The sequence below is a fragment of the Hyla sarda genome, chromosome 12 (assembly GCF_029499605.1).
Source record: "Hyla sarda isolate aHylSar1 chromosome 12, aHylSar1.hap1, whole genome shotgun sequence".
In the NCBI taxonomy this organism is placed as follows: domain Eukaryota; kingdom Metazoa; phylum Chordata; class Amphibia; order Anura; family Hylidae; genus Hyla; species Hyla sarda.
Window position 1 is genome coordinate 80560476 of NC_079200.1, and position 72089 is coordinate 80632564.

At 44.4% G+C, this 72089-nt stretch overlaps 1 protein-coding gene across 1 annotated transcript; it reads left to right on the forward strand.

Moving 5' to 3' along the window:
* The first annotated feature begins 8780 nt into the window (after positions 1 to 8780).
* Positions 8781 to 53479, forward strand: DPM1 (dolichyl-phosphate mannosyltransferase subunit 1, catalytic). The gene is made up of 9 exons (XM_056548300.1): positions 8781 to 8978; positions 11062 to 11161; positions 18899 to 18932; positions 43097 to 43173; positions 43363 to 43388; positions 46737 to 46832; positions 46917 to 46985; positions 51234 to 51348; positions 52675 to 53479. The coding sequence occupies exons 1-9, from the start codon at positions 8839 to 8841 to the stop codon at positions 52777 to 52779; spliced, it is 762 nt and encodes a 253-aa protein (XP_056404275.1). The 5' UTR covers positions 8781 to 8838; the 3' UTR covers positions 52780 to 53479.
* The last annotated feature ends 18610 nt before the right edge of the window (positions 53480 to 72089 follow it).

A 72089-nucleotide genomic window follows, 5' to 3' on the forward strand; every position in this document is an offset into this window, starting at 1 on the left:
CATGCTGGGAGTTGTAGTTATGCAACATCTGGAGGGCTACAGGTTAGAGACCACTGTATAATGGTCTCAGACTGTAGCCCTCCAGATGTTGCTAAGCAACTTACCGGCTTCCGTAAGATTCAGGGAGCCGCCCTCTTTTTCCGCACGACATCGACGCCCGCCGATCACCTTCGCCCGCAGCCTCCGGAGGGGTAAGTCGACCTTCGGCGCCTGGTCCCCTTCGGTTCCCCGTTCTGCCCCGCCTATTGTGGGTGGGCAGGAGGGGGGGAAACGAAAGTTAACCCCCCGGCCCCTGATCTGCTATTGGTGGTCGCATCTAGACCGCCAATAGCAGGGATAGGAGGGGTGGCACCTCTGCCACCTCACTCCTATCCCTTCAAGGGGATCGTAGGTGTCATGGACAACCACGATATCCCTTATATTCCGGGTCACCATAGACACCATATCTTTCCCCAATGCAGCACTTCTATTTGAAAACCCCACCGGGAGCCCTGAATGGCTTCTCAGTACCGGCCATTCAGGTAATTTAAAAATGAAAGTAACATACACTGTACATCGCAAGGGAGTGGAGCATGCCGCTCACTCCCCTGTTTAACTCCTTAAGGACCCAGGACATCCGGCGACGTCCTGGCACCCTGGGCTTTAACACCTTAAGGACGCAGGACGTAAATGTACGTCCTGGTGAGGTGGTACTTAACGCACCAGGACGTACATTTACGTCCTGTGCATAACCGCAGGCATCGGAGCGATGCCCGTGTCATGCGCGGCTGATCCCGGCTGCTGATCGCAGCCAGGAACCCGCCGGCAATGGCCGATCTCGCGGGCGTCCGCCATTAACCCCTCAGGTGCCGGGATCAATACAGATCCCGGCATCTATGGCAGTGCGCATTGAATGATCCGGGGGGATCCGATCATTCATAACGCCGCACGGAGGTCCCCTCTCCTTCCTCCGTCCGGCTTCCGGCGTCTCCTGCTCTGGTCTTTGATCGAGCAGACCAGAGCAGAAGATCACCGAAAACACTGATCTGTTCTATGTCCTATACATAGAACAGATCAGTATTAGCAATCATGGTATTGCTATGAATAGTCCCCTACGGGGACTATTCAATTGTAAAAAAAAAAATTAAAAAATTTAAAAGTAAAAAAAAAGTGAAAAATCCCCTCCCCCAATAAAAAACTAAAACGTCATTTTTTTCCTATTTTACCCCCAAAAAGCGTAAAATTTTTTTTTATAGACATATTTGGTATCGCCGCGTGCGTAAATGTCCGAACTATTAAAATAAAATGTTAATGATGCCGTACGGTGAACGGCGTGAACGAAAAAAAAAAGTCCAAAATTCCTACTTTTTTAATACATTTTATTAAAAAAAAAATTATAAAAAATGTATTAAAAGTTTTTTATATGCAAATGTGGTATAAAAAAAAAAAAAGTACAGATCATGGCGCAAAAAATGAGCCCCCATACCGCTGCTTATACGGAAAAATAAAAAAGTTAGAGGTCATCAAAATAAAGGGATTATAAACGTACTAATTTGGTTAAAAAGTTTGTGATTTTTTTTAAGCGCAACAATAATATAAAAGTATGTAATAATGGGTATCATTTTAATCGTATTGACCCTCAGAATAAAGAACACACGTCATTTTTATCATAAATTGTACGGCGTGAAAACGAAACCTTCCAGAATTAGCAAAATTGCGTTTTTCGTTTTAATTTCCCCACAAAAATAGTGTTTTTTGGTTGCGCCATACATTTTATGATATAATGAGTTATGTCATTACAAAGGACAACTGGTCGCGCAAAAAACAAGCCCTCATACTAGTCTGCGGATGAAAATATAAAAGGAGTTATGATTTTTAGAAGGATAGGAGGAAAAAATGAAAAACGTAAAAATTAAATTGTCTGAGTCCTTAAGGCCAAAATGTCCTTAAGGGGTTAATGACACAGATCGTCCCCGGACGTCCTGGCGTTTTCCGGTCCCTGCCGCGCGCCGGGCAGAGATCGGAAGCGGATGCCTGCTGAAATGCTTCAGCAGGGATCCAGGGCAAACGCCGAGGGAGGCCATGTTGGCCCCCCATGTCTGCGATCGTCGCAAATTGCGAGGGAAATCGCCCCTGCGATCTGCGGCGTTACCAGGCTGATCGGGTCTCTGGGACCCGACCACCCGGTAATTTTACATGATCCCGGTAGTCACAGACAGCCAGGACCATGCTGAAGTATAGGAGCGAGGTGGCAAGCCTGCCACCTCCTCCTATCCCCTGCGATTCCTCGGTTAGAACTAACCACCAATCGCAGGGGGGGGGGGGGGGGGGCGCGGTTACTTCCTCCCGCCCTGCCCGGCCCCTGGAAGTCCAGAGAGAACTGGAGGAAGACCGGAGGACGCGGCGGGGAAGTGCTGGGGCCCGGCCCCGGTACTTACCTCGTCCCTGAAGACCCGGATCCCAGCGGCGGAGACGGCGGCGGTGGCAACAGGTGAGTGGATCTTCGGCGGCGTTGCGGGACCTTTGCAGCAGTCCAGACTGCCGTAAAGCGATCTGGACTGCTCCATCTGGTCCCCTTACACTGCAACTCCCAGCATGCCCAGACAGCCCTTGATGTCTGGGCATGCTGGGAGTTGCAGTTTTGCAACATCTGGAGGTCCACAGTTTGGAGACCACTGTGCCCTTCCAGATGTCGCAAAACTACACATCCTCAGCATGCCCTTACTGTCCAGGCATGCTGGGAGTTGTAGTTCGGTAACATCTGGCCCTTCAGATGTTGCAGAACTACAACTCCCAGCATGCCTGGACAGTTTTGGCATACTGGGAGTTGTAGTTTTGCAACATCTGGAAGGGCACAGATTGGGAACCACTGTATTAGTGGTCTGCAAACTGTAGTCCTCTAGATGTAGCAAAACTACAACTCCAAGTATGCTGGGAGTTGTAGTTCGGCAACATCTGGCTCTAAAGATGTTGCCGAACTTTTACTTCCAGCATGCCTGAGAATGTTTGGGGGTTGTGGTTTTGCAACAACTGGAGACACACTGGTTGGGAAACATTGTCTGTTTCCTAACTCAGTGTTTCCCAACCCATGTGCCTCCAGCTGTTGCAAAACTATAACTACCAGCATGCACTGATAGACCGTGCATGCTGGGAGTTGTAGTTTTGCAACAGCTGGAGGACCCCCCCCGGGAATGTACAGGGTACATTCACATGGGCAGGGGGCTTACAGTGAGTATCAGGCTGCAAGTTTGCGACGCAGCTAATTTTGCACGGCAGCTCAAACTCGCAGCGGGAAACTCGCTGTAATCCCCCGCCGGTGTGACTGTACCCTAAAAACACTACACTACCACAAAATAAAAAGTTAAAAACACTAATATACACATAGCCCTACAGCCCCCCTCCCCAATAAAAATGAAAAATGTCTGGTACGCCACTGTTTCCAAAATGGAGTCTCCAGCTGTTGCAAAACAACTCCCAGTATTGCCGGACAGCCGTTGACTGTCCATACTGGGGGTTTTGCAACAGCCGGAGGCACCCTGTTTGGGAATCACTGGCGTAGAATACCCCTATGTCCACCCCTATGCAAATCCCTAACTCAGGCCTCAAATGCGCATGGCGCTCTGTCACTTTGGAGCCCTGTCGTATTTCAAGGCAACAGTTTAGGGCCACATATGGGTTATCGCCGTACTCGGGAGAAATTGCCTAACAAATTTTGTGGGGCTTTTTCTCTTTTCTTCCATTATGAAAAGGTGAAGTTGGGGTCTACACCAGCATGTTCGTGTAAAAAAATGAATTTTTTACACTAACATGCTGGTGTTGCCCTATACTTTTCATTTTGATAAGAGGTAAAAGGGAAAAAAGCCCCCCAAAATTTGTAATGCAATTTCTCCCGACTACGGAGATATGTGGGCGCAAAGTGCTCTGGGGGCGCACAACAAGGCCCAGAAGGGAGAGTGCACCATGTACATTTGAGGTGATTTGCACAGGGGTGGCTGATTGTTACAGCGGTTTTGACAAACGCAAAAAAAAATAAAAAATTATAATACACATGTGACCCCATTTCGGAAACTACACCCCTCACAGAATGTAATGAGAGGTGCAGTGAGAATTTACACCCCACTGGTGTCTGACAGATCTTTGGAACAGTGGGCTGTGCAAATTAAAAATTTTGTACAGCCCACTGTCCCAAAGATCTGACAGACACCAGTGGGGGGGTAAATGCTCACTTTATTCCTTGTTACGTTCCTCAAGGGGTCTAGTTTCCAAAATGGTATGGCCTGTGTTTTTTTTTTTTGCTGTCCTGGCACCAGAGGGGCTTCCTAAATGCGACATGCCCCCGAGCAAAATTTGCTCTCAAAAAGCCAAATATGACTCCTTCTCTTCTGAGCATTGTAGTTCGCCCGTAGTGCACTTCAGGTCAACTTATGGGGTACCTCCATACTCAGAAGAGATGGGGGTTACAAATTTTGGGGGATATTTTCTGCTATTAACCCTTGCAAAAATGTGAAATTTGGGGGAAACACATTTTTGTTATTTTTTTTTTATTTTTTACATATGCAAGAGTCGTGAAACACATGTGGGGTATTAAGGCTCACTTAATTCCTTGTTACGTTCCCCGAGGGGTCTAGTTTCCAAAATGGTATGGCCTGTGTTTTTTTTTTTTTTGCTGTTCTGGCACCATAGGGGCTTCCTAAATGCAACATGCCCCCAAAAACCATTTCAGAAAAACGTACTCTCCAAAATCCCCTTGTCGCTCCTTCGCTTCTGAGCCCTCTACAGCGCCAGCCGAACAATTTTCATAGACATATGAGGTATGTGCTTAGTCGAGAGAAATTGGGCTACAAATATAAGTATACATTTTCTCCTTTTACCCCTTGTAAAAATTCAAAAATTGGGTCTACAAGAACATGCGAGTGTAAAAAATGAAGATTGTGAATTTTCTCCTTCACTTTGCTGCTATTCCTGTGAAACACCTAAAAGGTTAAAGGACATCTGCAGCATGATTAACACTTATCCCCTATCCACAGGATAGGGGATAAGTGTTTGATCGCGGAGGGTCCAACAGCTGGGACCCCCTGTGATCTCCTGTACGGGGCCGCGGCTGTCGCATGCAGGGAGCGTGCCAGCCGCAGCATGACGTTGCAGCCGGAATGCCTCCTCCATACATCTCTATGGGAGAGGCGGGGAGGCAGCGTTCGTGCCTCCCCAAATAGAACTGTATTGGGACGGGGGAGGAGATGGGGTGTCACCGTCGACCTCTAGGTAGACGCTACGCGCCTTAGCGCTCACTATGAGCGCTAATGGCGGTTCCCCGTTAGGGAGATCGCGGGGGGGGTCCCAGCGGTCGGACCCCCTGCGATCAAACACTTATCCCCTATCTTGTAGATATGGGATAAGTGTATACTGTGCTGCAGTTGTCCTTTAAAACTGTGAAAATGTCATTTTGAATACTTTGGGGGGTGCAGTTTTTTTTATAATGGGGTCATTTGGGGTATTTCTAAGATGAAGACCATTCAAACCTGAACTGGTCCCTGAAAAATAGTGAGTTTGAAAATTTTGTGAAAAATTGGAAAATTGATGCTGAACTTTGAAGCCCTCTGGTGTCTTCCAAAAGTAAAAACACGTCAATTTTATGATGCAAACATAAAGTAGACATATTGTATATGTGAATAAAAAAATATATTTTGAATATCCATTTTCCTTACAAGCAGAGAGCTTCAAAGTTAGAAAAATGCTAAATTTTCAAATTTTTCATCAAATTTTGGGATTTTTCACCAAGAAAGGATGCAAGTTACCACAAAATTTTACCACTATGTTAAAGTAGAATATGTCAAGAAAAAAAATCTCGGAATCAGATTGATAAGTAAAAGCATTCCAGAGTTATTAACGTTTAAAGTGACAGTGGTCAGATGTGCACAAAATGGCCGGGTCCTAAGGTGTAAAATGGCCTGGTCCTTAAGGGGTTAATAACTTCTAATCGCATCGGGTCTCAGAAGTGAGACCAGGTGCGATCAATCCCTCAGCCTCTATACTACAACCCCCATCATGAAACAGAGTCTGTTCCATGATGGGAGTAGTAGTACAAACACTAATGTAGCCTCCCCAGCCACTGTCAGCCTCCTGCATCAGAGGAACTACTACTCCCATAATGAAAACAAGTCTGTTCCATGATGGGAGTAGTAGTAGTCCCGGTTGTGGGAATCTGTAGGCAGAGGTGTTAAAACAGCCGTACATGAGGGATGTTATAACGGGTTTTAACTGATGAATATGCCCGTTATGTTGACAGACGTTATTCAGCCATTATTATCCGTTATTTCAGCCGTTATTATACATCCCTTTTTACACAGAAAACGGATGTTTAATAACGGATGAATACTCAGTGTGAAAGGAGCCTTATAAAAAAATTAGGTGTTCTAGATAGTAGTTCATGAGTACGGAACAATGGCCAACAATTCCTTTATATGTTGTATTCAGGACCTTCTGGACATAAAACAAATAGAAAGCAAAGCATTCCGTGCGGAGTCCGCAGAAAGAACAGACTTGTTCATTTTTTCTGCCGACACGAAAATTGGAGTTTCCACGCCAGAAACATTTGGTGCCAAAATTCCGCTGTTTGCACAGAATCCCATTGAATAAAATTGCACTCTACTGCTGTGGAATCTCCATGTGGACTTTCAATGAGGCAGAATTCCGCACGGAAATTCTGTCATGTGAACATAGCATTAGAGTATGCTCACACAATGGAATTTCCGTACAGAATTCCACAGCAGCAGAGTCCCATTGATATCAATGGAATTCTGAGCGTTGTGCACACTGCGGATGTTTCTGCTGTGAAAATCCTGATTCTGGAGTCTGTCTACAAGACGGAGCATTTCCAATCGGTCCTAGGACTGGCATGTTCTCCCGGCAGGGGAACATTCTCCACTCTGAACATAGCCTTAGGAAATGCGCTCTTATAGAAAGCAATGCATTTCTGTGCAGACTTTGCAGAAAGAACAGACATGTCTATTCTTTCTGCAGACTCCAGAATCAGGATTTCCGCCATGTGCACATCAAAGCAGAATCCTAGGACGTTTGTTAGGTTGCAGTCACACCACGTTTTTGCAATACAGTTCCCGCATATGTTTTCAATGTGAAAAATGTACGAATCTGTATTGAAAACCGTATGCCAAAAGATGCATCAGGTTGTGTCCGTTTTGCATCCTGTACGGTTTTGTCAGTTTTTTTTTCCCCGTACCCAAAACTGTAGTCTACCACGTTTTTTGGTCCAGGTGAAAAACTGTATTAAACCATTTATGTTTTTTTTAAACATGGGAGTCAATGGGAACCGTACAGAACTGTATGTGCCTACGGTTCCATCTGGTTTTCACCATCCGGTTTTTGACTTTGCACATTTTTTTTTTTCTTGGAATTTCAATCAAACAAGTGAAACTTTATTCAAAATGGAGTGAAAAGTTAAAAACGTATACGTTTTTTTTCTTACAAAATGGATGCAACCGGACATCATTTTGCAAACCGTACAGTTTTTAACTCTATACGGGTTGAAATTTGTACACACGTTTTGATACAGTTTAGTCAGGTTTTGAGGAATCCATTTTGATCAAAAACCTGATACGGAAACTGTATTGCAAAAAAAAAAATAGTGTGAATGCACCCTTAGGCTGGGTTCACACCACGTTTTTCAAATATGGTAACCGTATACGGTTTTCCGCAAAAAAACGTATACGACCGTATCCGAAACCGTATGCATAGAGAATGCATTGTAAACCGTATTCCAAATGTTGTGTACGGTTGCATCCGTTTTGCCTCGGATACGGTTTTGCCGATTTTTCAACCGTAGGCAAAAACGCTGTTGACCACGTTTTTGCCTCCGGTTGGAAAACCGTATGCGAACCGTATGCGGTTCTTTTAACATTGTTGTCTATGAGAACCGTACACAGAATTTCAGAATACGGTTGCACACGTTTTTTCTAATCCATTTTTGGAGTTGACACATGCGCAGATTGGAATTTCAATAGAACAATAGTAACTTTATTAAATTGCTGGAAAACGAATTCCAACAAAATAGCAAAACCGTTGGCAAAAACTGATGCAAACGGATAGAACCGTACGGGGAAAAACCGTATACGTTTTAATTTGGAGTCATACGGTTGTATAAGGTTGCATACGGTTTTTGCCATACGTTTTTTAGCAGAAAACCGTATACGGTAACCGTATTTGAAAAACGTGGTGTGAACCCAGCCTTACCGTGTGTCACCCCAGGAGTTTACATGAGGAGGGGTGTTACAGCATGTCACCTCAATAAGGTGGGGCATGCCAAAGGATGGAGCCAATAGGCGGGCACAAAGGGCAGCAAAATTAGCTTTAGCCTAGGTTGGCATAAGTCCTTGCACCAGCCCTGAGTTTATTACCTCATGTCCTTCTATTATTCTTTCTCAGAGCATTACGTGAAAACCAAATAACTTTTTGTACCGTTTTTCAAACTTATGACTCTGTTCTATTAACAAACATGATACATAATAAGTACAGAGCAGAGCCTTCATAACTGCGACACAAGTGACAGAACTCACCTCTCATCCATCCTCCTCAGCACTCTGAGGAGATATAACTAAACTAAAGCGGCACACACAGACTAAACCATGCTATCCACGCCCACGTAACCACAGCCAATAGCTGATAAACCATGTTAGCCACGCCCACGTAACCACAGCCAATCGCTGATGACTCCTGGAACCTTCCTCCTCCCATGTTAGCGCTGATTGGCTACTGTAACACCCGATTAACAAGTGAGCGATCTGATTGGCTGCTTGATTTGCAGCTGAGGCTAGGCGCCCTGTCACTTCCTGTGTCACGGTCACCATGTCTGTTGTCACTGAACGGGGTAAAAACCGGAAAGATGATGGAAGACGGAATAAATATTCGGTGCTGCTGCCCACCTATAACGAGAGGGAGAATCTGCCGCTTATCGTGTGGTTGCTGGCCAAATATTTCGGAGAGAGGTACCGTCAGCTGTGCACCCGCTAGTACCGCTCTTCTTTCATCAGTCCCTCACTTTCCCCGCTTATAGGAGCGAAGGGATAAGAATTTGTTGTATTCGTGACAGAATTAACTTATTTGTTGAATTTTAGTTTTTAAGCTGTTTTGTCTCATCTGAGTTTCCGTAGAAAAGCACATTAGGGTCGCAGAGCATTTTGGGAGATGTAGTCATTGGTTGGGATTGCAGAATCCTCTGCTGTTAGGGTGCATTCACACCACGTTTTTGCATTACAGTGCCCATCAGGTTTTTGATGAAAAACTGATTCCTCAAAACCTGACTAGGCTTGGTTCACATCACGTTTTTGCTATACTGTTTTCACTCAATTTTTTCTAAAGAAAACCGTATGGTAAAAAAAAAAAAAAAAAACAGATGGAACAGTATGGGAAAAAGTAAATAGTATGCAAATGCCCTATGTGCAAAGTAAAAACCGTATACAGTTTCCCATATGGAACCGTATACATGTGCGTTTCCCCTTGATGTCCATTAGAGATGAGCGAATTTACAGTAAATTCGATTTGTCACGAACTTCTCGGCTCGGCAGTTGATGACTTTTCCTGCATAAATTAGTTCAGCTTTCAGGTGCTCCCGTGGGCTGAAAAAGGTGGATACAGTCCTAGGAGACTCTTTCCTAGGACTGTATCCCCCTTTACCAGCCCACCGGAGGACCTGAAAGCTGAACTCATTTATGCAGGATAAGCTATCAACTGCCGAGCCGAGAAGTTTGTGACGAATCAAATTTACTGTAAATTCGCTCATCTCTAACGTCCATGCTAAAAACAACGTATGGGTTTGCAGTATGGTTTTTAAACCGGAGTCAAAACCATGGTTGACCACAGTTTTGTCTCCGGTTTAAAAAACCGTACTGCAACCGCATACGTTTTTTTTTAACATGGACGTCAATGGAAAATGCACATGTATACGGTTCCTTACGGGAAACCGTATATGGTTTTTACTTTGCGCATTTGCATCCTAAAGTCCCCACCCAACACCCCTCCAATAAAAAAATGGCCAACATTTTCAAAATCGCATGTATACATTTAATTTTTTTTATTTTTATAAAAACGGTCTGAACCGTATGTACGTTTTAATACAGTATACGGTTTAAAACACATACTGTTTACTTTTTCCCATACTGTTCTATCCGTTTTTTTTTAACATACGGTTTTCTTTAGAAAAAAACTGATTTGAAAACAGTATGACAAAAACGTGATGTGAACCCAGCCTAAGGCTGCATTCGCACCTCGTTTTCACTGTACGGGTGCCGGATCCAGCTGGGGAGGGGAAAACTGGGCACTCCCGTACCCCAGCAGGACCAGCGCTGAAATTCCAAGTATACTACGGTTTTAGGTCCGTTCACAAAACCAGATACGGGTCAAAAATGAGCCGACCGGAGTCACCGTTTGACTCCGGTCGGCTCATTAAAGTAAATGGATTTAAGCGCTGGTCCGGCTAGGGTATGGGAGCACCCAGTTTTCCCCTCCCACAGCCGGCACCCATACAGTGAAAACAAGGTGTGAATGCAGCCTAAAATGTATCAAAACGTGTGTACAAATTTAAACCCGTATGCGTTTTTAACTTTTCACTCCATTTTAGATAAAGTTCACTTGTTTGATTGAAATTCCAAGAAAAAAAAACTGTGCAAAGTCAAAAACAGTATGGTGTAAACCGGATGGAACTGTACGCAAATACGGTTCTGTACGGTTCCCATTGACTCCCATGTTAAAAAAAAAACGTATACGGTTTAATACAGGGAGCTAAAGTTGCAAGATGGTGTCATTATCCAGTGCACAGGGTCGCATTCAATTCACTTATACACTATGGGAGTGGTCAAAGTGCTGGTGACCAGAGATCTTTATTTTTTATAAATGGTATCTTGATGTATAACATGATTAATCCCCTTTAATATGATGGGAATGGGGCCTATATTATATGAATAAGAGTTGGTGCAAACTCCTGTTTTGCAGGGTTGTTTATTTTCTAATTATTTTTGTGTTAATCATATAAAGAGTCACAATTATATTATTATTATTATTGTTTCTTTCCAGTGGATATGAATATGAGATAATCATAATTGATGATGGAAGCCCGGATGGGACATTGGAAGTGGCTCAGCAACTGCAAAAAATTTACGGATCAGACAAGATTGTGAGTAGATTTATTTAGTGACTGGGGGCAGCCAAGGACATGGCAACATGGGCAAGGAGATGGAGGACATCAGAAGGCACCCAATGCTGCAGATTTGTTGCGGCAGAACATCTTTAGCAAATGTTGTGGATTTCCTGCTGCAGATTTCAGTTCCGAATCTGCACAGGAACTAAAGAAAAAAAATATGTAAATATACCGTATTTATCGGCGTATAACACGAACTGCCCGTTCTCTCCCCCTGGCTATCGGTGCCACTGCCCCATTGCCGGTACCGATAGCCAGAGGGAGAGAAGCCGATAGCCAGGGGGAGAGAAGCGGCGCCGGCAATGGGGCAGCGGCGCCGACAGACAGGGGGAGAGAAGGGGTAGCGGCACCCATTGCCGGCGCCGCTGCCCGGTTGTATAATTACCTGTTGCCGGGGTCGGGTCCGTGCTGCTTCAGGCCTCCGGTGTGCGTCCTCTGCGTCGTTGCTATGCACTGCAAGACGCAATGACGTCACTCGTCATTGCGCCACGCTGTGCAGTGCATAGCAACGACGCAGGGGATGCACACCGTAGGCCTGAAGCAGCGCGGACCCGACCCCGGCAACAGGTAATTATACAACCGGGGATGGGGGAGGCAACGGGGCAGCGGCGCTGGCAATGGGTGCAGCTGCCCCTTCTCTCCCCCTGGCTATCGGCGCCGCTGCACCCTTGCCAGCGCCGCTTCTCTCCCCCTGGCTATCGGCGCCGGCAATGGGGCGCCGGCACCAATAGTCAGGGGGAGAGAACGGGCAGCGGCGCAGATAGCCAGCGGGAGAGAAGCAGCGACAGCAAGGCTCTAGACCCAAGGGAAGGCAGGGGGAGAGAAGCGAGCAGCGACGGCCTCTCTCCCCCTGCCTTTCCTGGGGGCTTCTGCGGGGTCAGAAACAGTGTATCGGGGTATACGCATGCACACACACGCAACATCATTTTACCAAGGATATTTGGGTAAAAAAACTTTTTTTTTTACCCAAATATCCTTGGTAAAATGAGGGTGCCTGTTATAGGCCGGTGCGTGGTATACCCCGATAAATACGGGATATATATATATATATATATAATCTTGACATGCTGTGGATTCAAAGTGATTGTCCAGGATTAGAAAAATGCTGTTTTTTGGGTTTGTTTGTTTTTTTTAGTGCCCTTCCTGTCCACAGACACAGTCTGTGGACAGGCAGGAGTAGTGCTGTTTTTTGAAAAAAAATGAAGCAACATTTTTCTTATCCTGGGCAACCTCTTTAAAATACACACCGAAGTTATGTTTCAATGCAGGAATTGTGCATTTTTTTTCTTTTCCATATTCCTTGTACTTTATACACTGATGATTTTACATATGGAAATTAGGGATCGACCGATTATCAGTTTGGCCGATATTATCAGCTGATATTCACGATTTTGGACATTATCGGTATCGGCAATTACCTTGCCGATAATGCCCCGCCCGTCTCCCCGTCCAGAGACCGCCACCGCTGCCCCATTGCCTCCGCCATCCTCCGTTTTATAATTACCTGCGGCTTCCTGCGCTATTGCTGTGCGCTGCAAAATGAATAGTGACGTCCTCAACACGACATCGCCGTCAGTGTGCACAATGACAGCTGAGGACGCCGCCGGAGCCAGAAGTAGCGCGGACCCCGGGAACAGGTAATTATAAAACCGGGGATGGGGGAGGCAATGGGGCAGCGGCGGTGGTTGGACTCAGGACCAGCAGGGGGATAGAAGCGGGCGGCAGCGGTCTCTGGCCAGAGGATAGGCAAGGGGGCGGTGGTGGTTGGACTAGGGAGGACAGGCAGGGGGAGAGAAGAGGGTGGCGGCGGCGCCCGCTTTAAATCATTGATCTGCAACGGCTTCTGCGCAGCCGGGTCTGGGGGGGGGGTGAAAATAGCCGATAATTTATACCTGAATATCGGTATAAGTTATCGGCTATCGTCACGCCACGCCCCCCCATTCATTTCTATGGGAGGGGGCGTAACGGCCGCAACGCCCCCTCCCATAGACATGAATGGAGGGGCGTGGCGTGATGTCACATCCCCTTCACGGAAGCCCGCCGGTTTCCGAAACTGCAGACACAGCTACGCATAGAATGCGGGCTGCTGCAGGGAGATTACGGGGGTCCCAGCGGCGGACCCCCTGCGAACAGACATCTTATCCCCTATCCTTTCGATAGGGGATGAGATGTTTTTGCCCGGAATACTCCTTTAACATAGTGGTACATTTTTCTAGTTACTTGCATCCTTTCTTGGTGAAAAATCCCAACATTTTTAGAAAATTTTGAATTTTTCTAACTTTGAAACACTCTGCTTGTGAGGAAAATAGATATTCCAAATAAATTATATATTGATTCACAAATACAATGGGGAGTATTCATCAAGAGTGGTGTAGGTGGATGTCTTTTTACCCCCATTCATTTCTGTGGTGGAAACTGTGTACCTGCACCAGAATTATTAGGGTGCGTTCCCACTTGGCGTATACGCAGCGTATTTCACGCAGCGCAAAATTTATGGCAGCAGCGGGAAATATGCTGCGTATTCCTTGCTCACTGTACACACAGGGCTTTCCGGCGGCAGCTGTATAGTGAGTTTTGGAGGCGGGACCGTGTGCCGGCGTGACTGTGACGCGCGGCTCCACCTACAAAACTCACTGCACATATAGGGCTGCCGCCAGAAAGCCCTGTGTGTATAGTGAGCAAGGAATACGCAGCGTATTTCCCACTGCTGCCGTAAATTTTGCGCAGCGTGAAATACGCTGCGTATACGCCAGGTGGTAACGCACCCTTACAGGGTGCAGGGCAAGTGATAATTCTGGTGCTGATCACATTTCTTACTTCAACACCACTTTGTATGGTGCTTCATCTGAGACTTTTTGTGTGACTTTTTATCCCGTGCGACAAAATGTGCACACAGCATTATAAAAAGTTGCAGTCAGTTTTGTATGCCATGTCAGGGCTGGTGTAGATTTGCGCCTAATTTAGCACAGATGCGACAAAAGATGCAAAAAACTGAAAAGTCACACTCATGAATTCCTTCCTCCATGATATCAACTGAAATCATGACTTGGTATGTTCTTTCAGGAAAACCTTATAAAGCAAAAGTCGCAATGAAAAGTCTCAAAACAGCATCTGAAACAAACTGTGAGACAAATGTACACCACAAAACCAGGGTAAAACCAATGATGAATTCCCCTTAATATGTTTACTTTATGTTGGCATCATAAAGTTGACATGTTTTTACTTTTTGAAGACATCAGATGGTTTCAAAGTATAGCAAAAATTTTCAAAATCTGAATTTTTCAGGGACCAGTTAAGTTTGAAGTGGATTTGAGGGGCATTTCTGTGAGAAATACCCCATAAATTACCCCATTATAGAAACTACACCCCTCAAAGTATTCAAAATGACATTCAGAAAGTTTGTTAACCCTTTAGGTGTTTCACAAGAAAAATCTAAATCTTTATATTTTTTTACACCAACATGTTCTTGTAGCCCCATTTCTTTCATTTTTAAAAGTGGTATAAGGAGAAAAAGCCCCCCAAAATTTGAAGCCCAATTTCTCTCTAGTATGGAAATACCTCATATGTTGACATAAAGTGCTCTGCGGGCTCACAAAATGGCTCAAGAGGGAAAGAGCAACTGTGGGATTTTTTTAAAACAAATTTTTTTTGTCATGGTTTTTGGGGGCCATGTTGCATTTAGGAAGCCCCCATGGTACCAGAACAGTAACACTAACATGAGGGTGTTACCCCAAATTTTTATTTTTCTCAAGGGGTAATTGGAGAAAATGGACCCCAAAATTTGAAGCCCAATTTCTCCCGATTAAGAAAACGCCCCATACGTGGACGTTAAGTGCTCTGCTGGCGCACTACAGGTCTCAGAAAAGGAGTGCCATTGGACTTTTTTGAGAGAGAATTTTGCTGGTATTGAAGTCGGGGCAATGCACATTTACAAACCTCCCATGGAGCCAGAACAGCAGAAACCCCCCACATGTGTCACCATTTTGGAAACTACACCCCTTCAGGAACATAACAAGGGTTACAGTGAGTACTTACACCTCACCCAGGTATTTTGAGCAGTTGGCCATAAAAGTGAAAAATTAGATTTTTCGCACTATCTTTTGCACTTTTTTAATAGTGTTACCCCAAATGTTTAATCTTCACATGGGGTAATAGGGCAAAAGGCCCCCATAATTTGTGGTGCAATTTCGCCTGAGAAAGAAGATACCCCATATGTGGATGTAAAGTTCTCTGCGGGCACTGCAATGCTCAGAAAAGAAGGAACGCCATTGGGCTTTTGGAGGAAAGTTTGTTGGAATTGAAATTGGGGGCCGTGTGCGTTTACAAAGCCCCCCATTGTGCAAGAACAGATGTGACACCATTTTAGGAACTGCACCCCTCAAGGAACGTAACAAGGGTTATAGTGAGTACTTACACCTCACGTTTTTTGAACAGTGGGCCGTAAAAGTGAAAGAATTGATTTTTAACACTGAATTGCTGTTTTTTATTTTTAGTTTCACAAGTAGTAATAGAAAAAAATCTCCACAAAATTTGTAGCCCAATTTCTCCAGAATAAGGAAATACCCTATATAAGGCGGAAAAGCACTATGCGGGCGCAAAACAGGGCTTAGGAGTGGGACAGCACCGGAGACATTTGAGGCCTAAAGTGGTGCTTTGCACTGCAATGATTGAGGTTCTGACATAAAGTCTAAAACAAAAACAAAAACCCTGTCAAGTGACCACAATTCTGAAACTACACCCCTCAAGGAAGGTAACAAGGGGTATAGTGAGTACTTACACCTCACAGGTGTAAAAATGTAATTTTTTTTACACTAAAATGCTGGGGTTACCCAATTTTTTACATTTTCACAAGGGGTAATGGGAGAAATTGGGTTACAAATTTTGGAGGGCTTTTTCTCCTGACTATGGAAACACATCCACATATGGGGTAACGTGCTGGGCAGGCACACAACAAGGCTCAGAACTCATAGAGGTCTGTTTGCATTTGAAGCCTATGGCATATCAGTAGCCTATGGTATATCAGTAGAAAAATACAAAAATGAAACGCCCAAATGTGACCCCATCAAAGAAGGTACCCACCCTGAGGAATGGGTATAGGGGTAAAGAGGACATTTTGAACGCACGGGTGTTTCCTACATTTATTTCCCAAGAATGGATGAAGGGTAGCTTTTGAAAATTGCAATTTTCAACCTATGTTCTGCTTCCTCATTCTGTGAACAACTAACATGTGACTCCGAATTGTCGCCTGGAAATACATCAGAGTTCATGAGCGAGAATTCTTCGCGTTTGAGGCCGATGTTTCTTACGGACCTAATAGTTACATACATTCAGAGGAAAATACAAGAAAGGAACACCCACATGTGAGCCTATTACAAACAGTACACCGCCTAGGGAAGGTGTGTCATAGCCATACTGTAGAGCAGGGTCTGGTACAGGATGTCCCCACTCCAGTACTGCCTGACCTTTGGCTTTTTAACTAGGCCCATATGCAGCACAAGGCCCCAAAAGGTCCCCATTTCAGCTGCATCGACTGGGAACCAGCCACCGGGCCTAGCTAAAAAGGAGCCCGGGTTTGCGGTGACGAACTGTTGGGCGTACAGGTTCGTCTGGTCAACCATCAGATTGACAAAGTAGTCACTGGAAAAAAAAACTGAAATAGTTAATTTCAGTGAACCCGACGATGTCAATCTTGATTCCTGAGTCGCCAACAAACTCAGGAGTTCCGGGCTGGTGGTCCGCTTGCTCAGTCCAGACAAGTTCACTGGCACCAGTAAACTTGGCTGGGGGGCTTGACTAGTATGAGCGCCAGGGGGACTCATACTAGCATGGGGCACAGGGTTAGGAGCAGAGGAGGTTTGCAGCCTCGCTTGGCGGCATCTCCGCCGCCTTGGTGGCTCATCATCAGAAGATAAGGAGGACGCTGAAGAAATAAGGAAGCTGGGGTCTTCCTCGTCCTCTGAGGCGCTTTCAGTGTCGGAGGCAAGTATGGCATATGCCTCCTCCGCTGAAAACACCCTGCGGGCCATTTCCCTACTCTAATGGGGGGTGAAGTGTATATATGTGGGGGGAAAAACTTTATTGGTGTGTGTGCTGCGTGTGGTGCGATACTACCTCCCTAACCCGCCCTAACCTAACTAAACCCACCCTAACAGAAACAATATAAACTAAAAAGGGAAAAACTTTTTTTTTTTTAAATAGACTTCTAGCGCAAAAAAAAGCCTTGCGCCCAAAAAAAGCGTTTAACCTAATCAGTGGTGTGCACACTGATTAGTACTTGGTGGCAGCAGGGAGTTAGTGGGGGGTCTGGCCACTCAGCCCAGAACAGTGGCTGGTGGCATGTACAGACCCTCACACAAAATTCCCGAAAAATAAAATAAAAAACGCTTAACCCTGAAAAAATGCACCTGCCTGAACCCAAAAAAAACTGCTGATCAGTGATAAATCACTGACAACGGTGGGGCAGGCCGCACACAGAGGAACGGTCCGTCCACACAGCACAGGCCTGCTACTGGCACGGACCGCCTATAAGTGCAAAAATAAGCCGCTATAACCCAAAAAAGTGCCTGTACCACAAAAAAAAAAAGCTGATCAGTACTACGGGACTGATCAGCGGCAGGTGGGCTTTAGCTAACGGTGCGGACAGCTCTTTTATAACTAAGAGGGCCCGCCACCTTTGCTAAACGTGTGGCCAGGCCCTCTTAGTTATAAAAGAGCGGTCTGCCACCGTTAGCTAAAGCCCATCCGCCGCTGATCAGTCCCATAGTACTGATCAGTGACCCTGTAGGACTCGGGTCACGCAGATAAAGTTTCTGCGGACCCGCAGACACCTACAGTATGGTACGCTGTTTAAAAATATATATGTATATCATTTTGTTTTTTTTACCTCTTAAACCTATCCCTGCCTAATCTAAAATTTTCCCTAAATGCTCAGGGGGCACAGAAACAGTGCCAAGGGGCACTTTTATGACTGTGAGGCGGGGAGATCAGCACGGGGCTCTGCTCTGATCAGCACCAGATGTAAAATGGTGCTGATCAGAGCGGAGCAACATGCTCCTGCTCTCCTCCCCCCTCCTCATACACTGTGATTGGTGCGGTCACTACGACCGCCCAATCACATCTGTTCTGGGGGGAGGGTGGCAACACTGCCACCTCCCAGTACTGTACGGATGATTGTTGGAGGTGTATATTACACCACTGATCATAATCATTATCCGGGTCACACGTGACCCAGATGACCCGGAACCGCCGCAGATCACTGATTAGTATTTACCGGCGAAATGCTGCGATCGCCAATATGGGGGGACCTCGGGACCCCCCTCCGCGATGTGCCGGGATGCCTGCTGAATTATTTCAGCAGGCATCCCGGTCCCGTAAGCGGCAGGGACCAAAAACGCTCAGGGCGTACAGGTACTCCCTCAGTCCTTAAGGATCGGGGATGCAGGGTGTATGCATACGCCCTGCGTCCCCAAGAGTTTAAAAGGACCTGTGACCAACCCCCTAATTGAGAATGATTTAACATCAAATAGCTTAGGGTGTCCTGATCACACACCTTTTTTACAGTAAACTCTCCTATTAGCCTCTCTCAGCAGTTCTAGATTCCCTATATGGCAGCATTGAACAACCCATTTGAAAGGTTTGAAAATATATATTTTTCTTTATTCTTCTTAAATCCATGTTATGATTATTATTATTTTCTTTTTTTCTTTGTTTCAGTTGCTTAGGCCAAGAGAGAAAAAGCTGGGGTTAGGTAATGATATATTATACTGTTATTGTGAACTGCACTTGCTGATTCTCTTTAGGGATGTGTTACTGTTGTCATTTTTTTTTTTTTTTTTTTTTTTTTTTTTTTAAGAAATTTTTCCAAAAACAGTCTTTTGCCACAATTAAATGACAAATAAAAAACCATGCTAACTTTTCTTGTATATTGTAATAAATACAAAAAAAATAAAAAAATAAAATAAAAAAAAAGTAACAAAAGGCAAATAGCCAGTATCCTGTTCCTTGGCTAAACAATATTATTTTTTTTGTATACAGCCTATGGCCAGTTTTACATGAGCCTGTGTAATACACAGCCAATGCTACTCTATAGGGCTAGTCACAGCATATAAAATATGAGCATATTTTTCTTTTTTTGTTTTTAAAAATCATGTACTACTTTAATCTGTTTTGTGGATAGATAACACCAGTTAAACTGTATGGCTAAGGATTAATATATAAATGCAGCTGTACTTGATGTGTATTGCATTCATCATTTTCGAAATATTCCATATTTTCCTTCTATATTCATAACATATTAACATATGCTTGTACATGTGAACCCAGCCTTAGTATCTATATTTAGCTAGAGTGCTTAACTTTTCAGGCATCGTTGTAATTGTGCTCACCAGCAGTACCGTATACAGGATGGATTCCCTCTCTGCTCAGCCAGTATATAACATACCAACATGATGCAGTAAACTCCTTTAGTACATTTCCTCACAGAACCAGATGATATGGATAAAGATTTTTAGAAATGGAGTTTAGTAATACTCTTGTCATGATGTGGTTCCTGCCTTACTTCTATACATCCAGTATAAGTAGATTTGATATTCTGCTGCACTTGCCATCCTAGAGTGGGCTCTCACGTCCTCCCATCACATTTGTTCAGCCAGTGCTTCCTTGGCCCCATATGCGTCTTGTGGGTTATATGTTTCCATTACGAGGCCCCTGTAATTGAGAGCTTACCTGATGGGCCTGTGCATGTCCTACATGGAAATTTTTGCTGTATTTTACTTCTATTGATGTGCCTTTCTGAATCTATCAGGGATGCGGAATTCCTATAGCCCGACACCCCGGACATGCAGTTCCGGGCGCCGGGCAGGTGAATTTTTCTGTCCCTTAGCCCGGCTTCGGTCAAGCAGGGCCCGGACCTGACAAGCGCTGCGGCGCTCAGCAGTCTGTATGGAGCGGGCTCTGGACTCCTGCCCGCTCTGTACTCTGCAGCTCCCGGCTGTGGAAGCTTGCGTCCTCTGAAGGCAGTGCAGGGGGAGGGGAGATGAGAAGCTGTGTATGTCCTCACTCCCCCTGCTCTGCCTTCTTTCTGCAATGCAAACCTGCGGGGGAGATGAGGGTGTGTGGCTTCTTGCTCCCCGTGCAGAACTGTGTCCTCTGCCTTCGCTCCCCACCAGCTCTAGCTTCAGAAACGTTTGCAGAGCTGAGGGGAGGAGCGGTCGCACGTCTGCACGCGGCGCAAGTTTCACACCGCCGATAACTAGCATGCGGCGCTCAGCAGTATGTATGGAGCTGGCTCCGGACTCCTGCCTGCTCCATACTCTGCAGCCCCCGGCTGTTCTCAGTAGCCGGGGGCCACCGTTAATAGCTAGCATGCGGCGCTTAGCAGCCTGTATGGAGCGGGCTCCGGACTCGTACCCGCTCCATACTCTGCAGCCCCCGGCTGTTCTCAGTAGCCAGGGGGCGCCACTAATAGCCAGCATGAAGCGATCGCCGCGGCTGGCTATTAACCCTTTAAATCGCCGCTGTCAAAGCTGACAGCGGCGTCTAAAGGGACATGTGAATGCTCCCTGGTGGGCTAGTGGGGTGGATCGCCCCCCCACTGTCATTGATAGATCCTGGCTGGACCAGGCTCTATCAATGGATCGCAGAGCTCACAGATCAATTAGTTCAATAGAACTCTATTCATCTGTATGAGAAAAAAAAAAGCTTTAATAGAAGTTTAAAAGAGACACATTTAACCCCTTTCATGTTAAAAGTTCAAAACACCCCCTTTTCCTATATAAAAACATGTAAACATAATAAAAATAAACATATTTGGTATCTTTGCGTGCGTAATTGTATGACCTATTAAAATATAAAATTATGTATCCTGTACGGTAAATGTAAAAAGAAATACCAAACCACAGAATTGCAATTTTTATAATATCCCCAGAAAAAAGTTAAAAAGTCAGATCAATACCAAAATGGTACCGATACAAAAAACTGATTATGGCGCAAAATATTAACCCTCATACAGCTTGGTATGCAAAAAAAAAAAAGTTACAGGGGTCAAAAAAGTTCAGAATTTTTTTTTAAACATGACTTAAATTACCGTATTTATCGGCGTATAACACGCACTTTTTAGGCTAAAATTTTTAGCCTAAAGTCTATGTGCGTGTTATACGCCGATACACCCCCAGGAAAGGCAGGGGGGGAGAGGCCGTCGCTGCCCGCTTCTCTCCCCCTGCCTTTCCTGGGGTCTAGAGCCCTGCTGCCGGCCCTTCTCTCCCCCTGGCTATCGGCGCCGCTGCCCGTTCTGTCCGCCTGACTATCGGTGCCGGCACCCCATTGCCGGCGCCGATAGCCAGGGGGAGAGAAGCGGCGCCGATAGCCAGGGGGAGAGAAGGGGCAGCGGTACCCATTGCCGGCGCCGCTGCCCCGTTGCCTCCCCCCATCCCCGGTGGCATAATTACCTGTTGCCGGGGTCGGGTCCGCGCTGCTTCAGGCCTCCGGCGTGCGTCCCCTGCGTCGTTGCTATGCACTGCACGGCGCGGCGCACTGACTGGGTGGGGTGAGACACCTCCCCGTCTCCCTCTCTCTTCAGTTGGAAAAAAATAAATAAATAGATAGACGTGTGTATGTATGTGTATATATATATATATATTAGGGATCGACCGATTATCGGTATGGCCGATATTATTGGCCGATAATCACGATTTTGGGCATTATCGGTATCAGCAATTACCTTGCCGATAATGCCCCGCACCGCGACCGCGGTTGACGTAAGTGCGGGGGTTCTTTTCGTTGCGTACGCTGGGCCTGTCGGGTGTTGGTGCAGGTAAGTGCCGGGTAACCGGCAGGGTTATTACTCACGGTACCCGGGTCCGTGGCTTTGCTCCCCTCGAATGGCGGGCGGGCTCCGGCACCCAGCATCGTCAGCACACGGCAGTTTGCGGCGGGGCAGCGCTGTCCGAGCGGTCCGTATGTGTCCAGGTACCTGGAGGGGTCTTGGTACACCGATGTTTGGTGCATGTTGCACCAATCACATGTATCGTGCTATAGGGTAGGGAGTTGAGGCAGGGGTTGCAGATACAATGTGGGATAAGGTTTTGTCGCAGTGGGTTGGGTTAAGATACACACGGGGGGGGGGGGGTTAGGTTGAGGTTATGCAAGTCATCTATCGGCTTGTATTAGGCAGATTGTGTACGCAAGCGGTCAGGTAGCTTAGAACAACGTTTCTCCTCTCCTCCCCAGAGTGGGTGGTCTGTATACGGTTGGTGGTCGTTTCATTCCTGTTTTTCTTTTCCAAAAGCTACACCGGTGGCTACGGTCAGTACCAATCGGATATCGTTTTATTCCTCATCTTGCATGGTCACTGTGTTTTTAGTGAGATCGGGTTCTTGTTGTGACCACTTTCATAACACTTCCATCACACTAGTTAAATGGTAAACACTGCAGCTGTTACACATAGGCGCTGAGTTACTGCTAAATCTGATACGTTCATCAGATAGGGTTCAGTGCGTCATTGCTACTGTCACGTACGCAGAGCATTCTCGTCAAACGGGTAGTGGTCACTGCAATCTGGACTCTTCTTCAAGGGTGACCACTTGCCTGCGGTGGTTGCTGACACGTCTTCAGAGCCATTGCTAGTTAGTTAGGAACGGTGTTCACTATAATCTTGACTCGTAGTCAGGAGGTGGTCACTGTTCGTTAATTAATGGCTACACGTGCCATACTTACATTCACGGTCAGACTCTCTGTCATCTCATGTTTCACATGCTTCAGGTGGTACTTTGGGATGGCAATTGCATTACGGCAGCATGCTTTCATTCACCTACGCTTGCACGTTTAGTCACTCTCAGCATTACGTTCAACATTAAGTGTGTGTTCGGTTCGTCCATACTGGGCAGTTACTCACAGCGGCCATACCGTGCAGTCACTCGTAGCATCCATGCCACACGTTGCTACACGGCCTACGCTCATATCTTCGCTCCATACGTAACACATACACGGTACCTACACTCATTTGCATACTGCTTTCGCGACACATGGCAGTTTCCATACTGCACGTAGGTCACGGTGCGCGCAGTCACTCATAACGTTTCATACCGTGCAGTCACTCATAGCGTTTTCATGCAGTCGTTCATAACGGTCATACCGTACACTCGGGGGGGGGGGGGGGGGGTATTTTAAGAGAAAAATAATAAAAATAAATAAAATGCGTATAGTACGTACATGCGTTGTGGCTTATATGCAGAAGGTGCAGTTACAGTGTCGTATACAGTACACAAGGTCATAGTAGCATGCAGTAGGTTACAGGGTTAGGCATAGTACACACGCTCGTGGTGTATTTGCAGGGGGTTCTTTGTAGTATCGCATACAGTACATATGCTCATGGTGTTATATTGCAGTGGGTAGTTAGTATTGCATACAGTCCATGCGCTCATAGTGTCGTTGCAGTGGGTATAGTTAGTTTGTACACCAGCATACATGCTTATAGTGTCATTTGTAGGGGTCACAGTCATAGGTGCTATATACAGTAAATATGCTCATAGTATCACATGCAGTAGGTATAGTTAAGGTAGTTCGCAGTACATATGGGCAGGGTCATATGCAGTGGGTACAGTCACACTGGGATGGCATACAGTGCATACGCTCATAGTGTTAAAGGCAGTAGGCACAGTTAGGTGACATACAGTGCTTATGATCAGTGTCATATGCAGCAGGTACAGTTAGTGTTTTTGTTACAGCACGTATACTCAGTGTCATATGCAGAATCCACAGTTAGTGTTGCATACAGTACATGCGCCCATAGTGTCTCATGCAACAGGTACAGTTACTGTTGTATATAGTGCATACGCTCGTTGTGTCACACGCTACGTGTACAGACATAGGGTCAAACACTCAGACCTTGAGTACTGTTCGTGTACTTGTCGTGGTCATATTGCACTTACGCGTGCCGTCCTTTCCATACATATCGCTGTCCAGAACATATGCTTATAACCATTGTTGTATCTAGCTTCATACTGTCTTACCATACTCACGCTCATAGCTTGCACTGTTCATACGCCCATGGAGTTACACGGAATATACCATACACACGTTCGTAGCTTCATACTTTACAGATGCTCATAGCTTGTTCTCTACAATCATTAATAGTTAAATCGAACATACCTTGGTGCCAGTATACTTCGCATACGTTTAAGCTTGCACTGTACATACGTTTGTAGCATTCCACGGTGTGTACGTTTGCAGTTTGTGGTCAGCATTTATCTGTTTAGTCCATTCAGGCAACATCATGCGAGCGTCCATCACGTCCACAGCGTTATTCAAGACTTGTCACGTCTACAGGTACGAGGTTTGAGTTAGATTGTCTTGTTACAGGCACGATGATTACGCAAAGACCTGTCACATCTACAGTCACGAGGATACGCAGGACCTGTCTAACCTACAGGTACGATAGGCACGCGGAGACCGATCATGTCTACGGACACAGTGCTTGTGTTAAATACAGCAGGTACAGTTAGTGTTTTGTTTACAGTACGTACACTCATAAGTGTCACATGCAGGAGCCACAGTTAGTGTTGCATACAGTACATGCACTCATAGTGTCTTAGGCAGCAGGTACAGTCACTGTTGTGTACATTTCATGTGCTCGTTGTGCTATATGCAATATGTACAGACAGTGTTAGACACTCAGGCCTTGAGCACTGTTTGTGTGCTTGTCGTGGTCATATTTCACTCACGTGTGCCGTCCTTTGCATACATACGCGGGTTGCTATCCAGAACATTTGCGCACAACTGTTGTTGTATCTAGCTTCAGACTGTCGTACCATACACACAGTTCGCACTGTTCATATGCTCATTGTGTTATATGCAGTGTGTACAGACAGTGTTAAACAATAGGTCCTTGGGCACTGGTCGTGTGCTTGTTTTGGTCATATTGCATTCATGTGTGTCGTCCTTTACATACGAGGGTCGCAATTCAGAACATATGCTTTTAACTGTTGTCATATCTAGCTTCATACTGTCTTGCCATACACATAGCTTGCACTGTTCATACGCTCATTGTGTTATATGCATTGTGTACAGACAGGCCTTGAGCACTGTTCGTTTGCTTGTCGTGGTCATATTGCACTCACGCGTGCCGTCCTTTCATACATACGCGGGTCGCTATTCAGAACATATGCTTATAACTGTTGTCGTTTCTTGCTCATACTGGCTCACCATACACATAGCTTGCACTGTTCATACGCTCGGTGTGTTATATGCAATGTGTACAGACAGTGTTAAACACTCAGGCCTTGAGCACTGTTCGTGTGCTTGTCGTGGTCATACTGCACTCACGTGTGCCGTCCTTTCATACATACGCGGGTCGCTATCCAGAAACATATGCTCATAACTGTTGTCGTCTTGCCATACACACAGCGCGCACTGTTCATACGCTCATGGATGCATACGGAGTACACTACACATACGTTTGTAGCTTTCATGCGGTACAGATGGTCATAGCTGGTACTCTACAATTACCAATAGTTACACCGCACATACCGCTGTGCCAGTAGACTTTGCATATGTTTAAACTAGCAATGAAGGCATATCATGCTGCATACAACACTTTCAGGTCATATCTAACTCACCGTATTCCTTTTTCTTTGACACTAATGTCATTCTATCTGTCATCGGGTTCTGTCACTCTTCTCTGCATTTATCTCATAGTACCATCAAATCTTATCTTTCAGGTATCAAGCACTTCATTTCTTTATCTCACCCGGACAGGCTTTCTATGCTTTCGTCTCAGGCTGTCAAGGCTGCGCTCAGTGGGGTCTTGGCCCGTAGCTCTAGTATTCTGGCTCGGGAGGCCTATCAGCGGTGAACTGGTTAGGTCATTGTCGGACGTGTTGGACGGTAACCCGTTCAGATTCGAGCGCAGCCTGATACTGAAGTCGGCAGTGTACCTAGCGTTCTATGGTTTCCTCTGACCGGGAGAATTCTCGTGTGCCAGGCGGGGTACGGCACACTTACAGAAAGCTCACTTAAGGTGGCAGGGTTCTTGGTTTGAGGTTTCACTTTCTGTCACCATAACTTCCCGGTGGGGTGCTGTGGTCAGGTTCTTCCCTTCAGGCAACGAGTGGTGCCCGGTGTTGTCGCAACTGGTAAACTTTCTCCGCGACAAGTCTTCGGAGGCGCCACTGTGGCCTTTCGGTGCGGGGGCTCTTACCACCTCTTTATTCATATCACATGTCCGCACATTGCTTCGTACATTAGGCCACAACCCTAGGGAATATTCAGGACACTCATTCGGATAGGAGCTGTGTCTGCGGCCTCCAGGCACAAAGTGCCAACACATGTGATTCAGAAGTTGGGCAGATGGCGCTCTGACGCATACACCACTCATGTCCCAGATCCCTCGAGGGAGATGGCAGATGCATTTCACTATTTGGCTTTATAATAAATATTACTCAAATTACCCTAAATGGTGTTGTCTTTTTGCCCTCTAATGGCGGACCCGATCGCCGCGGCTGGCTATTAACCCTTTAGATCGCCGCTGTCAAAGCTGATCGCAGGGGGGCGATCCACTATGGAGGTAGCCGGAGGGCTTACCTCTGTTCCCTGCTGTCCCGCTCTGTCATTGATAGAGCCTGGTTGGACTAGGCTCTATCAATGGATCACAGAGCACACAGATTAATAGAGTTCAATAAAACTCTATTCATCTGTCTGAGGAATCTAATGATTCCTCCTATAAGTGTAATAAAGTGTAAAAAATTAAATAAAATAAAGTTTTAATAAAAGTTTGAAAGACACACATTAACCCAGTGGTCTTCAAACTGTGCCCCTCAAAATGTTACAAAACTACAATTTCCAACATGCCAGGACAGCCGTTGGCTGTCCGGGCATGCTGGGAGTTGTAGTTTTGCAACATCTGGAGGGCCACGGTTTGAAGACCGCTACATTAACCCCTTCCATGTTAAAAGTTCAAATCACCCCCTTTTCCTATATAAAAACATGCAAACATAATAAAAATAAACATATTTGGTATCGCTTCGTGCGTAATTGTATAACCTATTAAAATATAACATTATGTATCCCGTACGGTAAATGTAAAAAAATACCAAACCACAGATTTGCAATTTTTATAATATCCCAGAAAAAAAAGTTCAAAGTCTGATCAATACCAAAATGGTACCGATACAAAAAACAGATAATGGTGCAAAAAATGAGCCCTCATACAGCCTGGTATGCGGAAAAAAAATAAAGCCTACAGGGGTTAAAAAATGGCAATTCAAAAAATTAGAAAAAGTTCAGAATTAGTAAAACATGAGGTAAACGATACAAATCTGGTATCGCTGTAATCAGGCCGGCCTAAAGTATAAAACTAACATGTTATCTGACCACAAGGTAAATGGCGTAGAAAAGAAAACCACCAAATCTGCTAAATTATCTTTTACTATTTCAATTTCACTTCCATATATATATATATATACCGTATTTATCGGCGTATAACACGCACTTTTTAGGCTAAAATTTTTAGCCTAAAGTCTGTGTGCGTGTTATACGCCGATACACCCCCAGGAAAGGCAGGGGGAGAGAGGCCGTCGCTGCCCGCTTCTCTCCCACTGCCTTTCCTGGGGTCTAGAGCGCTGCTGTCGGCCCTTTTCACCCCCTGGTTATCGGCGCCGCTGCCCGTTCTGTCCCCCTGACTATCGGTGCCGGCGCCGATAGCCAGGGGGAGAGAAGCGGCGCCGACAGCCAGGAGGAGAGAAGGGGCAGCGGCACCCATTGCCGGCGCCGCTGCCCCGTTGCCTCCCCCCATCCCCGGTGGCATAATTACCTGAGTCCGGTCCGCGCTGCTCCAGGCCTCCGTCGTGTGTCCTCGGCGTCATTGCTATGCGCTGAACGGCGCGGCGCATGACGTCAGAGCGCCGCGCCGTGCATAGCAACGACTCTGGGGACGCACGACGGAGGCCTGGAGCAGCGCGGACCGGACTCAGGTAATTATGCCACCGGGGATGGGGGGAGGCAACGGGGCTCTCCCCCTGGCTGTCGGCGCCGCTTCTCTCCCCCTGGCTATCGGCGCCGGCACCGATAGTCAGGGGGACAGAACGGGCAGCGGCGCCGATAACCAGGGGGTGAGAAGGGCCGACAGCAGCGCTCTAGACCCCAGGAAAGGCAGGGGGAGAGAAGCAGGCAGCGACGGCCTCTCTCCCCCTGCCTTTCATGGGGGTATATCGGGGTATACACGCGCACACACGCACCCTCATTTTATCATGGATATTTGGGTAAAAAACTTTTTTTACCCAAATATCCTTGGTAAAATGAGGGTGCGTGTTATAGGCCGGTGCGTGGTATACCCCGATAAATACGGTGTGTATAATTATATATATATATATATATATATATATATATATATATATATAATTATTATTTTTTTGGTTCAGAGAATATGTTATTGAAAAATTAAAAGGTATCCTTATAGTAGGTAGTTATGGCTATTATAGGGCGAGGAGGAAAAAATTAGAGTGTAAAAGCGAAAATTGGCCTGGACAAGTGGATCGTCATGAGGGGCAAGTAGATTTTGCTCCATTTTAGTCACGTGGACAAGTAGTTTTTTATAAAATTTCCACACCCCTGATATGTCTGATGTATCTGCGCCTGGAGTTCCGGTTCCTCACAACTGAGCGAGGTGCCAATGGTATGCATAGTTGTCTTCTGTGGATCCATACCAGCCTACACCGCGTGTCATGCTTCCAGCGGCTGATGTGTGTGCGGCTTGAGTTCTGGTAGGGATGCATCACTGTCTGCATTGGATGCCGGTCGGCCAGACTTTGGTCGCCAGGGTTATCCACACCGCTTGTCCCACATCACACAGCTGGTGTATCTGCTTCTGCGGCTGGGGCTCTGGTACCTCACTACTGAGCGAGGTGCCCATGAAGTGTTTTGTCCCCATGGTCCTCTTCCTGTAAGCCAGGTAGTAGTCTGCAGGGTTTCCTGCACCCCAGGCCTGTGTTCCTACATATGCTAGGACCGCTTTGTAGGAGTAGAGCCCTCCTTCCTTTGGCTCAGTGGGGTGCGCCCAGGTGTTTTCCGGTGATTCGTTCCAAAGGTTCCGCGGCGGTTGTGCACCCTGTTCTGACATGGGGCCTGTCGGTTCAGCCCCTCAGTGTTCTTCCGCGTGTTCCTTCCGGAGTCCCTGTCCAGAGTGACTCAGGTACCTAATGGTTCCTGTCTGGACATGGCTCTCAACACGTCTTGTATTTGTCGCCCGACTTCAGTGTGCCAGGTTCCGATCCCTCTTGGGACGCAAGGTGGCTCCTCCTCGCGCCGAGGGTTGCCATCCAGGCTTTCTGCTTCCCTGCTCCTTCTGCGCCTAGCGCACTTGCCAATCCCCCTTTTCACAGGGGGTGCGGGGGATCAGGGTGCTTGTCATAGGTCTGGACTTGAGTTGTCGTCTCGACCACCCTTGTTTTTTCCCTCCTATGGAGGGACTTTTTTGTTTTTTTGCTGCAATACATTCCGCAGTGGTTTTTCCTGCCTCTGCTTGTGTGCTTTCTGGCCACTATCGCAGCCTGGTGCTCTCCCTGGAAGGGGTGTGTCTTTCTTCCCTTTGGTCTGTGTTAGTCGTACTGCATTGACACCACAGTCTTCTGCAGTGATCCTTCCTATTCCCAGACCCTGGGAGTCAAAGCTGAGTTCTCCTTGGTTCTCTCTCCATTCCGGTTCTGACGGGATGTTAAGGTTGCTCTGGTCTACTCGGTCGATTTGTGATCTATCGCTGTTGGTCCCCTTGTTTGGGACTCTGTGCTACGATGCTGCGGTGTGCCTTCTTTTCGGGCGGTTTCCGATCCTTGAGCCATAGCTCGACCCGTCGCCTCCGCGATCCCGTTCGTCTGGGTGGTACGTCTATTCAACTCTCCTTCACTTCTTTATGGCAATTTTTTCACCAGAAGAGTTGTTCGCGGACATCTGTTTCCCCTTTTTTCCTGATGTTTTCTTGTCTCTCTACATGGACCCGGTGCCTTGGGTCCCTACAGAGGACGGACCTTTCCGTTGGGTCCTGGCCCATCTCCTTGGACGGGAGATCTTCTGGGAGATCATTTTCTGGGGCTAGTGTGCCTCCGACCTGGGGGCTCGTCCGCTGGACTTGCGGTCATGCAGGTTCAGTCTTGGGACTGTCCCCATTTTTCGCTGGTGGTTGTTTTTTTTTCCCACCCTAGAGGACTGCTTTGGTACGTCCCATCAGTTAGGTGTCCCCAATGAAGAGCGACCAAGAAAAGGAGTATTTTTTTTTTTTTTTTTGTACTCACCGTAAAATCTTTTTCGTAGCCTTCATTGGGGGACACTGCACCCACCCATGTCTTCTTCTGTTTCTTGGGTTCTCCGGGATTCATTTCTAGGGTCCTTCGGACATATTTCCTTGTTGGCTTCTCCTACTGCTTTGTGACAAAACTGGTTACCTCACTGCAGGAGGGCGGGTATATCCTGCCAGGGAGGAGACGACTTTTCTTTTTTTAGTGTCAGCGCCTCCTAGTGGCAAGAGCATATACCCATCAGTTAGGTGTCCCCCAATGAAGGCTACGAGAAAGAGATTTTACGGTGAGTACAAAAATATCTCCTTTTTGTTTTGCTTTGACTTTTTGATCACTTTTTATTCATTTTTAGTGGTATAAAAAGTAACCAAACATACCCTATTTTGGACTTTGGAATTTTTTTTCACAAGTTTGCCATTAACGATATATATTTTTTTAATAGATTTTATGCACGCGGCAATACCACATATATGTATATATTTATTTTTATTTACATTTTTTTTGTTTTGGGAAAAGGGGAGGGGTGATTTAAACTAGGGAAGGGGTTAAATCACATTTATTAACTTTTATTTATTATTTTTTGCAATGTTATAGCCCCCATAGGGGACTATAACATGCAATACCTTCATTGCCAGCACTGATAAATGCTATTCCAAAGAATTGCATTGATCAGTGATACAGTGCTCCACTGCTAATCGCGCCGCCTGTATCACAGGAGAAGCGTGGCCGGGCAGGGAGCACATCGCTCCCTTGCTCTGGCCGTAGGTCCGGATGACTGGTTGCCGTGGTCCAGATCTGGACCACGGTCCACCTGTTGAATACCCCTGCTCTAGGCTATGACAACCCCAACAAGGCCTGACACCTGTTGGCTCTGTGGAACTGAGAAGGGCACCATGCTGGATATTTAGTGGGGATATGCTAAGATGCATCTGTTTTGGAAGGGGATTTTCTCTACATCTTACACTCTTTGCTACATATTGGGATACCACTAGAGAGGTGATAACATGCCACCACTCATACCCTAACACTTTTAGCGTTACAACAAGAGAACATCTGTTCCAAATGGAGGAACTTATAGCTGATTTATCAGGCAGAAGCTAAAAATTTCCCTTTCTTCACCCATTTTTTTGTTTGTTCTATTTTCTTCTCTCTTCCTTTCCTCTAAGCAGATGTTATGGCGTCTGTGATTATTTACGTTATGACTAGAGATGAGCGAACTTTTAAAAAATTCGATTTGCCAAATTTTCCGAAAAAATGTGTTTAGATTTATTCACAGCGAATCTATATTAAAAACGTCTATTTCTGTCCACGAGAGCCTCAATAGGGGTATAGAACACTTTGCTGTGTTCTAACACGCATATGGAGTGTGCTGGGGTAGTGAAATAATACTGTTATTCAGAATAACATGCAGATTACCGGCATCACTTTTAGAATCACTTCCGAAGAGCGGCACAATGACAGAGCCTGGAGGTGGAATCAGTATGATGAGACCATATAGTGGCTGAATTACACATCATGGAGGTGTTGGCAGCATGAGGAGACCATATAGTGGCTGGATGACACAGCTTTGATGAGGCTGAAGCATGAGGAGACCATATAGTGTCTGAATGGCACAGCCTGCAGTTGGAAGCAGATTAGGCGACAATAGGGCCTCACAATCTCTAATAATAAAAGGTGAATTTTGAAATTACAATTGAAGATGTATTGTACCTAGTGCTACCATAAACATATATAGGTAATGTTGTTATATGACACATACAGGAGCAGGCAGCAGCATGAGTACACAAGAGGAATTCACAACCCCTAACATTAAAAGGTGAATGTTGAAATATCTATTGAAGATGCATGTTAGCTAATGCTACCATCCAAAAATGTAAGGCCCAAGCCCAGAAGCATCAGTAAGCCAAGTAATTCTTGAAAGACACAGGATCAGTCCAGAGCAGGCATCAGCAGTACACCATATCCCCTTACATTGAAAGATCAATGTTTAAATCTCAATTAAGCATTTATGTTAGCTAGTGCTACCATAACATATATTGAGTTAATATCCATGTCCCAGCAGCATCAGAAAATGATAAATTGGCTGAATGACACAGCCTGGAGGTGGGGAAAGCATAAGGAGCCCATATAGTGTCTGAATGACACAGCGTGGAGGTGTTGGCAGCTGAGGAGACCATCTAGTGGCTGAATGGCACAGCCAGGAGTTGGCAGCCGCCTGAGTAGACACTAGGCCTTCACAATCCCTAAGATTAAAAGATGAATTCAGAAATGTAAACCGAAGATTTCGGATAGCTAGTGCTACCTACCACAACACAATTTTTATTCCCAGGCCCAGCAGCTGTATCAGTAAACCATATATTGCCTGAATAACACAGCCTGGAGTTGGCTGAAGCATGAGTACACACCAGGGCTTCACAATCCCCCCAAAAAAACACAATAATAAAGAATTTGGATAGCTAGTGCTACCTACCATAACAAAAGTGTTTATACCCAGGCCCAGCAGCAGCATCAGAACCATATATTGCCTGAATGACGCAGCCTGGAGTTGGCTGAAGCACGAGGAGACCCCAGGGCTTTACAATCCCCAAGAAAAAACATAAGAATTTTTGAAATTTAAAATGAAGATTTTGGATAGCTGGTGCTATCTACCATAACAACATTTTTATTCCCAGGCCCAGCAGCAGCATCAGTAAACCATATATTGCCTGAATGACACAGCCTGGAGTTGGCTGAAGCATGAGGAGACCATTGAAATGTATGATTTTTTTTTTATTTAAATTTAAGATTTGGAAATTTAAATTAATGATTTTGAAATTGAACTTTTAACTCCCAAGTTTTAGTGTCCCTGACCCAGTTGAGTGGGTACAAAGGTCGAAATCTAACAAATCCCCACAGAGCTCATGTGGCCGTGAGATGTAGGTGCAACGTCTCCATTGCCCTGACCAGCCATTGTTTCCAACACTTTTTGCCAAGGCAAACCATCTGAAGAACAGCATGACAATGCAGTGCCCTGCACACATGGTATGCTGAAGGGCCACTGAGACTTGTCCGTGCAGTGGAGGATGAGGAGTCAGAGTCGCACACTGTCACAGGACCAACGGGCTGACAGAGTGGAGCAGGAAGCAGCATGAGTACACAAGGGGGGGTTCACAATCCCTAAAATTTAAAGATGAGTGTTGAAATCTCTATTGAAGATGAATGTTAGGTAGTGCTACCATCCAAAAATTTAAGGCCCAAGCCCAGAAGCATCTGTAAGCCAAGTAGTTCCTGAAAGACACAGTCAGGAAAGGCATCAGCAGTACACAAGAGGATTTCATAACCCCTAAGATTGAAAGATCAATGTTGAAATCTCAACTAAGCATGTATGTAAGCTAGTGCAAAACATCCAGAAATGTAAGGCCAAAGCCCTGAAGCATCAGTAAGCCAAGTAGTTCCTGAAAGACACAGGAGCAGTGAGGAGCAGGCATTAGCAGTACCGAAGAGGGTTTCGTAACCCCTTACATTGAAAGATCATTGTTGAAATTTCTATTAAGCATGTATTTAGCTAGTGCTAAACATCGAAAAATGTAAGGCCCAAGCCCAGAAGCATCAATAGGCCAAGTAGTTCCTGAAACACACAGTCAGGAGCAGGCATCAGCGGTACACCCGAGGGTTTCATAGCCGCTTTACATTGAAAGATCAATGTTGAAATTTCTATTAAGCATGTATTTAGCTTGTGCTAACCATCCAGAAATGTAAGGCCCAAGCCCAAAAGCATCAGTAAGCCAAGTAATTCCTGAAAGACACAGGAGCAGGCATCATCAGTACACCAGAGAGTTACATAACCCCTTACATTGAAAGATCAATGTTGAAATCTCAATTAAGCATTTATGTTAGCTAGTGCTACCAGAACATATTTGGAGTTAATGTCCCAGTAGCATCAGAAAACAATATATTGGCTGAATGACACAGCCTGGAGGTTGGGAAAGCATAAGGAGCCCATTTAGTGTCTGAATGGTACAGCCTGATGGTGGCTGAAGCATGAGGAGACCATTGAAATACAAGAATTTTTAATAGAAATCTAAGATTTTGAAATTTAAATTGAGGATTTTGAAATGGAACTTTTAACTCCCAAGTTTTAGTGGCCCGGGCCCCGGCATGTGGGTACAAGGGACCTAATCTAACAAGGAGTCCCATGTCACATGTCGGCACAATGACAGAGCCTGGATGTGGCATCAGTAGAAGGAGACTATATAGTGTCTGAATGGCACAGCCTGGAGTTGGCTGAAGCATGAGGAGACCCCAGGGCTTCACAAAAATTGTCAGAATACCACCTGATATTAAAAATAATAAAATGATAGATACGTTCTCTGAAGAAAAGGATCCTTCATTAGATGACAATATGAGTATTTTGTGTTCCAGTGACATTAGCTTATCGGAGGAACAGGAAAAGAACTGAGAAACTTAAAAATGGTAAATCTATTACCTGGGATAGTCAGTCAATTCCAACAGCCGGTGGTCAGTATCCACAGTTCCCTGTTTCTGCTAGTCCTTGGCAATATTCCTTTTATTACTGGTCTGGTATCAACATGGCAATAATGCTGGGAGAGTATATATTGCCTGAATGACACAGCCTGGAGTTGGCAGAAGCATAAGGACACAAAATAGTGGCTGAATGAAACAGCCTGGAGGTGGCAGCAGCAGCATCAGGAGTCCTGAAAGTGACCTGGTGACAGAGTGGTGCGGTGGCTGGCAATACCAGTACCCGGTGATAAAGGTGGCTGGAATGTTTGTAACTGGGGAGCAGTGGCTTAAATCTGTTTTGCACTATCCATATTTGTGCAGTGTTGGTGTAGCACCATGGTCAATCTACTCTGATGCATCTGGCATTGGTGGGTGGAAATCCTGGCTGATCCATGCCTGATTCATCTTCACAAAGGTCAGTCTCTCCACATTTTTCATGGACAGACGAGTTCTCCTTGGGGTTACTATGGCCCCCGCCACACTAAACACTGCTCTGATGCCACACTACTGGCCGGGCAGGACATTTTTTCCAAAGCAAACTCTGCAAGTTTCGGCCACAAATCAAGTTTAGCTGCCCAGAGGTCCAGCGGATCTTCAACGTGTGTTGGCATGGGCATGTCAAGGTATGCCACCACCTGCTGGTTCAGGTCCTGCTCCATGTCTACCTGCTGCTGATGAGTTGCTTCACTATGCGGGTGAAGAAAGCTACTCATCAGCGACTGTAGACTCAGGCTGCTGCTAATGGAGCTGGTACTGCTGCTGCCACCCTCCCCAGCAGCCATGGCAGTGGAAGGTGAGCGCAGAGGGCTAAGACCTGCGAGAGGATGGATGATGGCGCCGACAGGCATCAGCCAACTGAATACGTAGTGCGTGTTCAGAAAAAAAATGGCACCTATTTTGTGCCGGTAGCGAGGGTCCAATAAGGTGGAAACCCAGAAGTCATCCCACTGCCGATTGGTGACAATTCGGCTGTCACTACGCAAGCAAGTGAGCATGCATCGTGCCATTTGTGCAAGTGACTCGGAGGGACTCCCTGCCTCCATCTCCACCTCATACTGCCACGGTGTGTCTGGGTCCTCTGTCTCGCCTTCCTCATAACCCTAGCTCCTCTAGTTCATCATGCTCCTCCTCTCCTGTCAGATGACTAGAAACACCGCCCATCTCGTCAAACCTAAACTGTGCTTCACTGTGCCCCTCATCCTCCTCCTCCAGTTCAGCCCCCACAGGAATCATGTGGCTGTGAGATGTAGGCGCAACATCTCCATTGCCCTCATCAGCCATTGTTTTCAACACTTGTAGGAAATGAAGCAGTGGAATGACATTGTGCATCCCGTAATCCTGGCGACTTACGTATAATGTGGCTTCCTCAAAGGGCCTGAGCAAACGGCAAGTGTCATGTATGAGCTGCCACTGGTTCACATTGAAGTTACACACGAGATTACCCCTATCTGCTTGGATCATTAAGAAATCGGTGATGGATTTTCTCTGTTCGTACAGTCGGTCCAACATTTGCAGGGTGGAATTCCAACTTGTGGCAACGTCACAAGTCAGTCTATGTTGGGGGAGACCATTCTAACGCTGCAGCTCAAGGAGGGTGTGCTTTGCGGTGTACGAGTGGCTGAAGTGGATGCAAAGTTTCCTTCCCATTCTTAGGATGTCTTGCAAATGGGGGGAACACTTCATGAACAGTTTGACAACCAGATTCAACACGTGTGCCATGCAGGGCGCATGTTTCACCCTTCCTTGTCGCAGATGTTCTTCCCGTTGTCGGTCACCATGGTTCCAATTTCCAGCTTTCGTGGAGTAAGCCATGCTTAGATTTCTTTACGAATTACTTTTAGCAGTTCATTCCCTGTGTGACTCTTTTCACCAAGGCAAACCATGTGAAGAACAGCCTGACACCGCCATGCCCTGCACACATGGTATGCTGAAGGGCCACTGAGACTTGTCCCGGCAGTGGAGGCTGAGGACACGGTGGATGATGAGGAGGCGGAGTTGTCACAGGACCAACGGGCTCATAGCGTGGACGAGGAAGCGGCGTGACCTGTCCAAGTTGGGGTTGTGGCTGTGCAGGAACCACATTCACCCAGTGAGCCTTAAAGGACATGTATTGTCCCTGACCGTATTTACAGCTCCAGACGTTGGCGCTGCCGTGCACTTTCATACACACCGACAGGCTCAAGGACTGGCCCGCCTTCTCCTCCACAAAATTGTGCAGGGCTGGTACTGCCTTCTTCGCAAAGAAATGACTTCTTGGTACTCTCCATCTCAGCTCGGCACAAGCCATCAGTTCTCTGAAAGGTGCAAAGTCCACCACTTGAAAAGGGAGGGACTGCAGCACCAGCAACTTGGACAGGAGAACATTCAGCTTCTGTGCTGTGTGATGAGTGGACATGTTGTCTCTTGGACATGGCTTCGCGGATGGATTGTTGGCGGAATGGCTGACTACAAGTGGGAGAAGCAGGAGCATCTGGAGCGACAGAAGGAGGGTATGACAAACGGCTCCCTTCAGCTAGGGTGTTGGAGCCTTGGCTGGCTTAAGGAGGGAGTGGCTGGCCACTGGGTGATGCAGCAGGCTTGACCACTACATTGGAGCCACGGTTCTCCCAGGCCGCTTTATGGTGGCGAAGCATGTGTTGACACAGGGCCGTGGTGGCAGCATTAGGACCCTGGCCACGCTTCACCTTCTGCTGACATATCTTGCATGTGGCTACGTGAACCTCCTCCGGATGCTTGATGAAAAACTGCCACACCACCGAGTAGCTGATTTTCCCACCGACAGTCCGCACTAATTGACTGCTACTGCTGCCATCACCAGGAACCCCTGTTCCACTACATGCCAGAAAGGTATGCTGCCACGATGCAGGTGGTCTCCCCAGGGCACGTTTGGCTCCAGAATTTCCACTTCTGCCACCACGCTGACTGCCAATCAAGCTACCGCCTTGCTGGCTCAGCTGCTGCCTCAAGGGCAACCTGCAACTCTCTTCTCCTGATGATGATGATGATGATGATGATTGATGATGATGATTGATGATGATGATGATGAAGCACCTTCTGCACCCTGCTCCCAATTGCGATCGGCTTCATCATCATCATCGAGATGTGTCTGCACGTCACTGATGTCCTCCTCAGGTTCCTCAACAGTGTCTGCTTTAGAACCCTGGCAACACCGCCTCCCACGTCACTCTCCTCATCACTACTTGGCTGCCTAGCGGAGGAAGCTGCGCATGTCTCCTCCCCTTCTTGGCTGGGCAGTACCTGCTGACTGTCCTCTATTAGATCGTCCTCAGTGAATAGTGGAGCTGAACCCACAGCATAAGATACTGCTGTAGGAGAGGGAACAGCATAGGACACAGGCAATGGGAGGACAGGGACTGCTCCCAGGCCATGCCAACTGAGGGTTGTGTCTGAGGAACCCACCGACTGTTGACTGGGGGTGTCAGATGTCACTTGTGATGAAGTGGATGACTGTGTTAACCAATTGACGATGGCAGATGGGTTGCTGGTCGAGACACGACCGCTAGCTGATAATGGGAGCTCAGGCCTCTCGCTGCTACTCCTGCTGCCACTCACCCCCAGTTTGCTGCGACCTCTGCCTGAAGGATTTAGACCTCTGTGCACGTTCTGGCACTTCTCTGCCTGACATACTTAGTGCGTATATGAGGGTAGTACAATACGCTTCACTACTCTTTAAAACAGTATTTGTCTAGAACAGCAGCAGGTAATTACTTCTGGCTGTCCTTTCACAGTATGTAGGCCCTTGACAGATTAACAGGAACAAAATAGTACACTACTTAGATGTAGGTATGTGGTATGCACGTATGAGGGCAAAAAATGCGCTACAGTACACTTGGAAAACTTATTTTTGTAAAACAGCCAGTGATTAGTTTTCCCTGTCCTTAAACTGTATGTAGACTTGTTACAGATTAACAGGTACAAAAAAGTGCACTACTTAGATGTAGGCATTTGGTATGCACGCATGAGGGCAAAAAAAATGCGCTACAGTACACTTGCAAAACATATTTTTGTAAAACACCAGCTGTTGATTACTTTTGCCTGGACTTTCCCAGTATCTAGACTTGTTACAGATTTACAGCTACAAAATATTAGACTGCTTTGATGTAGGTATGTGGTATGCACATATGAGGGCAGAAAAGTGCTCTACTTATTTTTGCACAGCAGCAGGACACAACAGTGCAGCACCACAAAAAAAAAAAATTTACCCTGTCACAGAGTATTAAGAATGGTGTGAACTTCTGGTTATTATACAGTGCATAGTGAAAGTATTCGGCCCCCTTGAACTTTTCGACCTTTTGCCACATTTCAGGCTTCAAACATAAAGATATAAAACTGTAATTGTTTGTGAAGAATCAACTACAAGTGGGACACAATCATGAAGTGGAACGAAATTTATTGGATATTTCAAATTTGTTAACAAATAAAAAACTGAAAAATTGGGCGTGCAAAATTATTCAGCCCTTTTACTTTCAGTGCAGCAAACTCTCTCCAGAAGTTCAATGAGGATTTCTGAATGATCCAATGTTGACCTAAATGACTAATGATGATAAATAGAACCCACCTGTGTGTAATCAATTCTCCATATAAATGCACCTGCACTGTGATAGTCTCAGAGGTCCGTTTAAAGCGCAGAGAGTATCATGAAGAACACGGAACACACCAGGCAGGTCCGAGATACTGTTGTGGAGAAGTTTAAAGCCGGATTTGGATACAAAAAGATTTCCCAAGCTTTAAACATCCCAAGGAGCACTGTGCAAGCGATAATATTGAAATGGAAGGAGTATCAGACCACTGCAAATCTACGAAGACCTCTAAACTTTCAGCTCATACAAGGAGAAGACTGAGCAGAGATGCAGCCAAGAGGCCCATGATCACTCTGGATGAACTGCATAGATCTACAGCTGAGGTGGGAGACTCTGTCCATAGGACAACAATCAGTCGTATACTGCACAAATCTGGCCTTTATGGAAGAGTGGCAAGAAGAAAGCCATTTCTTAAAAATATCCATAAAAAGTGTTGTTTAAAGTTTGCCACAAGCCACCTGGGAGACGCACCAAACATGTGGAGGAAGGTGCTCTGGTCAGATGAAACCAAAATCGAACTTTTTGGCAACAATGAAAAACGTTATGTTTGACGTAAAAGCAACACAGCTCATCACCCTGAACACACCATCCCCACTGTCAAACATGGTGGTGGCAGCATCATGGTTTGGGCCTGCTTTTCTTCAGCAGGGACAGGGAAGATGGTTAAAATTGATGGGAAGATTGATTGAGCCAAATACAGGACCATTCTGGAAGAAAACCTGATGGAGTCTGCAAAAGACCTGAGGCTGGGACGGAGATTTGTCTTCCAACAAGACAATGATCCAAAACATAAAGCAAAATCTACAATGGTTCACAAATAAACATATCCAGGTGTTAGAATGGCCAAGTCAAAGTCCAGACCTGAATCCAATCGAGAATCTGTGGAAAGAACTGAAAACTGCTTTTCACAAACTCTCTCCATCCAACCTCACTGAGCTCGAGCTGTTTTGCAAGGAGGAATGGGCAAAAATTTCAGTCTCTCGATGTTCAAAACTGATAGAGACATACCCAACGCGACTTACAGCTGTAATCGCAGCAAAAGGTGGTGCTACAAAGTATTAACTTAAGGGGGCTGAATAATTTTGCACGCCCCAATTTTTTCAGTTTTTTATTTGTTAAAAAAGTTTGAAATATCCAATAAATTTCGTTCCACTTCATGATTGTGTCCCACTTGTTGTTGATTCTTAACAAAATACAGTTTTATATCTTTATATTTGAAGCCTGAAATGTGGCAAAAGGTTGAAAATTTCAGGGTGGCCGAATACTTTCACTATGCACTGTACCATCTACAGACTAGTATAAGCAGCAGATGATTTCTTGTGGGGAAAAAATACACAGAATTGCGCTGAAAAATCATTCCTTTGATACGGTTCATGAAGTTAAGGCAGCTTGTTGAATATGTATGAGGCAACGAAAAGCTATTTGCCCCTCTCTGATAAAATGCTGAATATAGTTACTGGGAAATTTATGGCTAGCGTAAAAATCTTTCTCTGTGACAACAAGCAAAGTACTGCACTGCTCTCTGTCCACAACGCTGATGTGACTAGCAGTTGGAAGTGGAACGCTGCGGTATGATCAATTCAGCGGGTCTGTGTAACACACAGAGACACGCAGCCGTCCTATCTCTCTGCAGTGAATGGCATGAAATGAGCAGCCGCAAATTGGCTGCTGACATCACAGGGGTCAATGAATGCTGATAGGCTGCATCCTGCATGTGATTCAGGGTCATCCCACCTACCTCCCTTCCCGCCTTGCCTTCCCAGCATCCCCTGCCCCATGTACTGACATGTGGATCCGCCATTTTAGGTGTCCTGGAGCCTGGAATGCTGTAAAATGGAGTGTAATGAAGCGATTTGCGCAATAGAATCGCGGAGATATTCGCATTCATTGCGAATTCGGATTCGTCTGCTTCAATTCGCTCATCTCTAGTTATGACATAACTTGCTTGGCCATCTCATCCTTACTACAGCAAAACGTGCTCTGGTGCGTCTTGCTGTTTAGTTTCTTCAGTAGTTCTATATCCTCCAGTCACCTATGTTCCTGTATTCCCCAACTTTAAAGTGTACCTTTTGTCAACAAAAATGTTTTATGCAATGTAGATTAATACCATTAAATGTATATTTGTAATATACATTGGTTAAGAGAATATGTACATTTTGTCCCTGCAGCTAATGCCTGTGTGTATCTATGAGGAGTCCAAATACAGGAAGTGAGGGTGGACAAGCAGGGCTCTGTGCACTGAGGCTCTGTGACATGCTATGGGCTCACACATGATAATGATTGACAAGCCAGAGACCTGCACAAAGCCCTGCTTGTCCTGGCCTCACTTCCTGTATTTGGACTCCTCACAAAGACACACAGGCAATATCTGCAGAGACAGCATTTTTTTCAGCCAAAAATATATAAATTTTTTAACCAATGTATATTACAAATAAACATATACACTATATATATATATATATATATATATATATATATATATATATATATATATATATATATATATATATTTGTATGTTATCTACATTATATAAAAAGTTTTTGTTGACGACAGGTACACAGGAAATGACTGACCATTTTTCATGTGAGACCTTGTTTTCTACTGTTAGTCAAAGATCTTTAACACATTGATTAAGCATAAAATCACCAGTAACATATAGGAAGTCAAAGCGATCATCTTGTGTATGGATTACACTGCTGGGTTTCAAGCTGCATCACTTGTTTATGGCAAACACTGCCTCGAGCACTGGGTAGTAAAATAGGAAATAACACTGAAATAAACTGATGCATCCTTATCACTGAAACACTTTTTCCCTGCACTGTGGATGTTTGTTCAATGGCCCAGATTTATCAAACTGTGTAAGAGAAAAAATAGAGGGATTTTCCCACAGCGACCAATCACAGCTCAGCTAACGAGCTAAGGTAAAGTGAAAGCTGAGTTTGGTTGCTATGGGAAAATCACTCTATTTTTCTTTCTCTCAGTTTGATAAATCTGGGCCAATGTGTTCAGTAAAATATATAAATGATTCAACTGTCTGTGTGCAATTAGTTTAGGTACAATGTGTTTGTAAATAAACTAATAACACATAAATTGTGACTTCAGATAACAATCAAACATATTAATTGTGATAAAAAAAATCAGTGATTTCACTTACTTTTTTTTATTCAACTGTATCCTTATTACAGATGAGAATAGAGGTTGAAGTTTCTATTTTTAAGGACATGTTCATCAATGTTTGGCAATCCAGCTTGGTTTGGCTGGATCAAAAAGATGCTGCATGCAGTGTTTTTCAATTTAATGCAAAAAAATACGCTCTATTGTCTATAGGTTCAGTTTTAGAATATGGGACACTGGTTGGGAGGCCAATAGATCCAGCTCATTTCATCAGGTATTCCTATTCGGAGTGGCTGTGGATCTCCAGACATATGTGAACATGGCCACAGTTTTTCTTTTTAGGTAATACATTTTGACTAAAAAATGTTTGTGCTTCTCTACTGTACATTGATCTTATGTTTTGTATGTCTAGGAACGGCGTACATTTACGGCATGCAGCATGCTACCGGAAATTTCATCATCATCATGGATGCCGACCTGTCACACCATGTATGTATTATTCACAGTCTACTAGTTTGTGATTTAGGATAGTTCACCAGTCAGTTGTCAATCTCTAAGAATATCATTTACATACAGTAAATGGTTTAACAAACACAATTCAAATGATTATTCTTATACATGAAAAAAAATGTAATCTTTTTAATGTTTATCTCATATTTTTTGTGTTTTTCCTTCCAGCCTAAATTCATCCCAGAGTTCATCAAGTGAGTACAGTATTCATTTTTATGTATTGCAGCACATTGGGGAAGATTTATCAAAACCTGTCCAGTTGAAAAGAAATTAGGAGAGAAATTAGACTGCTCTGGTAAGGTCAGTTTATAGGCGAAGGGTCAGTTCACACATGCATATTTTTTTGCTGCAGATTTGCTGTCACAGATTTTGCTACCTATGTAAGTAAATGGGCAACAAAATCTGCAGCAAAAATATGCACCTCTGAACAGTGGAAGGATCAGGATGCCCCTGCAGCATAAACTATTTCAGTAGATGAATAGATTTAAGTAGTGGAGAATTTCATACTTCATCCCACATGATGTATTCTGATCTTGTGGGAGGTAACTGAGACATAGGGGGAGAGTGGGACATGAGTGGAGAAAAAAATATTGCAAGAAGTAATTTCTCTACTCAAAAATCCTGCAAAACAGCTTATACCAGAAGAAAACCAGAGCCATCCACTTAACCCCTTAAGGACTCAGCCCATTTGGACCTTAAGGACTCAGACAATTTTATTTTTACGTTTTCGTTTTTTCCTCCTTCCGTTCAAAAAATCATAACTCTTTTATATTTTAATCCACAGACTAGTATCAGGGCTTGTTTTTTGCGCGACCAGTTGTCCGTTGTAATGCCATCACTCACTTTATCATAAAATGTATGGCGCAACCAAAAAAATACTATTTGTGTGGGGAAATTAAAAAGGAAACCGCAATTTTGCTAATTTTGGAAGGTTTTGTTTTCACGCCGTACAATTTATGGTAAAAATGACGTGTTTTTTATTCTTTGAGTCAATACGATTAAAATGATACCCATGATTATACACTTTTCTATTACTGTTGCGCTTAAAAAAAATCGCAAACTTTTTAACCAAATTAGTACGTTTAAAATCCCCCTATTTTGAAGACCTATAACTTTTTCATTTTTCCGTATAAGCGGTGGTATGAGGGCTAATTTTTTGCGCCGTGATCTGTACTTTTTATTAATACCATATTTGCTTATACAAAACTTTTATTACATTTTTTATAAAAAAAAATTTGGAATAAAATGTTATAAAAAAAGCAGCTATTTTGGACTTTAATTTTTTAATTTTTTTTTTTGTTACGTTCACGCCGTTCACTGTACGGGATCATTTACATTTTATTTTAATAGTTCGGATATTTACGCACGCGGCGATACCAAATATGTATATAAAAAATTTTTTTTACACTTTTTGGGTATAAAATAGGGAAAATGGGACAATTTAAGTTTTTATTGGGCGAGGGGGGTTTTCAATTTTTTTTTTTAATTTTTTTTACTTTTTTTACTTTTATTTTTACACTTTAATAGTCCCCATAGGGGACTATTTAAAGCAATCACTCGATTGCTAATCCTGTTCAGTTCTATGTATAGGACATAGCACTGATCATGGTTATCGGTCATCTTCTGCTCTGGTCTGCGGGAAGGCAGATCAGAGCAGAAGACTCCCGGAAGACAGCGGAGGCAGGTGAGGGGACCTCCGTCTGCCGTGCAAGATGATCGGATCGCCACGGCAGCGCTGCGGGCGATCTGATCACCCTGTTAAGTGACCGCGATGCTGCAGATGTCATGATCGGTATTGATCACGGCATCTGAGGGGTTAATGGCGGACATCCGCGGGATCGCTCCATTGGCCGCGGTTATGCTCAGGACGTAAATGTACGTCCTGGTGCGTTAAGTACCACGTCACCAGGACGTACATTTACATCCTGCATCGTTAAGGGGTTAAAGGGGTCCTCTGGTGAAAAACTTTTTTTTAAACAACTGGTGCCAGAAAGTTAAACAGATTTGTAAATTACTTCTATTAAAAAATCTTAATCCTTCCTGTACTTATTAGCTGCTGAATACTACAGTGGAAATTATTTTCCGTTTGAAACACAGAGCTGTCTGCTGACATCATGAGCACAGTGCTCTCTGCTGACATCTCTGTCCATTTTATGAACTGTCCAGAACAGCATATGTTTGCTATGGGGATTTCCTTTTACCCTGGACAGTTCTTAAAATGGACAGAGATGTCAGCAGAGAGCACTGTGCTCATGATGTCAGCAGACAGCTCTGTGTTTCAAACGGAAAATAATTTCCACTGTAGTATTCAGCAGCTAATAAGTACAGGAAGGATTAAGATTTTTTAATAGAAGTAATTTACAAATCTGTTTAACTTTCTGGCACCAGATGATTTAAAAGAAAAGTATTTTTACCGCTTTAAGCTGGGTTCACACTACGGAATTTCTGGCAGTAGAATGCGGGTACTGGCCCCATAGACTTCAATATCTGTGGATTCCGCCTTAAGAATAAAAAAGACCATTCTTTTGGGAGTGGAGTTTCAGCAGCAGAACATCCACCGCTGAAATTCCGTAGTGTGCACTGTGCAGTAGAATCCCATTGACAGGAATTGAAAATTCTGGTGCAGCAGAATCCCTTTGCTAAGGAAAATTCTGGTCGGAAATTCCTTAATGTAAACTTGGCCTTCAAGCCAGTGGGATCTGTCGAGACCCGTTGATGTCCATTGTGCAGTGGATGATTCAGCTGTTGTGTTTTTTTTTTATATATATATATATATATATATATATATATATATATATATATATATATAATATATATATATATTTTTTTTTTTTTACATGTCTTTCTAATGGAGCTTCAATGCAAATGTGAATAAGCAATTACATAGTGGAAAGGGCAGGGTCCTCCAGCAGCAGAGTGGAGTGTGCTGATCTTGTGAGTCAGGGACCTATTGCAAAGGTTGGCAACAGGTGCGGCTGATTGCAATAGGACAACATGAATGATTCAGTGGTCGTTAATTCGCCACCTAGATTTTTCCTTACACAGGTCTATATGAGGGCTGTTTTTTTTTTTTTTTTTTTTTATTTTATTTTCATACACTTTTTTACATTTTTTTTAATTTAAAATGGGAAACGAGAATGATTTTATATATAATTTCTTTACCCTTTATAATGGCGGACATTGACTGTGAGTGCACGGCTGCTGATAGCAGCCTTCACTCACAGTCTATGAAGCAAGTGCAGCTCCTGCACTCGCTTCATAGACAGAATGCAGCTCAGGACATATATGTATGCCGTGTTGCATTAAATAGCAGGGCATGAGGACGTACATTTATGTCCATTGTCGTTAAGACAGACTCAGACCATCTAATAAGGCTTTTACATACTAAAAGGAGCAGGGACGTCATAAGTATTTTGGGATGAGTTTCCTGAAATTAGGGTAGACTTATCCACTGTTCCGTGTATTCAATACAGTAAAGAATGTGTGTAGACTGACATGTCAAGTTTCTTTTATATGACCGTAACGTCACTGTATTTTTGCAGAAAACAGAAGGAAGGCAACTTTGACATTGTGTCTGGGACCCGATACAGTGGAAATGGAGGTGTTTACGGTTGGGACCTAAAGAGGAAGCTTATCAGGTCAGCGGAGAACCCTTAGTATGCTCTTATTTCTTACATCATTGATGTTTAAATCATTTTGGTCTTCTTTCTTAACTCCAATAGTCGAGGAGCGAACTTTCTTACTCAGGTCTTACTGCGCCCTGGAGCCTCCGACTTGACTGGAAGTTTTAGGTTGGTGAATGCATATTTTGTTATTATTGATAATTCTTGGTGAATGTAACATCATGTTTTGTAATGGTTATTGCAGCCACCACATACCGAGCCACAGAGCCAAACATGCTCTCCTCAGGTGTGCAACCTGCATTGCTCCATGCCTGACCTTTATAGGGGTTATATAGACACCAACATTTTTTTATATCTTAGCAAGTGGTGGCATAAAAAAAAAAACAAAGTACCTGGGTCCCCCACATTTGTTAAGGTGATGTATTTTGGTTCCCCCACTTGTCATTCTTCTTTCTACTTCTGAGACGGACTGTTTTCTCCAGTGATGGCCCGCTCAGAGGCCGGAATTCCACTGAGGATTTTATTGCAAAAACGCCAATTTTCCTGCCAATTTTCCGCAGAAAAAAACACAGCGTCCAGATGTTAGCTACAAGTCAATAGTAAACTGCAAAATGCCAGATCCACTTGGCGTTTTTCAGTTTTGTGTTTTTTTATCCTTTTGGCGTTTTTCACCAATTTTGGGCTCAAAGGCTGGTTTTTCAAAATGCCCAACAAAATATAGTTTGTCGTTGTTTGCACAGAAATTGTGGCGTTTTCCTCCCATAGAAGTCTATGGGAGAGCAAAAAGGCCAAGAAAAACGCCATGTTGGTTTTTGCGGGCGTTTTTTTTTTTTGTTTGTTTTTTTTAACTTTAGCGATCCAAAAAAGTGATGGAGATACCTTTTTTTATAAAAATTTCGTAGGGTACAATTAAAAAAATATATATATATCAAAAACATATAGTAGTGAAGGAAAAATTGTATTTAACTAAATCTATCTTTTTTTTTTATAACAAAATTTTTATTCATTTTTAAACAGGGATCAATTTACAGTATGTGGGCGGGCAGGGCACCAAAAATGTAGCCAACAATAATAAAAATGCTGTGTGGGTGTTATTAATTTTCCCCCCAACATTTTTTTAGGTAGTAATACTACTCCCAGCATGGAACACACTGTTCCATGATGGGAGTAGTAGTACCTGTACTAATTGACAGATCGCCCGTCGCGATCCTCCTGTATAATTTATGGATGCGGCCAGCCGCTCTACTATGGTCCCCTGCACTGCCGTATATATACGTCAGTGCAGGAGACCATAGAAGAGTTGCCGGCCGCATCTATACATTATACAGGAGGATCACAGCGGGTGTTCAGTAGTGAGATTCTCTGTGATCTTTCCTTAACTGCAAGTACTACTACTCCCAACATGGAGCACACTCTGCTCCATGCTGGGAGCTGTTGTACCTGCATTAATAGCCAGATCGCAACAGGTGTCAGAAGTTACACTCGCTGCGATCTGTCTATTAATGCAGGTACTACATCTCCCAGCATTGAGCAGAGTGTGTTCCATGTTGGGAGTAGTAGTACTTGAAGTTAAGGATAGATCACAGTGGGTATCACTCCTGACACCCATGGCGATCGTCCTATCTATTGCAGAGATGCGGAGCGGCTTTCTCCTGCGCGTATATACACAGCAGTGCAGGGGACCATTGAAGAGGGGCCGACCGCATCTATAAATTACACAGAAGGATCGCAACGGACCCGGAGTGATTTGTCAATTAGTACAGGTACTACTATTCCCATCATGGAACAGTGTGTTCCATGCTGGCAGCAGTAGTACTACCTAAAAAATTAAGTGAAAAACACACAAACTACATTTTTATTATTGTCTGCTACATTTTTAGTGCCCTGCCCGCACACATAAATTGATCCATGTTTTTAAAATTTATAAAAATCTCATTATAAAAAAGAAAAATTTTGTTGTATCTTTTTTTTTATTTTTTTAATGGTCCCCAACGAATTTTTATTAAAAAAAAAAAAAAGTATCTCCATCACTTTTTTGGATCGCTAAAGTCCAAAAAAAGAATAAAAACCGTCTGCAAAAACGACAAAGTTAAAACCCACATGTCGTTTTTCTTGGCGTTTTTTTTTTTTTTTACTCCCATAGACTTCTATGGGTGAAAAACGCCATGATTTCAGGGAATTTTTTTTTCTTCTTTTGTGATTTCTCATTGATTTACAACTAACATCTGGCCGCAACGTTTTTTTCAATGAAAAAGGCCATGGGGGCCGTTTTGGTATTTTTTTGGGGGGAAAACTAACAAAAAAACTATTAGAAACTTAGCCTTAGGGAAGGAGGTTAAATGATCTTTATTAACTTTTTTTTCACACTTTTTTTATGAAATGTTATAGCCCCCTCTAGTGGCTATAATACTGCGCACAGTGATCTTCTACACAGATCACTGCCATGCATTAACATGGCAATGATCAGTGTTATCGGCGGTTGATTGCTCAAGACTGGATTGGCTCATTCGCCGATCGGACGCGCCGGAGGCAGGTAACAGACCCTCCGCTTGCGTTCTAGCTGATCAGGACATCGCGATTTCACCACGATGGTCTCGATCATCCCGACTGAGCTGCTGCTTCTAAAGGGTTAATAGCGCATGGCACAACGATCGGTGCCCACGTTATAGACCAGGTGCAGGGCGTACAGGTACGCCCTGCATCCTTAAGAGGTTATTGAGGACCATAATACAAACAAATTACTGAAAGGGGCACTGTTCCTAAATGGGTATTGTAGTGGGAAAAGAAATACTGAAATGGGGAGGAGGGGGGCAAAACAGGATTATAGTGGGAAAAATGAAGGGAAAGGGGTGCTTAAGAGGGCAAAGGGGTGCTTAAGAGGGCAAAGGGGTGCTTAAGAGGGCAAAGGGGCCAATGTTCATAAGTGGGGGACAGAAAGGGTGAAATTACTGAGGATGATGTTGGAGTGGGGCAGAGAGGGCAAAATTGCTTAGTGGGGGACTAAAGTGGGAGGTATTACTAAATGTGGGCCAAAGGTAACAATGTTACTAACTAGGTGCTAAAGGAGGCATTATTATTGATGGGATACAGAGGAGAAATTATTGCTTGCTAAATGGGGCAGATAAGGCCACAAAAATGTTTGCCATTACTGTGTGCAACACAATGTGATCGTTATATTTTAATCTGCGTTTTAATAGATGAAGATTTTGTTTAGAAGTGTGGGTGTGCAGACAGACCCTACAATGTTTGTCAAGCAGTTTCTACAGAAACTAGGCTGGGAGAAGTCTGGCGGTCTGGGCCAGATGGAAAAGATGGCAAATGTGAATTACTCCAATCAGAGAAGACTTGATGTACCTGCACTCTAATTGTTGTAACACAGTCTGCAGAACTTTTGTGAAGAGCTGGTGTTAACCATTATATGATCACAGTATTGGGGGGATATTGGTTTGTATATAGTGATTTTTATTCAGTATCAGTATGGTGGTATCATTCAGTCAGTGTATGGTAGAAATATGTGGTAATAGTGTAATGGTGTAATTTTGGTTATTTTATAAAATGTCATTTTGATATTGTTTGCTTTTATTTATATATATGGCAATTAATGTTTTCTCCTTGCGTAGTAACTTTGGTCACTTTGACTGTATTATTTAGCAGTATATTATACATTGGTGCAAATAATTTGTAGGTCCTGCAGCAGTGATTTTTGTTAGACATTGTAACCAGAGACACCCCTGCTAGTGTCATAATGTGCTGGTCTTATTTTAAAAGTTTGCTATGGGGATGGCCTTTTATGCCTATTTAGTCTAGTTAATGTTAACATTTTAACAGGTTAACATTTATGAAGAAATGGCTGCTGAGATTACAGAGAATTGTCTTCACTGGATACAGTGCCAAGAAATCCACAGCACTAAGCCTGTTTCTATTCACTGACATCAGGCAGAGATCTTTAATGTGACAAACTTATGATTGCAAAGTACAGTAAGGCTTCTTTCACACTACTGTCATGTTCCTGCATTTTGACAGCAGTTTTTCTGATGAAAAAATAGACAAAATAACTGAACATAATGGATGCTAACGGATGACCAATTTCCTTCATTTTAACGGCATTCTATCAAAATAACATATATGTTCCATCCATTATCACCCGTTATTTCATCTGTCATGCACAGTTATAGTCCGTTCTTTTATGTCAGTTTTAACCCTAAGAGTTTTCTAGGACATTATTTCCACATCCTTTCATATCCATTTGCATTGTAAGCATTAGTTTCTCTAATTATCTGTAGACTTGGATGATTTTTGTAGGACATTATTTTCACATCTCTTCATACCCTTCTGCATTATATTCACCTCTTTTGGTTTTTCTGTGCAGTGTTTCATTTTAACAATGTCAATGCTATGTGTTCTCTGTTTATATAGGCTTTATAAGAAAGAAGTTCTGCAAAAGCTGGTGGATCACTGTGTGTCCAAAGGATATGTATTCCAGATGGAGATGATCGTGCGAGCTCGGCAATTTAAGTACACAATAGGAGAGGTATAGTCACAATGTCAACAAAAATATTTGGCTCTCTAGTGATTCACACAGTATGAAATTAAATTGGCATCTGAACCGACCTGAATATGCAACATCCTTCTAGGAACCATGCAGCTATATGTCTATACAAACTAATAGGATAACATAGGTGAAGTAAAGACAGGGCAGGAAAATTCACAGCTGTAAACCATGTGAATGATTCTAGATTAAAAGGCGTGTCCTTTTCATGTACTACAGCTCTCCTGTTAAAAGGGAATCTGTCATCAGTATCACCCACAATAACCTGCTGGTACAGGCTTGTAGTGCAGGCGACACTGATGAAAATGAAACTAACCACAGGCCGATCTGTGGCCCCATTTGCCGTTATCCTCCTATTTGATTGGTGCACGGACAGCGCTCTAGGAGCTCGATGATGTCATAGCTGGTGCCTTCTCAAGCCTGCTCGCAGCCGGGTGGCGTGAGGAAGCAGGAGCCGTGACGTCAGCGTGCTCCTGGAGCGCTGCCCGTGCACCTAGCCTGCTGATTATCATCATCCGAAAAAGAAGGATAACAGGTGAATGGACCACAGATCGGCCTGTGGTAAGTATTATTTTAATCCGTGTCACCTGCACTACAAGCCTGTACCAACAGGTTGTGTGGTTGACACTGATGACAGATTCTGTTTAATAGTTTTTAGATAGAATGTCAAATTTGCAGTGGAGACTGACACATAGCGGTAAGTGAGGGATTGATAGCTCGATGACAACCCTGTTATCAGCAGTTGGGGCTTATAGGTACATGTTAGTTGTTTGTATGTATCTTTCTCATCAGTCTGGGACATGAGTAGTGACGCTTTGTGCTTACTTTTGAATTTAAAGGGGTATTTCGGTGGAATCCCTTTTTAAATCAACTGGTGCCAGGAAGTTAAACAGATTTGTAAAAGTACTTCTTTTTAAAAATCTTAATCCTTCCAGTACTTATCAGCTGCTGTATACTACAGAGGAAGTTCTTTTATTTATGAATTTCTTTTCTGTCTGACCACAAGTGCTTTCTCCTGACACCTCTGTTCATGTCAGGAACTGTCTAGAGCTCTGGACAGTTCCTAAAATGGACAGAGGTGTCATCAGAGAGCACTGTGGTCAGACAGAAAGAAAATTCAAAAAGAAAAGAACTTCCTTTGGAGCATATAGCATCTGAAAAGTACTGGAAGGATTAAGATTTTTAAATAGAAGTCATTTACAAATCTGTTTAACTTCCTGGCACCAGTTTATTTAAAAAAAAATAAAAAATTCTAGGGGAGTACCCTTTAATGTAATACTGACTCCTTTCCTTTTTATTGTTCTTTAGGTGCCGATTTCCTTTGTGGATCGTGTCTATGGAGAGTCCAAGCTTGGGGGTAATGAAATTGTCTCCTTCTTAAAGGGACTGTTAACCTTATTTGCCACCACATGAGTCGGGACAGAAGATGACGTCCACCACCTTCAGGAGAGATCACATTTTCTCCTTCATTTTTCTTTTGGGAAAAACTTTAATCTGACTAAATCGAAGTTTTTACATCTAATGGTGACAGAGTAAGATGATGTCAAATAGACAGATGAAGAAATATATAGAATATTTTGTAAATTCCTTTTTTTCACCTCTATTTTTTGTTTGTTTGTTTTTTGGTGAAAAAAATGTATGACCGAACTAGGAATGAAAACACAGACCCAGGCTCATTCCACATCCTGGTGTTTTTTGGAATTATATAAAGTTTAATCATATATTGTAAAATTCTGTTACTCTTTATAATAGTTATCAGGCCTCTCATGGTACACAGGCTCCCCCACCAGCAGACATTATTCCAGCAAACCTGTGCGGCCATACTAAAATCTCAACTAATTCGCAGCTAGTGGAGATTTTAACAGCAGTTTATGCTGTTTTGGCAGAGGAAAACTGCCTTAAAGTGTTCTCGCTAGTGCCAGCGGAAAAGGCAAATAATCGCACAACATCTGCAGCTAAAGCAGAAATAATGCTATTATTCACAGTTTTTACCATTGAAAAAAAAAAAGTACCTTTACCCCTGTGTTTCAAATTCTTACCCTTTCCAAGAGCTAAACGGAACCATACCTGTTTGTATCCACAGACTTAAGTCCTCCTTCCTAAAAGTGCCTATACATATGTAAGGCTAGGTTCACACTGTGGAATATCTGGGCAGAATTTCTGCCGGAGATCAAGGCGGCGGCACTAGGACCGTGCGGACTACATTGCCATCCCCATAGATGGCAATGCATTTCTGAGCAGATCTCCCAAAAGATCCTCCCAGAAATGAATTGCAGTCTATGGGGGCAGCAATGCAGTTTGCTCGGTCCTAGCGCCGCCGGCTCGATCTCTGGCAGAAATTCTTCCCAGAAATTCTGCAGTGTGAACCCAGCCTAAGACGCACAAACTGATTTTGGCAGGAACAGCTACCCATCTATTGTGTATAGGGGAAGTCTGACTTTTATCCACAAGATGATGTTTGGTGAAAAAAGCATATTGAATGCTTTGGTTTGTCAAAGGAGATGGGCTAGCCAACAGAGGATACTGATTTCTGGAGGAGGTGACAGAGGCTTTTCATTGAGAACACATGCACACTCAGCTGAGCCTGGTGTTCATGTGTATGATGGGTTGGGAGTAATAGCTGATGGCTGAATAAGCATTTGCCCACAAGCAATTTTAAAGTGTATGGCCATTTTTAGGGTATGTTCACATGAGCAAAAACTTCCTCAAAAAAAGTGTGGTTTCCATCTCCCATTGACTTCAACATGGAATGTTTAAAAACCATGTGATTTCCAAAAAACAGCATTGAAAAAAAGTGAAGTGTTTCTGTTTGGAAGCTCACATTGAAATCAGTGGGAGCTTGAAAAAAATAAAAAAAAAGCCACATAAAAAATTAAAATCAGCACCAACTCCAACCATACTGAATTTGAGTTGTTTAAAAAAAAAAAAAAAAAAGCTTGTTTACTTGCACTATAACCAATATACTGGGTCATAGTGCGGATGAACAGCTTTAAAAAGAAAAGTCACTTGCATTAATCGCTTTAGTACTTTATACATCCGTTCTTATTTCGATCCTGTGCGCAATGGAATCAGGGTGCTTTTGCTGAACTCACCATCCTTCTCTCTATTCTCCATCTCGGTCTGCCCTCATGAGGAAAATGCAAATGTATGCTGGGTGTGAGCGCTCTTCTTTCTGAGCAGAGCACAGGCACGAATATGCCTTTGTAGCTAATACACTTGTTCCTTGTATCAATTCATAACTTTAGGATAAAATGCAACAATTGCACAAATCTCATCCCATACAAAACTTCAGGCCAGATGTTTACAGTGACTGGTGATCTTGAAATTCATATATATATAATGTTTCAAACCTTTTTATTATACAAAGATGAAATGGTAATTTACATAGTATCTGACATCTTCTTAAGGATGTATTCATACATACAGTATCTTATGCATATTTGATGCACATATTTGATTTATGACCCTTTCACACTGCCGCACATATTTTATTTAGGACCCTTTCACACTGCCGTTGTGACCCGTTACAGAATAAGGGGAGAATAGCGGGGGGGGGGGGGGAATACAGCGTTCACTTTCTTTTTTCTTTTTTTTTTTCCTCCTAAAAAACAACTACGCCAGATGGACCCCATTATAGTCAATGGGATCCATTGGGACCCGTTGTTGCCCCTTGAGCCCCGTCCCGATAAGAGCCATTAAAGGCATCAAAGAGGTATTCCGGCTTTATACATCTTATCCCCTAGCCAAAGGGGATAAGATGTATGATCGCAGTGGCCCTTCCGCTGGGGACCCCCGCGATGTTGGTGCAGTCCCTGGCATTCTGTGCCGGGCGCTGCCTCCGAGACGGGGACTTGATGTCATGGCCACGCCCCCTCCATGTCTATAGTCGTCACACCCCCTCCCATAGACATGAATGGAGGGGGCGTGGCGTGATGTCACTAGAGGGCATGGCTCGTCTCGGAGGCAGCGCCCGACACAGAATGCCGGGGCTCTACCGACATCGTGGGGGTCCCCACCAGCGGGACCCCTGCGATCATACATCTTATCCCCTATCCTTTGGATGGGGGATAAGATTTATAAAGCCGAAATATTCCTTTAAAGCTGAAGATTTGATGCTTTGTTCAGTCATTTAGTTTACATTAAATTCTGCAGCTTCAAATCCTGCTCATCAAATATGCGCAGGATACTGTACGTGTGAATACACCCTAAGGGTGTTCTTCAGTATTATAAAAACAGCTGATTTCTTCCAAAAACATCACCGTACCTGTCCTTAGTTTGTGTGTAGTATTGCAGCCCAGTTCCATTGAAGTGAATGGAACCAAGTTGTAATACCACACACAACCTAAGGGCAGGAGTGGTGCTGTTTATAGAAGAAATTACCTATTTTTGTTTTTATATTCCCAGATAACCCTTTAATATTCTATCTTTAGGCTTTTCTAGAGGTGTTTAATACTATAAACTCCATAATAGGGTGGTATTATCTTTCTTTTAGGAACTGGTCACATGTTCCCTCCCACCCAATGAGTTTAGATATAATCATCTACTGGAAAACAGTGGGACACTCACCTACTTTTGTGTGTATATACAGTATCTACTAGCTGAGTACCCGCTGCCCTAAATCCTGACCCCGTATCCCGTCCTCGTAGCCCAACCTCGTATCCTATCCCCGTAGCTAATCCTCATTTCTAATCCTCATACCCCGTCCTCAGGTGGAGCTGCGTTGTGGTGAAGATATTGTAAGCTGAAAATAAAAGGGGTGTGACTTAAAATGTGGGCATATCTTTGTGAGATGGGACATAGCATGCAGGGAGGGTGTGACTTGCTAACCAGACTGACTCATTCACCAGGAGATGCAGAGCGGTGCTTGTGGAGTAAGGCACCAGAAGTCCTATATACTTGTATGAGACTTGGGGAAAAAAAAATAAAAACATCCTTCACATATGGGCGCAGGTAAGGGGTTCATTTAACTATTATATATTTTTCTTTGACATAAAAGTAACATGTGACCAAGTATTATCGAAATATCATATGCTGTCCTCATATCCCATCCTCATATCCTGTCCTCAGGTGGGACTGATTTGTGATGAAGATATTGTAAGTTGAAAATAGAAGGGGACGTGGCTTTGTGGGACTGGGCGTGATTTGCAAGCTAGACCAATGTACAAAAAGGTAGAGAAAAAAAGGCTGGGGCTTAAACAGTGGGCATGTCTTTGTGAGATGGGGTGTGGCTTGCAAGCCGGACTGACACATTCACCAGGAGATGCGGAACTTGTGGAGTAAGGTACTGGAAGTCCCATATACTTGCATGGGACTTGAAACAAAAACCCATCTTTTATATAAGGGTGTAGGTAAGGGTTAATTTAACTATCATATCTATTCATTTGACATATAAGTAATATGTGTACCAGGTATTTCTGAAATATCTCCAGCCGTACGGAAGTTACAGTATGTGGGAACATACATTTCCCATAGATTTGCATGGGACTTTAAACAAAAAACCCGACTCTCACAAATGGGGATAGTTAAGGGTTAAATTTACTATCCTATATTTTTAGTGGGCATATAAGTAACATGTATCCAAGTATTATCAAAATATCTCCAGCCGTTTGGAAGTTATGCAGTAACATATATTTCCCATAGACTTGTATGGGACTTTAAACAATGACCCTGGCAAATGGGGGTGAGTAAAGGTTAAATTACCTATCCTATGTTTGTTGTTGACATATTAGTAATATGTGTGCCAAGTTTCATGTCAATACAGTCATGGCCATAAATGTTGGCACCCCTGAAAGGTTTCTACAAAATGAAGTATTTCTCATAGAAAAGGATTGCAGTAATACATGTTTTGCTATAGACGTTTATTCCCTTTGTGTGTATTAAAACAAAAGAGAATACGGCTCTCCATAGTGTGATACCTTTGTTGCACAAAGGATAACTCAGGTGGATATCGTGCTTACCGCAATGGGTTACACTCCATAAGTGGTATTGCACCCTTGATTTTTCATTGCTTCTTGTGAGCTCCCCCTTGTGGCAACCATTTGCTTTTCTAGGGACAGTATTGGGGGGTCACCTTATTTTCTTCAGTCACCCTGGGTCGGGTGTCCTTGTAGGGTTTTTGCATCCTGACGGAGGCTAAGGTCACCCATCAAGGGGGTTTTCTTGGCGTCTCTTACAATAGGATTCCCTTTTCAGACAGCGGCTTCCACGGCTAGTTCTCCGGATCCTCACATCTAGTACGAGATCTCTGTGGAAGTGTCCTTGTATGGGCATGGGTTGCACCTGATCTCATTATGCCAGACTGTAGTCTCACCTGTCACTCCTCATACCAGTAAGCCAGACAGTGGTCTGGATGGTTTCCTCAGCCACCTGTCACTCATCACACAGCTGATGTCTCTGTGGCTGGAGTTTCCGGTACCCCACTGCTGTGCGAGGTATCCAAAGGAGTGACCCGTTGTATACTATGGACCATTCCTGTAAGCCAGACAGAAGTCTGTGTGGTTTCCTCCACTGCCTGTCCCTCACCACACGGCTGGTGTATCTGTGGCAGGAGTTTCGGTACACCACTGCTGTGCGGGGTGTACGAAGAAGTGACCCAATGTGTCCCATGGACCCTGTTTGGGGTAACGGGAGATACAATATACTGCCCCTCAGCTTCCCCCGATCTCCCAGGGTGGTGGGGATACTATCCATGGCTCCTAGGCCTACCCGCCCTTCCACAGGCGACAGGGGGGCACAGTGATCACCTATCTGGCAACTGAAATTTAATGTGGATAAGTTGAGGATAATGCACCTGGGGCGTAAAAACCCTCAGGCAGAATATAGAATATTTGACACAGTCCTGACCTCAGTATCTGAGGAAAGGGATTTAGGAGTAATTATTTCAGAAGACTTAACCCCTTAAGGACCGAGGGTTTTTCCGTTTTTGCATTTTCGTTTTTCCTCCTTGCCTTTAAAAAATCCTAACTCCTTTCAATTTTACACCTAGAAATCCATATGATGGCTTATTTTTTGCGCCACCAAATTCTACTTTGTAATGACATCAGTCATTCTGCCCAAAAATCTACGGCGAAACTGAAAAAAAATCATTGTGAGACAAAATAAAAAAAAAAACACTTTTGTAACTTTTGGGGGCTTCCGTTTCTACGTAGTACATTTTTTGGTAAAAATGACACCTTATCTTTATTCTGTAGGTCAATACGATTAAAATGATATCCTACTTATATAGGTTTGATTTTTTTCGTACTTCTGGAAAAAAAATCATAACTACATGCAAGAAAATTTATACGTTTAAAATTGTCATCTTCTGACCCCTATAACTTTATTTTTCTGCGTATGAGGGCTCATTTTTTGCGCCTTGATCTGAAGTTTTTAGCGGTACCATTTTTGCATTGATAGGACTTATTGATCGCTTTTTATTCATTTTTTCATGATAAAAATTGACCAAAAATGCACTATTTTGGACTTTGGAATTTTTTTTTGCGCATACGCCATTGACCGTGCGGTTTAATTAACGATATATTTTTATAATTCGGACATTTCCACACGTGGCGATACCATATATGTTTATTTTTATTTACACTTTTTTTTTTTATGGGAAAAGGGGGGTGATTAAAACTTTTAATAGGGAAGGGGTTAAATGATCTTTATTCACTTTTTTTTCACTTTTTTTTTTTTTTGCAGTGTTATAGCTCCCATAGGGACCTATTACACTGCACACACTGATCTATTACATTGATCACTGGTTTCTCATAGGAAACCAGTGATCGATGATTCTGCCGCTTGACTGCTCATGCCTGGATCTCAGGCACTGAGCAGTCATTCGGCGATCAGACAGCGAGGAGGCAGGTAGGGATCCTCCAGCTGTCCTGTAAGCTGTTCGGGATGCCGAACAGCTCCCTGAGCTAACCGGCATGCTTTCACTTTCACCTTTTCACTTTTAGAGGCCGGGCCGTGGCCCCGCGTTATAGATCGGGAGCGGACTCATGACGTACCGGTACGTCATGTGTCCTTAAGGAGTTAAAGGTAAGAAGACAATGTAATAGAGCAGCAGGAAATGCTAGCAGAATGCTTGGATGTATAGGGAGAGGTATTAGCAGTAGAAAGAGAGAAATGCTCATGCCGCTGTACAGAACACTGGTGACACCTCACTTGGAGTATTGTGTACAGTACTGGAGGCCATATCTCCAAAAGGATATAGATACTCTAGAGAGGGTTCAAAGAAGAGCTACTAAACTAGTACATGGATTGCAGGACAAAACTTACCAGAAAAGGTTAAAGGACCTAGAGACAGAGGGGATATGATAGAGACTTTTAAATACATAAAGGGAATCAACACGGTAAAGGAGGAGAAAATATTTAAAGGGTACCTCTCATCAAATAAACTTTTGATAGATTTTAGATTAATGAATGTTGAAAAACTTTCCAATAGCATGTTAATGAAAAATATGCTTCTTTCTATTGTATTTTTCCCGATCAGTCCCATCAGCAAGCATTTCTGACTCATGCTGGAGTCCTAAACACTCAGAGCTGCCAGCCTGCTTTGTTCACAGCCAAACAGACTTCGAACAAAGCAGGCTGGCAGCTCTGAGTGTTCTCCTTTGTGAACAAATCAGACTGGCAGTTCGTAGTGTTTAGGACTCCAGCATGAGTCTGAAATGCTTGCTGCCAGGACTGATAGGGAGACCCCTAGTGGTCATTTCTTCAAAGTGGAAAATTAAATAGAAAGAAGCATATTTTTTAATAACATGCAATTGTGAAGCTTTTTGCATACATTAATCTATAATATATCAAAAGTTTTTTTTGATGAGCGGTACCCTTTAAAAGAAGAAAAACTAGCACAAGAGGACATAGTTTAAATTGTAATATCAGGAAGTATTACTTTACTGAGAGAGTAGGGATGCATGGAATAGCCTTCCTGCAGAAGTGGTCGCTGCAAATACAGTGAAGGAGTTTAAACATGCATGGGATAAGCATAAGGCTATCCTTCATATAAGATAGGGCCAGGGACTATTGATAGGATTCAGATTATTGGGCAGACTAGATGGGCCAAATGGTTCTTATCTGCCGACACATTCTATGTTTCTATCTGGCGGTCTCCTTTTAGCCAGCGCCTGGAGATGTACTTGTTCAGCCAGACTGTTATTGGCCTCCCATCTCTGGGCTGCCGCGGGCATGGTCTGGTTTCCCATACCTCACTGCTGGTGTACGGAATCTACATGAGGGTCCCTGCAGGTCCTTGGGACTGATGCCAGCTAGATTTTCATCTTCTGGATCCCCTACACCGACAGGTCGCCCATTAGTTCAGCCACACTCCTGTACCCCCCTTTCCTTTGGAGGGATTGAAGATATGACCATGTGTGTTCGGGAATCCTATACCAGTCAGCCAGATGGTGGTCTACATGGTTTACTACTATGTCGGGTCACCTACCATACACTTCCCACACCGTGGACGGAAGTTACGGTAACTCACTACCAAGGTGTAGCTCCGAGTGATACAATGTACCACATACTGGCTCGCGGGGTTTCCTCCTTTACCAGGTCTATCTCTACCTGCCTGCCGCTCTCTCGGCTGAAGGCTAGTAACCCTCTTTTGGTGTGTGGTTCTGAATGTGGGAACCGGGGTGGCCATGGTCCCTATGCCAGATAGCCAGTCTGTATGGTTTTTCTAATCTGCCAGATGACCTCCCCATTCTTGCTGCTCCCACAGCTGCTGTCCAGTGACTCGTTTTCCATGTGAAGTTCCAAAGAGAGTGTCTCGGCGGGTTCACAGGACCTTGTATGTCTGTCTGTCAGACTGTGTCTGCATGTTTCCTTCCCACATACTTTCTTCATCTCTTGCTTCTGCGACAGCAGTCCTGGCGTGTGGCACCATTAGGAGATGGGGGGGCGTTTTCTGCAGGTTCCATGGTCTTTCACACCACCAGCTGCTCTCTGTTCCCCCTTCTCATGGTGCCCCGTTAGTTTGCTAGGGGCATGGTTTGGACACACCGTTGGGTGCTGAGCCTGTCTTCCATACTGCCGGACTTTTGGATGTCTGCGGCTTCTTTTGCATCTGCAGCCTTGGTACCCCACTGTCTGTATCCCTGCGTATGCTAGGCCACTCGGTACATGTAGAGCCCACCTTTCCTTCTTTTCGGTGGGGTGTGCCTCCGGCCTTCCTGTGATCTTTTTTCCACAGGTCTTCGGCGGTTGAGCACCTCTGTTCTGGCATGGGGCCTGAGGGGGCAATGCTGTCAGTTCAGCCCTCCCCTCTGCCTCCAGGTATCTGTCCTGGGTTCCTGTGCAGGGCGGCTCAGGCGCTGACTCTGTTGCCTTAGACAACGACCAGGATGGCTCTGTTGCCACCCATCTGGTCAAGGGTTTCACCACGTTTGGGTGTTCCTCCCAGTGCTTTGGTTGCTGTGTTTGTGTGTGTGTGCTTCTTACTTGCATTTGTAGTCACTTCTTGGTATCTTTCGCCCAGCACCAGTGTCAGAATTCCGATCTCTCTGGGGACACGTATTGGCTCCTAGCTCCTATAGTGCCTGGCGCACTTTGAAAATCCCCCTCCCATAGGGGGGCCGGAGATCAGGGAGCTTGGCATGGTCGGTGCCTGAGTTCCACCCTTTTGTTTTCCCCTCCACTAGGTGGGGTACCTGGTTGGGCCTTTGTTCTTTTTGCTGAGAGCAATCAGCAGAGCTGCGCACTTGCAGCCTGGCTCTCTTCCTGTTTCTTGGTTCTCCACTGCTGCTCAAGCAGACTTTGCACTCTCCCATATTGGAGGAGTTTATGAAATCTTGTCTGGCTCGGCGACAGCCGGTCTAGCACCGTCTAGCATTTCTCTCCTTCTCCCTTGGTGCAATCTCCCTGGAGGGGTATGTTTCATTCTTCCCCTTGTCAGTGTCCGTTGCACTACACTAACACTGTGATCTTCTGGAGTACCCTTTACTTTCCCCCTCCGTTCCCGTCCTGACGGGATGTTGCTTTGGAGTGCTTTGGTCCGCTTGGACTGCTGGGGTCCATGTCCAGCTAGTCTCCTTGTCTTGGAAACTCTCCTAGTATGATGTGGCGTGCCTTCTTTTATGGGTCGACCCTCCTGGTTCCTTGGGCCTTAATGATGGTTGTGGTCTCAGGCAGGTTAGCTCCCCTGCCCGGTCTCCTCCACGATCCCTTTTGTGGGGCTGTCTTTCTGTACCTCACTTCTTGTCTTGACATAGAAGTTTGTCACTCGGATGTTGGGTTTACCGTCTTTACAGGTGTCCGTTTTCAGGCGGCTAGGGATCCTCCATTTCTCATGTCGGGTGCTCCGGGATTCTCCTTTTTTAGCCGTTTATTCTTATGTATACGTCTTCCAGATGACCCGGGAGCTCTCTCTCTCTCACTCTCTCACTCTCCCTGGGCTGTAAGGGATTAAACATAAAGCACTCCACAATAGTGATCAAAAAAGACAGAAATCTCACTGTGTCCTCCATTTCCCATGTATAATAAAGCAAAGACATATCTAGCCAGGAGCATCTTCTCATTGCACTGGGGGCATTTAGCAGAATAGATGACAGGCAGAAAAGCTGAAAGTGGGACATGTTCTAGTTTCCTCAGTCAGTAAGTTCTGCCTTCATTCCAGCCAGGGGTTTAAAAACACAAGTCAATACAATAGAAATGTTTGCTAGTGGCAGAGCTCTGTACTAAGAAGCTGCTCACTAGTCTGCAGAGCATTGCATCTGAGCATCTTAGGCTGGGTTCACATCACGTTTTTCCCAATACAGGGCCGCATACGGCTGGGGGGAACTAAAGCCTTGCGCTCCCGTATCCCTGCCGTATGCGGCCCGTATGTTATTCATTTCAATGAGCCGACTGGAGTGGGAAAAAAAAAACGCTAATCAGTGTTAAATCACTGACAGCGGTGGGACAGGCTGCACACACAGGTACGGTCCATCCATACAGCACAGGCCTGCTACTGGTGGCACGGACTGCCTATAGGTGCAAAAAATTTTAATAAAAAAGACGCTTTAATCCCCGAAAAAGCGTCTTCACCACAAAAAAGCGCTGATCAGTACTACAGGACTGATCAGCGGCAGGTGGGCTTTAGCAAACATTGTCAGATCACTCTTTTATAGCTAAGAGGGCTCGCAACAGGTTTAGCACAAAAAAAAAAGGTCTGCGCTCCCTGCGGACACCTACAGGCGGCCAAGGGGGCCACAGAAAGAGGGCAAGGGGGCACTTTTGTTTAACTGAGGGGGGAGATGGCAGTACGGAGCTCTGTCCTGCACACCAGATCTCTGAGAAATGGTGGGCAGAACGGAGCAGCGTACTCCTGATCCCACCTCTCCCTGCCTATACTGCAGTGATTGGTGCGGTCACTACGGCCACCCAATCACTGCTGTACTGGGTGATGATGATCGGGGGTGTATATTACACCACTGATCATCATCATTATCCGGGTCATCGAGTCACATGTGACCCAGATGACCCGGAACCGCCACAGGCCACCGGATAGTATTTACCGGCGATCCTCAGGCGCTCTGCGGTATCCCCAGGATCCCCCTCAGCACCCCATGACTTCAGCAGGCATCCGGCTCCGATCCCCACCCGGCAATATGCCGGGATGCCTGCTGAAGTGTAACATGAATAACACACCATCAATTAAAACAGCCCTTTGGATTTTATCTATTCAGGGGAAAGCCCCTGCTACAATAAGCCTGACGGCAGCAGCAAGTCTAAAGGTATGGCATGAAACCAACATTATCCAAACTTTAGATTTCATTAAATATGAAAAGGTACCAATTGAGGTTATTCAATATCTATACCACCGAAAATTTGTATAAACCTGTGCACAGGAATCAAAAAAAGAGAGAATGATAATAAAACATGATTGTACTTTATTAGGTATCAAGTTCAAAACCTATACATAGAACATAATGAATGAAATGAATACACAGACATCACTAAAAGACACTGGAATACTATAGATAGATAGGTATGGATTAATGGATACACTGAGATAACAGCCAAGGAAGGATAGCATATAGTTAACACTACAATGCCTGAACATACACAGGGGGACCACAGAACAGTAAACTGCTGAACAGAACACAATAAGTATAAACAAGAATGCAGTATAAAAGATATTTCCCAAAGTGTATTAAGGATGCCAGACCATACCTACCAACCCCAACGATCGTTGGGGTTGGTAGGTATGGTCTGGCATCCTTAATACACTTTGGGCAATATCTTTTATACTGCATTCTTGTTTATACTTGGTGGGGGAGATATATCAAAACCTGTCCAGAGGAAAAGTTGCCCATAGCAACCAATCAGATCTCTTCTTTCATTTTTAACTTGGCCTCTGCAAAATGAAAGAAGCGATCTGATTGGTTGCTATGGGCAACTGGGCAACTTTTCCTTTGCACAGATTTTGATAAATCTCCCCCATTGTGTTCTGTTCAGCAGTTTACTGTTCTGTGGTCCCCCTGTGTATGTTCAGGCATTGTAGTGTTAACTATATGTTATCCTTCCTTGGCTGTTATCTCAGTGTATCCATTCATCCATACCTATCTATCTATAGTATTCCAGTGTCTTTTAGTGATGTCTGTGTATTCATTTCATTCATTATGTTCTATATATATGTTTTTAACTTGATACCTAAAAAAAAAAAAAAGTACAATCGTGTTTTATTATCATTCTCTCTTTTTTTGATTCCTGTGCACTAGTTTATAAAAATTTTCGGTGGTATAATTCTAGAAGTGCACACCCACTTACTAGCAGTAGTAAGGTGTTCAGTTTTGGTGTTGGTTATTCAATATCTGCTTCCTGATTTTAACTTCTCGAAGTGGGAGAAAAATGGGATCAAAACCCAGGGGGACATCAGTTACGAAACCACCCTATTTCCATTTAATGTAATATCTGCAAAATACAATCTTTCTAAAAGAGATTTTTATAAATTTTTACAAGTACGCCACTTAACCCTTTAAGGACCCAGCCCATTTTCACCTTACGGACCCGGGCATATTTTGAACATCTGACCACTGTCACTTTAAGTATTAATAACCCTGGGATGCTTTTACTTTTCATTCTGATTCCGAGATTGTTTTTTCGTGACATATTCTACTTTATGTTCGTGGTAAATTTTCGTCGATACTTGCATCGAGTCAGGGCGTACCCATATGCCCCCGTTTTCGAGTCTTTAACCCCTTCCTGACCTATGACATACCTGTATGTCATGAGTGGGAAGGTGTTCCCGACCCATGACGTACCTGGTACGTCATGAACATTTTTGCCGCTACTCGCGGCATCCCGCAGCGCCCGGTAAGATGGTGGCTATCACTGATAGCCAGCCATCTTACCATGCAACCACGGGGGGTTTCATCCCCCCCCCCCCCCCCCCAGCAATTGCTGCTATCAGCTAGTCAAATCTGACTAGCTGATAGCAGCGTTTCGCTATGAGAATACTTAGCAGTGCGGTGTGAGTCCCGATCACGGGGATTGGGACACACACCGCTCTAAGTGTCCCTTACCCGTCCCCCGGTGTTACTTACCCGGCCATGCGGTGTCCCGAGCGGTCCCGGCGCGAGTGGAGTCCTCCAGGCGGTCCCGGGGGTGGTGCGTACCAGTGGTGAGTTTCCAGCAGCAGTGCGGCATCTTCATTGGCAGCAGTGAGATCGCCGTAAAGCGATCTCACCGATGCCTCTGGGAGTTTCAAAACTGCAACTCCCAGCATGCCCAGACAGCCTTTGGCTTTCTGTGCATGCTGGGAGTTGTAGTTTTGCAACATCTGGAGGTCCACAATTTGGAGACCACTGTATAATGGTCTCCAATCTTTGCTCTTCCAGATGTTGCAAAACTACAAATCTCAGCATGCTCAGTCTGTCCAGGCATGCTGGGAGTTGTAGTTCTGTAACATCTGGAAGAGCACAGATTGGAGACCATTATACAGTGGTCTCCAAACTGTGGACCTCCAGATGTTGCAAAACTACAACTCCCAGACTGCCCAAGCATGCTGACAGTTGTAGTTCGGCAACATCTGATCCTTCAGATATTGCCGAACTACAACTTCCAGCATGCCTGGGCATGCTGGGAGTTGTAGTTTTGCAACAACTGGAGGCACACTAGTTGGGAAACATTGTCCGTTTCCTAACTTAGTGTTTCCTAACCCGTGTGCCTCCAGCTGTTGCAAAACTATAACTCCCAGCATGCACTGACAGACCATGCATGCTGGGAGTTGTAGTTTTGCAACAGCTGGAGGCACACTGGTTTGGAAACACTAAGTTAAGTAATAAACTTTCAAGTGTTTTGCAACCAGTGTGCCTTCAGCTGTTGCATAACTACAACCCCCAGCATGCACAGGCAGCCGAAGGGCATGCTCGGAGTTGTAGTTTTGCAACAGCTGGATGTTCGCCCCCCCCCCCATGTGAATGTACAGGGTACACTCACATGGGCGGAGGTTTACAGTGAGTATCAGGCTGCAAGTTTGAGATGGCGCAAATTTTGCGCTGCAGCTCAAACTCCCAGCAGCAAACTTGCTGTGAACCTCTGCCCGTGTGACTGCACCCTAAAAACACTACACTTACACTAACCTAAAATAAAAAGTAAAAAACACTACATATACACATACCCCTACACAGCCCCCCTCCCCAATAAAAATGAAAAACGTCTGGTACGCTACTGTTTCCAAAATGGAGCCTCCAGCTGTTGCAAAATAACAACTCCCAGTATTGCCGGACAGCCATTGACTGTCCAGGCATGCTGGGAGTTTTGCAACAGCTGGAGGCACCCTGTTTGGGAATCACTGACTTACAATACCCCTATGTCCACACCTATTCAAATCCCTAATTTAGGCCTCAAATGCGCATGGCGCTCTCTCACTTTGGAGCCCTGTCGTATTTCAGGGCAACAGTTTTGGGACACATATGGGGTATCGCCGTACTTGGGAGAAATTGCCTAACAAATTTTGGGGGGCTTTTTCTTCTTTAACCCCTATGAAAAGGTGAAGTTGGGGCCTACACCAGCATGATAGTGTATAAAAATTAAAAAAATTTACACTGACATGCTGGTGTTGCCGCATACTTTTCATTTTCTCAAGAGGTAAAAGGGGAAAAAAGACCCTCGAAATTTGTAATGCAATTTCTCCCGAGTACGGAGATACCCCATATGTGGGCGCAAAGTACTCTGGGGGCGCACAACAAAGCTCAGAAGGGAGAGTGCACCATGTACATTTGAGGTGATTTGCACAGAGGTGGCTGATTGTTACAGCGGTTCTGACATAAACGCAAAACAATAAATATCCATATGTGACCCCATTTTGGAAACTACACCCCTCATGGAATTTAATAAGGGGTGCAGTGAGCATTTATACCCCACTGGTGTATGACAGATTTTTGGAACAGTGGGCTGTGAAAATGAAAAATAAAATTTTTCATTTGCACAGTCCACTGTTTCAAATATCTGTCAAAAGCCAGTGGGATGTAAATGCTCACTGCACCCCTTATTAAATTCCATGAGGAGTGTAGTTTCCAAAATGTGGTCACATGTGGGGGTCCACTGTTCTGGCACCATAGGGGCATCCTAAATGTGACATGCCCCCCAAAAACCCTTTCAGAAAAACTCACTCTCCAAAATCCCATTGTCACTTCTTCCGTTCTGAGCCCTCTACTGCGCCCGCCGAACACTTTACATACATGTATGAAGTGTTAACTTACCTGAGACAAATTGGGTTACAAATTTTAGGGTGATTTCTCTCCTTTTACCCCTTGTAAAAATTCAAAAATTGGGTCTACAAGAACATGCGAGTGTAAAAAATGAAGATTTTGAATTTTCTCCTTCACTTTGCTGCTATTCCTGTGAAACACCTAAAGGGTTAAAACACTTACTGAATGTCATTTTGAATACTTTGGGGGGGTGCAGTTTTTATAATGGGGTCATTTATGGGGTATTTCTAATATGAAGGCCCTTCAAATCCACTTCAAACCTGAACTGGTCCCTGAAAAATTACTATTTTGAAAATCTTGAGAAAAATTGGAAAATTGCTGCGGAACTTTGAAGCCCTCTGGTGTCTTCCAAAAGTAAAAACACGTCAATTTTTTGATGCAAACATAAAGTAGACATATTATATATGTGAATCAATATGTAATTTATTTGGAATATCCATTTCCCTTCCAAGCAGAGAGTTTCAAAGTTAGAAAAATGCTAAATTTTAAAAATTTTCATAAAATTTTTAGATTTTTTTTACCAAGAAAGGATGCAAATATCACTGAAATGTTACCAATAACATTAAGTAGAATATGTCATGAAAAAACAATCTCTCGGAATCAGAATGATAAGTAAAAGCATCCCAGAGTTATTAATGTTTAAAGTAACAGTGGTCAGATGTTCAAAAAATGCCCAGGTCCTGAAGGTGAAAATGGGCTGGGTCATGAAGGGGTTAAGGACTCAGGGCGTACAGGTACGCCCTGCGTTCCTCTGACCCCCACCGCTTGCCGGGGGTGGGCTGGGATGCCTGCTGATATCGTTCAGCAGGCATCCCGGCATATCGCCCAGGGGGGCCCTAAGGTCAATTCAGATCGGCGATTTGCGAAGATTCCGGGCTGATCGGGTTTCTGATGACCCGATAGCCCGGAAAATAGGAATGATCAGAGATGTCAGAGATATCCCTGATCATCCTGAAGGATAGGAGCGAGGTGGCAGTGAAGCCACCTCCTCCTATCCCCTGCCATTGGTCAGTTAGGACTAACCGACCAATGGCAATTGGGGGTGGGGGGTTGCAGTTGAAATCCCCGCTCTGCCCGACCCTGGATGTCGGGGCAGAGCGGAGAGAAGATGGCGGTGGGACCGGCGATCGTGGCGGGATCGGCACAGGCAGCGGCAGGATCTGCGGCAGTGAGGAGGCAGTGGCATAGCAGCGGTGAAGGCAGCAGTGAAGATCAGTGGTAAGTTACCTTCACTGCCACCTACTAGGAGTTGCCAAACTACAACACCCAGCATGTCCAGACAGCCAAAGGCTGTCTGGGCATGCTGGGAGTTGTAGTTTTGCAACATCTGGAGGGCCACAGTTTGGAGACCACTTTACAGTGGTGCCCAAGTTGTAGCCCTACAGATGTTGCAAAACTACAACTCCAAGCATGCTCAGACTATCCAGGCATGCTGGGAGTTGTAGTTCTGTAACATCTGGCCCTTCTGATGTTGCAGAGCTACAACTCCAAGCATGCCTGGACAGTCTCAGCATGCTGGGAGATGTAGTTTTTCAACATCTGGAAGAGCACAGTGTGGACCAAAGCACAGTGGTGTCCAAACTGAAGCACTCCAGATGTTGCAAAACTACAATTCCAAGAATGCCCAGGCATGCTGGGAATTGTAGTTCAGCAGGCCCAGATGATGGCCCATCAGATGTTGCCGAAGTACAATTCCCAGCATGCCTGGGCAGTCTGGGCATGCTTGGAGTTGTAGTTTTGCAACAGTTGGAGGTTTGCCCGCCCCCCCTATGTGAACCTGCAGGGTACATTCACACGGTCGGGTTTACAGTGAGTTTCTCGCTGCAAGTTTGAGATGCAGGCAAATTTTCCGCTGCAGCTCATACTCCCAGCGGGAAACTCGCTATGAACCCCCGCCCGTGTGATTGTACCCTAAAAACACTACACTACACTATACCTACACAAAATAAAGGGTAAAACACTACATATATACACATACCCGTACACAGTTACCCCGCCCAATAAAGATTAGAAACGTCTGGTGCGGCACAGTTTCTAAAACAGAGCCTCCAGCTGTTGCAAAACAACAACTCCCAGTGTTGCCGGACAACTATTGACTGTCCAGGCATGCTGGGAGTTTTGCAATAGCTGGAGGCACCCTGTTTGGGAAACACTACTGTAGGGTAATTTTGGTATCGGTAGCAAGTGAAATTCTTGCATCCGGGTCAGTCCCTATGCAAATCCCTAATTCCGGACTCAAATGATCATAGCGCTCTCTCACTTCAGAGCCCCGTCATATTTCAAGGCAACAGGTTAGTTCCACATATGGGGTATTTCCGTACTCGGGAGAAATTTTGAGGGGATTTTTTTTCTCCTTTGAATGAAAATTATTTTTTTCCACTAAAATGCTGGTGTTATGCCAACTTTTTTTAATTTTCACAAGGGGTAATAGGAAAAAAAAGCCCCCAAAATTTGTAACCCCATTTCTTCTGAGTATGGAAATGCCCCATATGCGGATGTAAAGTGCTCTGCGGGCGCACTACAATGCTCAGAAGAGAAGGAGCACCATTGGGCTTTTGGAGAGAGAATGTGTCTGGAATTGAAGGCCATGTGTGTTTTCAAAGCCTCCCATGGTGCCAGAACAGTGGATCCCCCCCCCCCCCCCCCACATATGACCCCATTTTGGAAACTACACCCCTCACAGAATGTAATTAAGAATACAGTGAGCATTTACACCCCACAGGTGTCTGACAGATTACATTTTTCATTTGCACAGCCCACTGTTCCAAAGATCTGTCAAACTCCAGTGGGGTGTAAATACTCACTGCACCCCTTATTAACCCCTTAACCATGCCGGACATAAATGTACGTCCTGGTGAACTGGTACTTAACGCACCAGGACATACATTTATGTCCTATACATAACCGCGAGCATTGGAGCGATGCTCGGATCATGTGCGGCAGGTCCTGGCTGCTGATAGCAGCCAAGGACCCGCCGGTAATGGCGGACATCCGTGATCGCGTGGATGTCCAGCATTAACCCCTCAGATGCCGTGATAAATGCAGATCACGGCATCTACAGTATTGCAGTCACTAAAATGGATGATTGGATCGCCCGCAGCGCTGTCGCGGCGATCCGATTATCCAGAACTGCAGACTGAGGTCCCCTCACCTGCCTCCGCTGCCTTCCACGGGTCTCATTTTCCCTATTTCACCCCCAAAAAGTGTAAAAAAAAAAAAAACTACATTTTACATACATATTTGGTATCGCCGCATCTGCAAATTATCCGAACTATTAAAATAAAATGTTAATGATACCGTACGGTGAACGGCGTGAACCTAAAAAAAAAGTCCAAAATAGCTGCTTTTTTATAACATTTTATGGCAAAAAAAATTTTTCATAAAAAATGTATTAAAAGTTTTATATAAGCAAATATGGTATCAATAAAATGTACAGATCACGGTGCAAAAAAAATTAGCCCTCATATGCTTATACGGAAAAATGAAAAAGTTATAGGTCTTCAATATTTTAAACGTACTAATTTGGTTAAAAAAGTTTGTGATTTTTTTTTTAAGCGCAACAGTAATAGAAAAAGTATGTTATCATGGGTATCATTTTAATCGTATTGACCCAAAGAATTTTTACGGAGAGGAAGGATTGTCCGGCACCAGGTATGTTCTAAAAGATTGCTTTTATTCATGCCATAGCAAGGAAACAGACATCACAGGACTGTGGTAATTTTTACCGTAAATTGTACGGCGTGAAAAGGAAACCTTCCAAAATTTGCAGTTTTCTTTTTAATTTCCACTCACAAATAGTATTTTTTTGGTTGCGCCATACATTTTATGGTAAAATGAGTGATGGCATTACAACGGACAACTGGTCGCGCAAAAAACAAGCCCTCATACTAGTCTGTGGATGAAAATACAGTAACCCCCCCGACCTACGATGGCCCGACATATGATAAAATCGACATACGATGGCCTCTCAGAGGCCATCGCATGTCGATGTCAGCATCGACATACGATGCTTTTATATGTCGGGGCCATCGCATTAACTGCTAT

What these genes read in the sequence shown, in the direction of transcription:
- DPM1 (XM_056548300.1), top strand. Translation starts at nt 8,839, where the DNA reads ATGTCTGTTGTCACTGAACGGGGTAAAAACCGGAAAGATGATGGAAGA. An exon ending in TTTACGGATCAGACAAGATT is followed by an intron (nt 11,162 to 18,898) that starts GTGAGTAGATTT and finishes TCTTTGTTTCAG; the next exon opens with TTGCTTAGGCCAAGAGAGAA. An exon ending in CTAAAGAGGAAGCTTATCAG is followed by an intron (nt 46,833 to 46,916) that starts GTCAGCGGAGAA and finishes TAACTCCAATAG; the next exon opens with TCGAGGAGCGAACTTTCTTA.